The sequence below is a fragment of the Urocampus carinirostris genome, chromosome 13 (genome assembly GCF_059441175.1).
Source record: "Urocampus carinirostris isolate Australia breed hairy pipefish chromosome 13, RoL_Ucar_1.0, whole genome shotgun sequence".
Classification (NCBI taxonomy): Eukaryota; Metazoa; Chordata; class Actinopteri; order Syngnathiformes; family Syngnathidae; genus Urocampus; species Urocampus carinirostris.
This window is the reverse complement of record NC_142361.1, coordinates 12253039-12325127: the sequence shown is the minus strand read 5'-3', so window position 1 is coordinate 12325127 and position 72089 is coordinate 12253039.

Genomic DNA, 72089 nt, shown 5'->3' with positions numbered 1-72089 from the left:
TCTGCGTTGGAGCGCGCACTGGTGATTACACAAAAGCGGCTGATGGTTAATCATAATGGCTAAGGGCGAGCACTTTATTTGGGCTTGGCCCCCATTCTAGGCCGGCCTCAAATGGTCAGCCGGGTCGTCATGACATGCGTGATGGAAGGTGTAAAAAGGCGAGATGGAAAAAGGCTCATCCTGGCAAGCCGTTGTTTCTCGTATTATATCGGCAGAGTGATAATGCACACCCGGTTCTGCAGGGTACTTAACACACAAACATGATATTCGTGATCTGTGTCGAACTCACGCGTTACACAGGAACACGGTTCTGGAACGTAAATACTTTCCTCGGCAACTGTGTAACCCCTGTTAAAGGGTTAGAGATAAAGTTAGAAACAGAGTTAGAAATATATAATAAAATGATAATTTGACATCTAAGTAAAACATTAAGATATGATGAGAAAAAACTGTCGTAAATATTTGATCATAACTAAATTATCATATGGAATAAATGATTTACATCAGCGAACAATGATTTCTTATTCCCTGTTTCACCAAGGTTTTGTAAGAAAATACATGACAAACATTATAAACATAGTAACAAGAACTGATTGCATGTCTTTCGTCTTTACTCGCTGCAGGCAGACCATGCACCTCAGCAGAAGTGGGTGGACTAGCCAAAAATGTTGCTCAAGTAAAAGTACTTTTACTTCAGAATAATATTACTCAAGTAGAATACAGAAGTAGTCATCCAAATACTTACATGAGTAAAAGTAAAAGTCCCCCTATTGTATATACTTGCATCCAAGCCAAATTCACATTTCTGAAGTAAAATACTGAAATCATGGGGTCAACTTTTCTGCGCATATGTGTGTGTCACCAGTAGCAACTGGTAGGCAGCGTGTGAGGAGAGTGTATGGCTTGGACAAAAACAACAAACCAAGGGGAAAATAAATGGGGCAAATATACGCAGAATTTACAGTAAAATTGTGCAGAAATTCTACCCATTGATCCATCCATTATCCAAACCGCTTATCCTCAGTAGGGTCGCGGGGTGTCCTGAAACCACTTTTGCAATACACCATGCCTGGAGAAACAAAAAGAGAAAATCTTGGACAATACCTAGAAATGGAGAAGGAGATCCTCAAGTTGTTTGAAGCCCAGCGACAAAATTGTTATGGAGTGTCTCGGCGAAGTGTTCGTTTGCAAGTTATCAAGATTGCCCAAGCCAAGAAATGTCCAAGTTTCATTGCCTCCACAGCTTGGTGTACACATTTTCTTCCGTTCCTTTTATGATGTCGCTATTTTAAAGCAATTATGCGACTATATACAGTAATTTGAAAGTGGATAGTTACTTTCAAAGTAACACGCTACTTTTGGTTTCAAAATCACTTTTTAAAAAAAAGAACTAGTAAAAGTAAGTAATAACTTCATTTTCAGTAACATGCCCATTATGATTCGAGAATGCGATGTACAGCGTTTGCAGTACGTTGGTGTATTCTGTCAAAGTAAGTTTCTTCTGGCTAATTTGGTAGTATTTGCCTTGGAAAAATCCAGAATGTCAGTCTGTAGGTGGGATACTGCAACCAATTTGTGTTTTTGATTTATTTTTTAAAATTCTAGTAACATTTTGCATATTTTAAGTAACATTTTTCTCATTTCAGTATACTTTTATCTATGCTCGTAAAATTATTTGACAGTGTATTTTCAGTACTCAGGAAAAAAAACAAATCTGGTCAATTGAGTACAGTAATTCCTCGGTTATCGCGGTTAATGGGGACCAAAACCACCCGCGAAAAGTGAAAATCCGCGAAGTAAAAAGTTAAAAAAAAAAAAAAAAAAAAGTTGTTTTTTTAAAAAATTATCGTTATTATTATTATTATTTTTAATTTAATTTAATTTTATTATTATTATTTTTTAGATCCTCGAAGCTCTGAATCCGTGAACGTGGAACTGCGAAGTAGCGATGCCCCTTCAAAAATGCTTAAAAAAAAAAAAGTTTTTGTTTTTTTATTCATTATTATTAATATTATAATTGATTTTTTTAAATTGAATTTAATTTTATTATTATTATTTTTTTAGACCCACGAAGTTCTAAACTCGCGAACGTGGAACCGCGAAGTAGCGAGGTCCCACTGTATAATTTTTTTCTAATTTTATGATATTTTTAAATTGGTATTATAGCAATGTAAGAAAAAAAAATAAAGTAAAATCAACAATAATTATAAATAATTATAATATTTAAAAAAAACACTCAGAATCAGCTTTCATCAGACATATCAGTTAATTAACATTATACTAAAATAATATCTGACATTTCAGAAAATGTCTAAATAATATCTAACAAAAAGTAATCATATTTTTAGCATAAATTGGAAATATGAAAAATTAATATTCAAACATATGAGGACATTTTTATGCTATGAAAACAACAAATTGGCAGTGAATATTTTACTTATTCTTTTCGACAACATTGATGCATAAACGCGGATGTATATATTGTGTTCAAATACAAAGTACAGGAAAAGTCGTATGGTTCCAAATGCAAGTCCTGCATTTACGTGTTGAAATGAATCATCAATAAGAAAAAAAACCTTTCATAGTGTCTGCCAACCTCCTTTTTAAGGGGAGAGTCAAAGTGATAGCTGTGGTCTTTGCTAAAGATGATCATTTGCAGCCAAGGAACAAAGCCGGCAGCTATCCAGGGCGTTAATTAAATCTACAAGCCTTTTATTAATACATTTAAACACCCACTTTATGCGCCCCGCGTTTTAGCACATTTTTTCCCGCCATTCCCTTGTTGAGTCTCTGAAAGCAGAAAAAAACCTGGGCCAAATGAAAAGAATGCCAGTGTTGATTCTTAATGGGCAAAGCTTGCTAATGGACGCCGGTAATTAGCGGCAGGCTAACGAGGCCGCGTAAAAAGGAAGAGATCGATGTGTCACGCAGACCACGCCGGCTCAAAAGACGCCGGGCGGGCGCAGACATTTTCCCGGAACGCGCCGCCGTGACGGCAAAATCGCAAAAGTGGCAAGGTTGTCTGAACTGACACCTTTTGATGCTTTGGAGTTAAATATCTGAAACAGCCTTGGAGGTAGATTTTTTTTCAGAAACATATACTGTACTGTAATCTATGGACTTCAAAATGCAACTGCTTAAAATCTATATGCGCACATTTAGGACTTTGTTTTCGAACAAGCCACACTAGATTTTAACTCAAAGGCTTAAACAGCCCTAAAAATGAACTCAATCCTGTCCATTTCTTAAACGAAAAATTAATTCCATGGGGTAATGTCTAGTACAGAAAAGTAACACATTGTGCAATGATTAAAATACTCGCCAATCTAAATCAACTTGCGCAGCAGTCAACATTACTGTATTCTCCAGAATATAAAAACCCCATTTTGGCCAGAAACCTTAAAGTTCACCTTATAATACCGTGCATCTTTTATCCTTATCAAATTGTTGATGAATGGTTTATAAATTACGGAGTTTGATAAGTACTTCCTACTGTCATTGTCGCCGAACATCGTGTCACGATCGAAGCCAAAACGATCTTGAACCCGTGATTCTGATTTTTTAGACAATTCATCAAGTGTAAAATAGTTAGTGGTAAGACTTCCCTGCAGTATTTTTCAAATCCTGCTGGTTTTCTCCTTTGATATCAGCTTCACTCAGATCAAGGCTTTCGAGTTCTGGTAAATTAGCAAAGTTATCATTCCTCATATTTATTTTCTTCTTTTCTTAAGAAAACTATTTTTTATTACTCTGCCTCAAACATCGTGTTGTGGACCCCCTGGAAAGGCGTTTTTCACTCCATCGGGGGTCGATGGACACCACTTTGGGAACCACTGCTCAATCTAGTGGTAATGTGTCGGCCACTCACTGTCCCGAAGCACGTAGTTCTCCTACCTTATGCCCCCTCCTAGGGGTGAGGGTGAGTCAAGCCTTACTCAGCAGATGCTCGCTCTTAATATTTGAAATGTGAAAATTCAGTGATGTGTAAAAAGAAAATCTAAAAACTGTTAATTAATTGAGAAAAGCAAGAGTATGGAATAAATTTAACAATTTAGATTTTTGTTTAATATTTTACATTTCCATGATGAAATGTGAGGCACAGCCTTACCTTCTTGCACTGACTGCTTATCACTGCCCAAATCAGAACGTACATAAGTCTAAAAAAATCAAACTGGGCCTTTTTCTATCATGGGAGTTCTTGCTCATGTTCCCTCTGATAAAGTAGCCGATGTGTACCTCAATGCTGGAGCCCCCCAACTGGATGCACGCTCGACATTTGATGCCGTCAACCGACCTGATAAGGACACAGACACTTGTTGTACAAGTCTTTTTGATTGCAATCTGAGTGAGCCGCCACAAAGCAGGATCCTCGCTAGGTGTGGTAAGATAACTCCGACCCAAAGAGACAAGTGGAGATTGAAATGAAAACTTCAGACCAGGTAACCAGACCGGCCTTAAGTTTTTTCTTCTGTTAAGAGAGAGGGGGGGATTTTAAAACAGTGGGGGCACACTTTTTTCAGACCAATATCCTGCTCCTCCTCCCTTCCTTCCTCCTCCCCGAGGAGTGCCACTGATCTACCGTCTCCTCAACACCGTGTCTCCGGTGTCAGAATAATTCCTAGTGGGATTGGTTTTCACTCATTACCTGGTATTTGGGGGCTTGGTGTCTGCCCACTTGCCTAATTCTCCCCGCCCTGACTTCCTAGTGGTACCGGGCACTGGTCAGCGGACAACGGGTCCTTTGTTCACCTTGCCGGAGTCCGGAAGCATGAGCAAGGACGGTGTGTGGAGACGATGCTGAAAGTCACTCGTGCATCCCTCCATCAATGGTGTGCACCTGCAGACATGAACACAAAAGTAAAGCTGTAAAAAAGGGTCCGGCAGCGGAATGCACATGGAACAATGCCGGAGTGACTAATCAGGAAGAACGAGAGATTTCCCGAAAGGCCGGCCCATGTCAAAGTCGAATTTGGGCTGGCTGGATGAGAAAAATAATTTTAACATGTATCTGTCACTAGCGCTATCTAACATTAATCGTGCATTCATTCTCTAAGCCACATTCAGCGCAACCCCAACATTGTAGCATTCAGGTAAGGTGAGTTTTACCACCAGGGGGAATTCTCCCCTCGCATGTTTTGAGTTGGTTTGGCCCAACACCACTATTCTACACCACTCTTTTGGTAAAATGAACACAGAACAGCGCAAATTATATGAGACAGGTATGAAGAATGGCAGAAATGTGCTAGTTGGGGTTGAAATAGCCAGGAAAAGAAAAATAAGCGCATTAAAAAAGAACTGGTATTATTAATTTTCACTATTATTGCACAGTTTGCCTGTAATCTGTGTGTCCTAGCGTGTGTTGTTTTTGCAGAATTTAGCAGTTACCTGCATTTACGGGGTAGCTTCCTCACTCAAATAAGCCTGTAGTGATGGGAATTCCTTCTCTTTTTCGAGAAGCGGCTCTTTCGGCTCCCAGAAGCCTCTTCAGATTATTCTTGTTATTTTTATCAAGATATTAAAAAGTATTATGTAAAATTATGCACAAATTTACTTTTGGGTGTCATACAAAGATAAAAATAAATACAGACAACGATGAAAAATGAAACAAGAGAAGAAAAAAATCAAATAAAAGCAAAAAGAGAGAAAAAAGAAGAAACAATAATAGGAATAAAATATAAATAAAAGGCTTAAATAATCAACTGAATACAAGGAGTATGAGTGAGAGGAAGGATAAGCAGGAAAAACAGAAGAAAAAAGGAAAAGGGAAACATCAGAAGAAAAAAAAAGAAAAAAAAGAAAACAGAAATGAAAAATTAGAAAAAGCATGTCCTCTGACAATATAATCTCTTCATAGATATTTACCATGTCATAGGGCTGGCTTATAAATTCCTGTTGACCCTTTCCTGTACTCGGGTTGCAGGTGAATGGAGCTTCTCTGCTTTAAAATGTGTAGACCAAGAATCTCACTGTTTCAGGAACTCTAGGAGGCCTTCGTGCTGATGTACACTGAAAAAGAAATCCTGACGTCTACAGACAATTACATTGTCATCAACAAAGCTGCAGTGACCAGTGCTTTGCTTTGAAGGATTTTGATGTTTTAGGTCGCCTACTTTAAATGTGTGCAGTGAAGCTAATTAAAAATAACTATATAAGTCTGTTGCGAAGGCAAATGAGATCTTTATTTTAAATTACTGATACTTTACATAGGTAAACATGTTTTTTTTTTATCTATGTCAGAATCTGTTTATAATTTTCCTTTGAATTATCATGGTAAGATGTTTTCTGTTAACTTATCAACATATAGCAAAATTTCTTTCCAGTAAAAATTCATCATAAGAGCTCGCTGCTGTTCCATGAATGAAACCTCTTCCTCCATATAAAAGTGGGCTGGCTTTGGGTATAAAACTTCCGGGTTGAAAAAGTGGCCCACTCAGGTCCTGACAGTGAACCCAATGAAATTTAAATAATTTTATATTGGCCAGGACAGATTTATTTTTGCTTGAAAATCAGTCAGCAAGCACCGTTGGGCCCAAACTGTTTGTTGTACCGTTAAAAAATGCTTACTGTCATTCACCTAGTCCGCACTGCATAAGCTTTATGCATAAGTGTTTTTGCACAAGTATTGAAATCAATGGGAAATAAATCCCCTAAATTATTTTTTAGGGAACCAGAACAATTCCAGTGTAGTTATCTTCTTAAAATGTGACAAGTAACAAAACATTATGGCCGAAAAACATTTTCTTTACCCTGTAAAAGTTTAGAGGAATACAATTTAGATGACAAACTGAACATTCGTGAATAAAAATATTTCTTTTAAAACCATCCAAATGTACCCAATCTTTTCCTCTCAGGGCCATTTAGATCTTTGAATGCTGTATAGTGTCTTAGGAGCAAATATGATGTTTAATGTATTCTGCAAGCCACTGAAATTTGATCCCTGGGCCACAAATGGTGCCTGGACCATAGTTTGGACACCTCTGCATTGTAATATATATACAGTGCACACAAATTATTGGATAGCTAGTTTTGGTATCATAAGCTCGTAAATATGATTCATCGTTTCTCATTTGCTAGCGTTGTTCAAATTAGAATTAAAATTTACTTTATTATCATTGATAACAACATTGTGGACATTGTTTACGAGGTTTGACGGAACATTCCACATTAAACATTTAAGAACAACTTAAAAGAGAAAAACAAGATAAAAAACAATGTTAAAAAATATAGGCAAAGATCTTTACATGGTAGTGTTTGGAGGAACTGAAGACGGTGTTAAAGGAAGAGTGGTTATAAAAAATGTACTTTTATAGGCACTATATAGCCTAGATCTATCTATCATATCCCTCAAGAGGGGTGACCGACAGCAAGACAAACACATCCAATAACAAAGAAAATAAAAAAAGTGTAAAAAATACCAAAAAAATAAAATAAAACACACACAAACATTTTTGGACCATGGACAACCCAAATGCCCAAACACCCAAACAAGTTAGGCACCTCGGCACCCAAGTTGGTCATGCTTCCGTCCCTCCAGATGAAACGGGACACAAGAAAGCGGCCATGTCACTCGGGTCAGGGTGACACAACACACTCTTTTGTTCAACAGCAGGGCCCGACAGCTTTCACTGGTTTACCCCTGCTGCATCATACTGGCCATCCCTTAGAACACATCTAAACATTCCACTATCCTTTTACAACACCTCTCCACTCATTCCTATCACCAACAAGAGCTCTAGCTTCCACTAAATATCAAAAATAGCTTGAGTTGGCCCCCTAGCCTTGAGTTGGACCCCTGCAAAAAAGCCAGAATACTTTAATGAGAACAGAGGGGTACGGTAGGATTCCAACTCATAGCACTGCAAGGCGGGTGCCTATACTATACGTGGAGATTTCATTTAATATTATATGCCTGCTTTCGACAGAGCCGCCAAAACTAAATTCTGGCCTCTGATGCTTCCCTCTCAAGCTCTCTTTGGTTTTCCATAACGTCACAGGAGCTTCCACAAAATTCTTATTTTCCTTTCATTGTCCTTACCGGACCACGTAAACAAGCAAACAGAAGCGAAGAGTGCCTCGCTTCATTTCCATATAGATGAAAAGTGCGCCAGGAAATAAACAAGTGTCCATTTGTGCACACGGCACAATGCTTTTCATGCGGATGCTGGACTCAGTCCCGTGAATTACCTGGACAAAAAAAATACTTGTATAGGATGATTGTAAATCTCAAAGGCCACTAATAGATTTCGCCCAGTTCGCGGCACTTGAGACATAAAAGAGGTTAAAGCGGGACCCCTTGAAATGGAGGACCCTCCTTGGACTTCTTCAGTTGGACTACTTCCTGGGAAGGAAGCGGCTGGAGTGACACATCGTCAGGCTTTCCTAATGTAAACGATGCATCTCATTTCCTAATGTAAACGATGCTGGGTTCTAATGTACATATAACCTCTCAAGACCAGGGGCCTATTTCACTAAGAATGGTCTACAAGCGCTGAATCTAACCTGACTTCTGAGTTGCACCAGCCTGAGATAGAAAAGACTCAGTTTTCCGTTCCAGGAGCGCAGATTTGAGGCAGTCGAAAATAGTCATTTTTAAATTACCGGACCCACTTGCTCTCAACAAAAGGTGATTGGAGCCCAGAAAGAAAGAAAGAAAGAAAGAAAGAAAGAAAGAAAGAAAGAAAGAAAGAAAGAAAGAAAGAAAGAAAGAAAGAAAGAAAGAAAGAAAGAAAGAAAGAAAGAAAGAAAGAAAGAAAGAAAGAAAGAAAAAAGTAAGGAAGTAAAAGAGGAATGAAATGGAAGGGAACAACAAAAAAAGGCAGCCTCAAAACATGGAAACGAGAAGTCTCACCAGCTGACTAAATAAACAAGGGAATCAAACCTCTATGTGGCGGAAATAGGCAGGGAACAGAAAAAGCTTTAGGTTTATTAAGGGAAAAATTCCTGCCAAGCATGATAGTTTCGAAGACACTATTACAATGGTAACTGGTTGAGATCTCATGAGCTCTCCACTTGTGAAACCGTAAGAGTTATCCCACATTCTCTGGTTTGACTTACCCTACTAAGTAAAAACTCAGTGTTTCTCACATTTAGTGTTCAAACACTCTTACCATACCTACCTGTTGAAATGGTTTATGTTTTTGCCCACGCATAAACAAGAGTTGCCAGCTTCTATAATGCCAAGAGTGTGTGGTTTGTATACACACAGCACTACACAATATTTCATTCACTGGTTCCAGGTCCCATTTGAAGATATTGCATCCAGACATGAAAGCTACCTTTTTTTTTTCCTAGGTATCCGTCCTATTCGTATTCGCCTCAAGCATTGATCCTGTGATGGTGGTAATTGAGTTAGAGACAATCCAAGTCTCGGCCGAATGGAGTAGTGAGCTGTTAATGCTGCTCGAGTGCTTGTGACAAAACAGTGAAGAGGCATAAATGCTGAAATAAAAAAATAGCATGTCTTGGACTTTATGACGGATAAGCGCAAACAACACATTAGCAAGATGTTTCAGAGAAACGTCAGTGTCCATTACGGGCTAGAGTGCCATGTACTTGTTGTACTCAACTGCTGACACGACCTTGTTTAATTAACTCGTCATGTTATTGACAAATAACTTTCCTCCTCACCCACCGATGCTAGCTTCTGTTTTGTATTTCATTTGGGCTAATTAGCATTGCCGATACATAGCGCCACCCAAGCATACAATGCCAGAGAGCACTTTGTTTCATTTCCTTCCGTTCTAATTGGGAATTAACAAATGTTTTAGGCACCATTCCAAAATTAGAGGCAATTCCTCAGCAACGCTTCTGGCGGTGAGTGTTAGCATTGACATCACTAAAGACAAACAGAGGCGGCTAAACCTCTATCAAGAAAGTAGTTTGTTTATGTGACAATAAAACAGCATAAATCAATCAGTCAAAACACATGAGTATGAGGTCAACATCACACATAAGCGTTTGAATATAAGTGTGTCTTACACCTAGATTTAAGCATTCACACCGAAGTTTCAAAACAAAACTCAGAAGGTAGAGCATTCCACAGTCCTGGGGCCTGGAGGGAGAACACTGTACAACCTACGGATTGAACACACGGAAAAGACGGAAAAGAAAAATTAACTTTTTGGACATCGTCTTACCATTACTTATAAACAAAGTCACTCCTTTTCAAAGAAAGCCCTCCTTGTTTTTCTTTGTCCTTTGATAAACATCTCAAGCTTTGATTTAAATTCTGGTTTGAAAAACTCCTTAAAATTCAAGGTGTCATCTTCCATTTTTTCAGATAAAGGGTAAGCATCGTGAACAAAATTCCCTGATTGTTGCACTTGAATTGCTTTTAGCTTGCTAACACTACTTCTTGTATTAATTGGCCTCACATTTAAACTTCTAAACAATAGGTGGCGATTTTTGGTTTGAACAAATTTATTGACACTAAAAACAGAAAACAATCATGACAATCTCAACAGCAATTAAGCACATTCACAATATTATATTCCAATATTACGTTTTTAACAGCAAACACAAAGTGAGGTTTGAACAAACCTTCTCGAAAATCAAACATATTCACAATTTCATTATATAACATCTTTGTTAGTGTCAATAGATCCGTCCAGGCCAAAGTCGATTGTCCTCGGTCTGAACAAATCCACCGACACCAACAGCAGCAAAACACAGCCATCAAGCATATACACATTTTTTTTTATATTTGACAATATGACGTGACGATATGACGTTTTAACATTTTTTCCTGACATTTTCAACATCAATTAAACAATTTCAGAGTTATTTTCTTTTAACAGTAGTTAACCAGCGTGTAAAAGGCAATACTATTGTGCAAGGGCATAGCTCTGCCATCCCACCCTCCCAAGCAGCATTCTTCCAGTCCTCTGTGTGGGTCCTTTCCATTCTGCGTGGGTCCTCTCCCTTCTGGGTTCCACAACCCAGGCCGTTGCTGCCGGGACTCCCACAGTGTAGCTCCGGCTCCCCCCTCCGGGTGGGTACAGACGAGTCTTCTTTATGGCTGCGTCCTAGGCCCGCCGCTCGCAGATTGTATGGTATCTGCGGCCATTTGGAGCACAGCCACGGGGGGGATCTGCCTGCACCTCCATACCAGCAGGTTTCTGGAGGTCCAGATGGCGTCCTTGATGGCGGCGAGAGTGAGCCAGTCCCTGGCAAAGTCGTTCCGATGCCTCCTCGACCGACTCACCCCGTAAAGCACGTACTGTGCATCAGGGACCTCTCCTGCTGGCAAGTCCGGGAACTTTCCTAGTTGTTCGGCCATTGTCCACAAGACCTTGGCAGCGCTGCACTCACAAAAAAGGTGCCTCACCGACTCCTGGGCGCCACAGCCAGGTCGAGGGCACGTCGAAGTCACTGATATTCCTCGGTGGTGCATTACAGCTCTGACTGGGAGAACTTCATGAGCCACCATCCATGACAAGTCTCGTAGTCTGTTTGGGAGGGCAGGATGATTGACGTTGCTCCAAACCGTTGTGGATTCGCCAAACGCAAGCCCCCGCACAGGGCTTACTGTAGCTCGCTCTTGCACAATAGCAATAAGGGCCCTGTGGTTTTGTAAAGTGTGACATTCTTGTGTTTCCAAATCAAACTTCTTCAAAAAATCCCGGATAAAGAGATGTGTTGGTGGCAAGTTAAACGAAACTGGAATCAAACGATTGTCTGGTACAAGCTTTAGCTTCCGCAAATATGAGCCCATCCAAAAACGGGTCATTGCTTGACTTTTCGGGTTGTTGGGTGGGCCCACAGCGTTTTGGAAGTGGAGACAGACATATTTGCTTCCCAGGAAAAGCTGGAGGTCAGGCACTCCTTTCCCCCTTTTTCCTTTTTCTTTTTCATTGTATCTCTTTTTATCCTTTCCCACTTTGAGCCCCAGACAAAGCGAAAGATGGCTCGGTCCATTTGTAACAGCACGTTTCTTTTAGGCATAAAAATTAAACTGATTGACAAAAGCATTGGGAGGATGATCGCTTTGATGATTAGGACCTTCCCCTCTATTGTCAGTTTTCTTAGTGACCAAAAAACAAGTTTTTGCTTAACTTTCCTTGTCACGTCATCCCAGTTGGTCTCGCCTCCTCCATCCGCATTGAATTTTATCCCTAGGATTTTCTGGTCTGTCTTTAACACCGTCAGCGGGAGTCCTGCCTTTTCTGTCTCTTTCCACATTCCATAAAACTTCACTTGTGATTTTTCTCTATTTAGCCTTGACCCAGACGCCCTCCCAAACAGGTCAGTCAAGTCAAGGGCTCTTTCAACAGATGCGCGGTCAGTACACAAAATATTAAAATCATCCATGTACAAAACACACTTGGTAATTTGTCCCCCACTTCCTGGGATATTGATGCCTTCGACAAATCTATCTTTTCTTAACATTTGTGCCAAAGGTTCAATGCAAAGAACATAGAGAAGGGGAGACATAGGGCAACCTTGACGTACACCGCAGTTGATCTCGATTGCTTCCGATAAATTCCCGTTAATCATGAATTTGCTGTAGATGTCTCGGTATAGCAGTCCTACCCAATTGATGTATTTTTGGGGAAAACCACATTTTTGCAATACCCTGAAGAGGTATTGGTGCGAGACTCGATCAAAGGCTTTTTCAAAGTCTAGGTTTAGGACCGCTAGTCGCATGTTTCTGTCTCTTGCATAACAAATGGTGTCACGGATCAGCATGAGACTGTCGCTGATCTTCCTTCCCACAATGGCACAGGTTTGGTCTGGATCAACCAAGTCTCCCAAGACAACAGACATTCGTGTTGCTAGAAGCTTGCTGAAAATTTTACAGTCCACATTTAAAAGCGTTATGGGTCGCCAGTTTTTTAAGTCAATTTTGTCTCCTTTTTTGTGCAATAGAGTAACTATCCCGATTCTGAAACTGTCTGGCATATGGTCTCGACTGGAAAATTCGTTAAAAACAGTTAACAGATCTGGTGCTAAAATATCCCAAAAAGTCCGGTAAAATTCGAGGTTGAGTCCGTCCTCCCCGGGTGATTTGCCTTTTTTCATAGTCTTTATGCAATCATTCAGTTGGTCTTGGGTAAAGTCCGATGTTAAAAAGGGGTCTTGACGCACTGATCTTGAAATATGATCTAATACATGCCCCATTTCATTCTCATATGTTTCTTTCTTTTCAAATAATTTTTTGTAGTAGTCTTCGACCAATCTGGTTATTTCACTACTTTCCTTTGTTATTTGCCCGTTTTCGTTTTGAAGTTTAAAAATCCCCTCATTTTTGCCCATAATTTTTTTTAAAAAGTAGCGTGTACATTTTTCCCCTTCTTCTATTTCTCTTTCTTTGCTTCTTATTATGATGCCTTTGCTCTTTATTTCCGCCAAAGCGTTTAGTCCTTGTTTGATCTCTTTGATTTCATCATTAAAGTCCATCCCCTTTTCTGTTAGGATGAAATAGCGCTGGAGTCTTCTTTGTAGTCCCGACATGCGTTTCATCTCTTTGAGTTTCTTGTTTTTCCCTGCATTTTTAAAAAAGGTCTGTGTTCGTTTCTTTGTCATTTCCCACCATTGTGCTCGTGAATCATACGAGTCTTGAAGGGTCTGCCAGTCTTTGTACAGCTCCCTGTATTGTGCGGCTAGAGCCTCATCCTCCAGCAGGGAGCAGTTTAACTTCCACAAACCCTTCCCAACAGTCATACCTGAAGGAAATGAGAAAGAGCAGGACAGTAGCAAGTGATCCGAAAAAAAAACTGGAATTAATCTTGCATCACTCTGTGCTAAACCCCTCGTAAATATGTAGTCTATTCGAGAGGCTCTGGCATTGTCACTACTGAACCAGGTGAAGCCTTCCTCTCCTGGATGTATGGATTTGAAACAGTCCACCAGTTTAAATGTCCGGCACATGTCTTGTAATAAAGTTGATGTTTTATCTACTTTAAACTCCTCATCATTCCTCTTTCTATCCTTCCTACTTAGGATGCAATTAAAATCTCCTCCCACGATTAGTGGTTGATGGCCTAGCATATGCGACTGGATGTCCTCTAAAAGTTCGTACCTGAGTTGTCTGTCGGCATGGCCGTATATGTTAATGAGGTTAAAATCATTCCCTATATAAGAAAGTCTTGCTAAGATTGCGCGTCCGTCTCTCATCACAGTACTCCCCTTTATGATGAGTTGAGGGTTGTTTATTAAAATGGCTACCCCATCGTTACGGTTTTCATTCGAGCCACTCCATAATGACGGATATGGCCAAATCTCTTCCCACTGTTTATAATTTTTTAGAAGGGGGATGCAGCATTCCTGTAGTAAAAACACATCCGTTCTGATAGTTTTTAAGAACGATAAAACACTGTGAGCCTTAACCTTTGATCTCACACTTCTCACATTGATAGTAGAGAATGTAATGTTCATAATTGTTGTTAAAGTATTTAAACTAGTTAGACAAAACCGGGGGATCTGAGTCCATTCTTTGGTGATCATCGAGATCATCGAGAGTGTCACCTGTGTCAGACACATCACTTAAGAGTAATACCTCATTTTGAGACTCACCGGGGAAAACTCTGGGACCCTCTGACTCTCTGTCTGTGGTTCCAGGTCTTCCCCTTTTTTCTGGGTTAGGGGGTGAGCCAGAGGACCTATCAAAGGGTCTCTTACTTCCTTGCCCACTAAGGGTCAGATTTTTTCCCTCCCCGACTTCCTCCGTCTCAACTTCATACAGTTCCCTTGTGGGCTTATTTACCGGCAATCGGCTTTCTTCTAAATCTCTTATCTTTGTTTCTGGTTTTTTCACCACTCCCAATTTTGTCTTACTTTTACTCCTCTTTCCAGTGCCCGTATGGGTTTTTGGAGAGTCATTCGCCTTTTCGATTTGTTTGACTTCTCCAAATCCCGGCAATGGCGTAGCAAACAAATTTGCTAATTTGAACTCTCTTCCAGGCCCTTCCTGATTAATATGTGTTTTCGGAGTGGCAGTTGCTTTTTCTATTCGTTTGTCATGTCCAAATTCAGGTATTTTATGAGAAATCGAATTAGAATTTCCAGGTTCTTCCTGTTTCAATTTTGATTCTCTGGTCTCTGCTCCAGGGGTTTTGGTAGGTACATCTGTTTTTTCAATTTGTTTGTCTTGTCCAATTTCTTTGTGCATTTCTTGATCAATTTCATTGGGTATTTCCATAACTTTATTCATTTCCTGTTCATCTTCATTGGGTATTTCTATAACTTCATTAATTTCTTGTTCATTTTCATTTTGTATTTTCATGACTTTATTAATTTCATTGTCTTTGTTATCTTTATTCACTTCATTGTCTTTGTGACATTTATTCATTTCATTATCTATGTTGTCTGACATCATTTCATTGTCTTTGTTGTCTTTGTTAACTGCCTTCCTAGCTTTCAATTTGTTAGCAAACGAATTCGGGCAGTTTCTAAAGAGGTGATTCGTTTCTCCACAGAGATTGCATTTTCTGCTATTGCTACATTCCTCAAAGGAATGTCCAATTGTTCTGCACTTTCCACAAAAAATTCGATCACATACCTCAGCCAGATGCCCATGCTCACCACATTTGCGACAGAGTTTCGGTTGCCCTTGATAGTGGATAAAGCCACGGTTTTCCCCCAGGAATATAGTCGACGGAATTTGTTTCAGTCCCTGAAAGCCCTGATCTTGCCGTAGTTGGACTGGTACCCTCCAGGCACCATTCCAATAGCCTTTCTCACACCTCACCTTCATAGCCTGGCCTTTTACTGAGCAGTATCTACTCAACCAATAACAGACGTCATCAGCACTGATCATTTCACTAAACATTCTAACAACGACAATCTTGTTAGTATTATCAGTCAGCTTCTCCACTGTAAATCCTGAAAACTGGGACCTCACTCCCTCAAAGCGATTCCAAAACTCTTGATAAAGAGCTGCCGTTTCAAAACTCACATCAAAGCCTTTGCCAAAAGTCATTTTTATGACAGCATGTACCTCCTCCTTTTTAAACTTCAGAATCTTTTCAACAAACTTGTTAATAAAATCCGTCCTTGACATTCCCTCCGAAATTGCCACAACATCTTTGAGCAAGAATCTCACGCAGTTACGTCTCCGCCCGCCGGTATAATGCCCGGCCATGGCAGGACTCGGCTGCTTTACTTCTAACTATGTTAAAATGGTTAGAATTGTAAAATTAATAATTAACAATACTCTTAAAACCGACGCCAATGACAGTATAAACGCATAGAACGAGCAGTGCTAACCTGATGCGTCCACCATCAGCTTGACCCGACTAGCTTGATAATTCCTTTCAGATGCAAGATGAAAAGCCGTTTCACAACATAGAAAAAGACAGATAAAAGTTTTACACATGAGCATCGCCAAACACAGTTACAGCGGAGTTCATATGAGATATGGAGTTTATTATCTTGAAGACAGCTTCTGAAGTGAAGTCATGTCAAGTCAATTTGTATAGCCATTAATCACAAAGGGCTTCACAGACCACAGACTATTGCAAACTACAGACTTACTATTATTATCCATCCCCTGATCTAAAACCTACATGAGGGCAAGGAAAAGCTCAAAAACCTCAACATGAGGAAAGTGAAAAAACTTTGAGAACCGCACATGAGGTAATCCACCTTCCAGGATGACAAAGCTGCAATGGATGTTGCATTAAAAACAATACAATTAAAAATAAAATACAAATAATTAAAGTATAATATTAAATAAAAATCTAATCAAATGGATGACCAGGTTGTAATGGCATTAACAGAAATACATTGATGTTGTCAACATAAAATATAGGTCGTTCATAAACTATAGAATATATGTGTGTGTTTTAAGCCCAGATTAAAACAGTTCCACTGATATTGCAGACCGAATCTCAGAGGGCAAAGCATTTTGAAGTCAAGCATTTTGGATTCATCAAAAATATTGCTAATTGAGCATTAAAAGGAATATTATTGCTTGAAGTCATTTTGGTTTGGCTGTCTGTTTTCTGTGAATATATTCTATATTCTGTGGTTTAAGATGCACAATCTTCTTTTTAATTTAATACATTTGAGAAGTAGACATTTTTTTCTTATTTTGGTCGCAGCTTGTAATTAGGGTGGGGTGGTGATTCCTGAAAACAGACCTGTTGATAACAGCTGCTCTAGAACACAAACAAATCTTTAATTGCGAAGGGTACAAGACACTCCCAGCACCACTTTCCAGGCCTACGCCATTTTTACACAGTCTGTATTTAATTATAGGGCAGAAAGTTTAATGTTGTCCTTAATTTTTACCTGCATTCTGATATATTTTGCTTATTTCAACACGTTATATTGGGTATTTTTGTAGTCTATATCTTTTATTTTATTATTTTATTTTTCAACACAAGTATACTGCTGGAAGTGTGAATTTCTCTACGGGGATGAATAAAGTATCTATCATCTATCTATCTATCTATCTATCTATCTATCTATCTATCTATCTATCTATCTATCTATCTATCTATCTATCTATCTATCTATCTATCTATCTATCCATCCATCCATCCATCCATCCATCCATCCATCCATCCATCCATCCATCCATCCATCCATCCATCCATCTATCTATCTATCTATCTATCTATCCATCTATCTATCTATCTATCTATCTATCTATCTATCTATCTATCTATCCATCCATCCATCCATCCATCCATCCATCCATCCATCCATCCATCCATCCATCCATCCATCCATCCATCCATCCATCTATCTATCTATCTATCTATCTATCTATCTATCTATCTATCTATCTATCTATCTATCTATCTATCTATCTATCTATCTATCTATCTATCTATCTATCTATCTATCTATCTATCTATCTATCTATCTATCTATCTATCTATCTATCTATCTATCTATCTATCTATCGATCGATCTATCTATCTATCTATCTATCTATCTATCTATCCATCTATCTATCTATCTATCTATCTATCTATCTATCTATCTATCTATCTATCTATCTATCTATCTATCTATCGAGCTCATACAAAATATAGCATTGTAATATATTGAGGTAGCAACCCTGAATGTTTCACCTCAAATCATCATAAAGCTGTTTTACTTAGATAGGAAATAGAAAAAGTTTGAAATCTTGCAAAATGCATCAGCATATCAACAAGCAGTATGTTAGTTGAGGCTTCCATCGTCACTTGTCATGTATAACATCTTGTGAGGCTTCTTGTGAAACATCGGGGAACTGGCAGCGCAGTTCCAGTCTTTTGGGTCAGCTGTGCTCCTGACCCTGACTGAGACCTTGTGACCTCTGCCCGGGCCTCCATGGACACTTGTGGCCTTAACCTTTAGCCCTGGGCAAGCTGTTGCATCCAAAACTGACTCCAAGGAAGGTCTGCTCGTTTCCTGGATGGATCGATACCTTTTGCGCAAAAACATCTGCAAACACAGGTACGACGTCATATTGGGTTTTGCCCTTGACACTGGCTTCCTAATTTTGAAGATTACAATAGTTTCAGGGCTTGAGTTTTTTCTCTCAGTTTTTGGACAAACTGCTTAGACAGTGGAGGACACCATGTTTGAACCCATCATCGTTAGTTTCTGGTGTTTCTATGGGTGAGAACAGTGCCTGAGCCTTATAGACAAAATATACATCCTGCTGGTGAAAGAAACAGTTCAGTTTTTTTTATATTACGAAAAGCATATGCGCTTTATAGGGTCTGAAAATAAAAGAAAAGCAACATTATTGGCCCATATCCACAATACCATATGCTAAAACAAATTAGCACAATGACAAATTAGGCTGAGAAAAAATAAATTATACGCACTGGAGTATGCGTCATTATTTACAACAGTTTCTTTATCGATCCGGTTAAATTATTGAAAATATGACTCAGCTAAGATTACTATAGAACAGTCGTGATCACTATAGTAAACTCACATATTGTTTTATTAATATCATATTATTTACCATTCTATTTATCTTATTACTGTAGTTTTATGCTAAATTACTATTTGAATTTATTTTTAGTGATCAGGAAGAGGTGTTTTATAGCCATTTAGGGTTAACTGGGATACTATTGGTAGGTCAAGAACGGACTAATTATTTTTCATTTAATGAACATTTGGATATTTGCTCGTTTTACTGGCAATTTGAGCTAAAAGCATGAACCTGGAAAGAAATAAGCCCGAATGAAGAGGTACCACTGTTTATTTATCGCATTGGATGAGTATGAAGTGTGAACATGTGACCCTGTTAAAAAAATGTTTAACGGGGTTGAGGAGATAGAAAAAAGTTTTTTCTTCCTCCAAAAGGGGGCGTGGCAGAAAATACCGTAAATTCTGGACTATAAGCCGGTACTTTTTTCCCAAATGTTCAGCCCTGCGGCTTATTCAGTGAAGCGGTGGAATAAGTGCGCCGAGGTACACTGCATCCTCATAGTTTACGTTCGAATTGTACGTATGACAAAGGCTCTTTCCTATAATGAGGAGGACGCCCTTGATGGCAACAGTTATAAGGAGAAAGATGAGGACGGTTTACCATGAATTTCACAATTGTAGTATGGCTTTTTTTAACAGCTACGCTTCACGCGTAACGAGCGTGTTAGGAGTAGCGTGTTAGGAGTAGCGTGGTGGTACCTTTCACAGGCACGGTTTGGGATGAAAGTTATGTTATTATTATTAAAACTTTGAAAACTCTCTCGGTGTACTGTCTTTCTTTGTAAACATGTGTAACCATGTATAATATGTATTTGCAACTGTATATTTTTGTAATGTACTTAGGCTCCCTGTTAGCCTAAGATGTGATTTTAAGGTTCTCCTATTACTATACAAAATCATACATGGACTTTCCCCCTCATATCTTTCAGATCTGATTTCCCTCTGTGTCCCGGCCCGAAGCCTTTGTTCCGAGAGCGCCGGTCTCCTGGTGATCCCAAGAGCCAAGAAGTGTTCCGCTGGTTCGAGAGCGTTCTCCATCCGGGCACCGGTGTTGTGGAATGCTCTTCCCCCTGAGATCCGATCTGCAACCTCAGTGGAAATGTTTAAATCTAAGCCTCAAACTTACTTCTACTCTATAGCATACGAATAACCTAAACTTCTTATATGTAATAACTTGTGAAGCCCTTTGAGACTATTTGTGATTAAGGGCTATACAAATAAAAATGACTTGACTGGACTTATTTTAGAGACTTATTGTCATATGTTTTCTACCGTCGAATCAAAAAGAAGGGGCGGAGCAAACGTGTGCTGACAGGAAGTGGGGTGAAGCTGAGTTAAATCTGTTTGTTGTTGCAGCGGACAATAGTGGATATTTATTTTTCCCACCCTTAACTTTGGAAATATACATTTTTTTCATTGGATTACTTTTAACGGGACCCGGGCTTTAAAGGTCTGCATTAAATTGTAATTACCGGTATAATTTTCCGTTTGTGTTGCAGACTGCAGTGATTGCATTGTGTACTATATCTGTAGTCACGATTGCGGCACCTGAAGTCAGATTCACGATAAACTTGCAACTGTGTTACATGTATCAATGTGGGCTCATGCTTGTGAGTGTGTTACATGTTTCAATGTGGGCTCATGCGGCTTATATGGAGGTGCGGATTGTGTAAGGACAAAACCAGTAGAGCTCGCTAATTGTGATGCGTGCGGCTTATGATAAGGTGCGCTCTATGATCCGGATTTTACGGTAATTGAGAAACACTGCCATAGAACAAGGAGACACCCATATTCTGCGCCAAAGGCCTTAGTTTTCGCTATAGAGGTCGATATTGTTTTTGTGTTAGAATAAACTTTTTTTCATCCTGCCATCCATTATCTGCATCGCTTTTCCTCAGTACAATCGCAGGGGTGCTAGAGCACATACCAGGTGTCCTCGGGCAGTGGGAAGGAGACACCCTGAACTGGTTGCCAGGCAGTCACAGGGAACACAAAGAAATACAACTCACTCACTCATTCACTCATTCGATCATTCACTCATTCAGTCATTCAGTCATTCAGTCATTCACTCACTCACTCATTTACTTATTTACACCTAGCAACAATTTCAACCAGCCAGTTAACTGAACATGCATGTTTTTGGAATGTGGGAGAAAACTGGAGTGCCCTAAGGAAACCCACACAGAAACAGAGCGAACATGCAAACTCTGCACAGTAAGGCTGGTAGCTGGATTTGAACCCATAAGCTCAGAACTGTGCCGCAGACGTTCTAATCACTCAGCTACCGTGCCACCTACGAGTGCTTTAAAATAAAATAACCAGATTTAAGAAAGTTTGTCCATAAAACAATAAAAGGTTTCACGCCAGATTTGCTCATTTTTTAGGCTTATCTTGAAGTGGCTAAATATTTGAAAAACACAACCGAGCAAGGGCATAGGTTTGGTCTTGGAACTGGTGGGGAGCAAATCACAACATGATGTAATCCTTTCCAATGATGTATTATTATTTTTTGTCTGTCATTGTTTTAGCTACACCAAACCAGCTTGCTTGTTTCTTCAGCAGCCTTTATCACAGTATCAGACATTTTCTCTTTTCTCAAGACATGGTGTAGCGCAAAAATAATTTTACAATCACATTGAAATTATCAAATATTAGCACACATTTAACGTAGATTCTGTGGCTGCCTGCTCACTTTGCCCCATTGGTTCCCTGTGTTTTTGTTATTTGTCTATAAGCCACGCCCCTCTTCGCACAAGCAATTTACGTGTTAGTACTGGTGGTAACACACAACTAAGCCTACCGAGCGACCAGACATTAGTCTTGCGTTAAGTATAGGAAAGGCACCTTCAGGTTGTTCATGTGTCCGCCCTTCAGCAGAGAAGCCGTTTCTTCCCTGTCAGGTGAATGAGACGTTTATAATTCAACGTTTTTCTTTCAGGGTTGATCACATAATATTTTTGGGGACTAAAACAATGATTGCTCTATATTCGTCTCCTGCCCATGCCAAAGCTCTGCCCTTGATCATTTTTTGATCGAAAAAGAGGAAGCTCGTCAAGTTCTAATTGGAAAACATGAATTTTCTTTCAGTTGTTGTTGATGTAAACGTCCATGAAAAACAAGCGCTTAAACAGAAGCCAGAGGATTCATTTGGAACAGCAAGCACATCAGGTCACTGCGCAGGGTCAGAAGCACTCACTATAGTGGAGAGGCATGGAAGAGCTGGAATTTGAGCTGCTAGCCTCTGAACTGCTAATTAAAATGCACAACTGCCACAAAACTGCTTTTCTAAAAAACAACTCCCCTGAAGCCATTTAGCACGACTTGTTCTCCAAACACCTCGAGGCTAATGTAACCAAGTGGCCTCCGTGTTAATGATCGCTGCTAATGTTCTCGCCTGTTTTGCTTTTAATTGTCCGGGTGATTTTTCCCTCAGCTACATATCTTTGCCGAAACTTCCATGAAAAGCTTTTTTTTTTTCGGGTGACTTCACCTGCCTTCCTCCCAGCACCATGTTTGTCTGCATTGACAAAAGCTTCATTAGAGCGGCCTCCCATTACTGTAATTGGGCCCCATTTATTTCAAAGCTACATTTAATGGTCATTTCTTTGTCAGCAGCGTGTGGCAGACTGAAGTAGATCACAATGCATCTTTTCTTCACAACTCTATTTTCCTCATTTCCCCCCTGAGCCCCCAGGCGCTCAATTATTAAATTATATTTCTTTCATCCACCGTGTTTAATAAATTGCACTGGGCTCTTTAGTTAATGGCGGTGGTGGGTGTCCTCGCAGTACGTGTGTTCCTGTGTTGTGTGTTGTTTGCCATTGAATTTGTGAACTGTGCGGCAGCACTGTGCCAAAGTTTGCACTTTTGTTGCTGTGATTACCTTTCTTTACAGCAGATTTTGAGATGGTAGGAACCTGATCTTGACAGCTTATCCCCATTCATTGGCACAGCAAGAGACTCAAGGCCGCAAAAATTACATTTTTTTTATAAAGGAAACTAACTAATCACTTGTTGAAATTATAACGTTAAGGAATCAACTGAGTTGAGTTGACAGTTTTACCAGAAAGAGGGCTTATATTCGCTGTATTTAGAAGACAAGCCCCCAGTGCCTAAAAATGAGATTTGATCAGATTGTATTTATTTCCCCGCATTAGTAAAATTTGGGAAATAAAACCCAAACAATAGAAAAGGAATTTTGATTATTCACTTGATTATACTATTGAACATCTTTATGGAAGAAAACTTGAAGATCTACGATGTGCAAATAAGATCATTTGAACTGCTAAACTGTGTCCAGCCTTTAAGGCTGAAGATGTACAAATAAAGCCAATTGAAAAAAGAAGGACCACATGTTATAAACCAAACTTGAACTTAAAGGGGAAAAACTCAGTGAATTTCTTGTCTATAGCCTTATACTATATAAATATACTCACTCAGATTCAGATTCAGATTCAGATTCAGATCTACTTTATTGTCATTCTAGTACACGTGTATACAGAACGAAATGTCGATGCATCTGACCCCCACAGTTTCCTTATATGTACAGATATAAATAATGTTGTATTGTATTTTGGCTACGTATAGTATTTTACCATAGTGCCGATAGTGCAAGAAGAGTTAATAACAGATTTACTACATAGTAAAAGTAACTAGTTAACAGGGAAAGTAACTATTTCCCAAACGGCTCTTCAAGTTGTTTTTGTTGCTTTAAAATGGCCGCTAACCTCCTCGTTGTCATCTCTGAACTCTGAACTTTGACGGGGATACGAAGAGAATGCTGGAAGCACGCATGGGCAGATCTTTGCCCGTTTGGCTACGTTCGGGAAACTCTGGGAGCGGCGAATAGCAGCGCATACTGTACCGTATTTTTGACTTTGTATCCTAAAACACTTTTGCAAATAGAGGCAATATTTTCGCGTTCAGGAAAATTGTAACCTGAAACTTTTGTATGTATAGAAATTTGTTAGTATAGAAACCACGGCAGTTATATAGCAATTACAAAAACAATATTTACTAACGCGCCGAAAAAATTACTGGGGCGGCAACCGACTTCGGTCGTTCACGAACAAAACGTCTCTATGAGGTGGCTCTTGGAAGTGGATGCCGGGAGCCGGCTGCTCAATAATCTAGAGACGCTAGTTTTCTCTTGTGATTGGTCGAAATGAACATTTTCAGGGAATTTGTGTTGTTGACTCTAAATTTGTTGTGTATAAAAAAAAGTTGGAATTGTTTTGTATTTAATCTTTTTCTTTTTAGATTTATAGATATTTTGATTTGTGTTTTTCGGTGTTAACGTTTAACTGTTAATTTTGCTCTATTTGCCCCTTTTTAGGTAATTGAAAACAAAACATTATAAATAGTAATAGACAAACAACCCGAAGAGCCCTTTGGGAGACGAAGAAACCTACGCTTTTTAATAAGCCTGGCTAAAAATGCCGGTTCTCGAAAAACAGTCGGAAATCTCTTTAACAGATCATTTGCTTCTTCGAGGATGAAAATAATCTCCGGTTGAATACGTCACTGCAGTGTTTCGTGTTTAAAGCGGTTTCCCCTCATATGTTTGAATCCTACTGAAAACTTGAAGTCCTTCACCTGTTCACTTACCTTTGTTTGTAGACCATTAGCCTTAAAGCCTACGAGACCCAATGGGGCAGTTGTTTTTACGAAACATAAATAAGTGTCCTCCTGACGGATAAACCCGATTTAAATATTAACAGAAGCGCATTTGTGTTTACTTATAGTATGTTACAGTCGGGATGGCTGAGCGGTCTTAGGCGCCAGATTCAAGAAGAATGTATTTCCTTGTATGTTGGGGATTTTGGATACTTTACTTTTGGTAGAGCTTGTTTTCCTATTACAGCGATGTTATATTAATTACTGTTGTAACCTTCAAAAGTTAGCAATGTAAAGTTGTTTTGGCAAACTGGTTAAGGTGACGGACTAAAAATTCATTGGGTTTTCTCCTCATTCGTTTGAATCCTGCCAACAACGCGTTGTCATTCACTTGTTCAGTTACCTTCGTTTGTACACCATCAGCCTTAAAGCCTATTAGACACAATAGAGCTTTTCTTTTTACGAAACATCTATAAGTGTCTTCCTAACGGATACACTTGATTTGAATACGAACAGCAGTTAATTTGTGTTATATATTATTTCACGGTCAGGATGGCCAAGTGGTCTAAGGCACCAATGTCAAGAAGAACATATCTTCCTTGTAAAATGGGGTTTCTGGTATAAATGGGGGCGTTGTTGGTGGTTTTATTTAGTTTTATATCTATGTTGTGAAAATTATGTGATTTTAAAAAAGAACATCCAAAAATTGTCAAGTTTAATGAGCTAGGTTTTGAAGACTAAGTAATTATAACCATTTCATATACTTGTAATTTTACATTTCTGTGGCAAAATGTGAGGCAGAGCCTCACTTGCACATCACTGACTACTTCATGTGATAACCATGGGAAAATATGTTTTTTTTGCAGACAACAGATTTGTGCGTGTTTTCTACAGTCTAATTTCAAAGGGTTTGTAATTTTAGTGTGATAGTGTTTTGGTTTTGAGAGGTGGACTAAGTCAGCTATACCAAAGCTCCGGCATAATCTAACTCGGAGCGTTTAGCTTGATGTACTGTAGGCTTTCATGTTGAGTGTGAGTGTCTGCTTTGGGGGCAGGTGTGACGGGGGTCAGGCCGCCCAGCCCTCCATCCTTTTATTTCACACCCTGAAACATCAGAAGCCAACAAGGTGGAGAGAAAAATGACTTTGTGCACGATTTCTCTGCTTCAGACGACGCCGGCTCTCCTCTCTTTTATGTGAGTAATTGGGGGTGATTATTTCAACTGGGAAAAGGGGGGAGCGGGTAATAGAGGCTGATTAAATCCCACGGACAGCCGGCCCCGGACGGACCCTCAAGACACAGCACTGTAATAACAACCCTCATCACACTCCCCCGGAAAAACGCAAAAACAAGCTTCAACTACAGCCTCCCGTCTGCTTGCCTTATTTTGTCCTGACACGAGGCCAGTTGCAATTTCGTGCATTTCGGTCCTTTTATTGACAGCCGCAAACAGTTGTGATTAAATTGCTTCGCCAAAAAACGCACAATGTGGGGAGACGCTATTCCTTTATTTGACAACCACAACAGGGATTAGTGTCAAACCTGAGACATTTCTTTCAATACAAGAAAAGACACAAAAATGGCTGACAAGTTGCAGCAATTTCTCATTTTTCAAAACTTATTTGAGAGCGTGCATTTCAACGCTTGCTAGCGGTTCGAGAAAAGGCTTAAAGGAGTGAAGGACGTGCTAATTTGTTAAGCTTATTCTGTAAAAACTATTCGGTCACAGATCTCACCGAATGTACGACGTGTTCCCCAGCAGGTTTTTTGCATGGAACACGCCGTTGCAACATTGTCTGCTTCAACGAAAAGGAAATCTGATTTAGATATTTACTTTTGATGTACAAGGGCAAGCAAAATGATAACACGACAAGAAAAAAAAAAAGCTAAGGTTTCATCAATCTCAATTTTACAACTGATGAAACATTTAGGCACGACATATATGAGTGAAAAAACGTCTGCTTTTATCACTGGTGTGCACTTTATGTTAGGGCTGGACATATTGATCCAAATATTGATATTATCAATACTATGCAAGCACTTGGATCGGATCGCACTTATTCCCCTGGGATCGATACTTTGCCACTTCTCTATTTAGAAAGCACAGCTCTTCTGTAGCTCAGCCAATGTTCCCGGCCACTCCCCAAGTTTTATGTCTGAGTCGTGACTGACATGAATGAATGAATGAAGACTTTATTTCGAACATTAAAATAAAAACATAACAAAAACAATAACTCAACAAATTAATGTTACACAATATGTTTGAAAAAAGGTAGTAGGAAGCAGATGCTTATATTCCCTACCCCTTCATTTTACCTATTAAATACACAAATATAATAACAACAATAGTAATAATATTAATAATATTAATAATAACAGTTTTGATATAACAATAGCAACAATAACAACAAAGTTAACCATAATTCTAGACGCACTATTACCAATCTCTCGTATCACTCACACCTCATTTTCTTCATCTCTGTATTCCGCCAGTAATGTTTTTTTGTACAGTATTTAAATTTGAACAAGTTTGGGATGTTTGGACGCGTTCCAAGGGATGGGCAGGGCACCTGTATGGTGCGGCAGGGGTAAACAAGTGAAAGCTGTCGGGCCCTGTTGTTGAACAAAAGAGTGTGTTGTGTCACCCTGACCCGAGTGACATGGCCGCTTCCTTGTGTCCCGTTTTCATCTGGCGGGACGAAAGCATGACCACCTTGAGGTGCCCAACTTGTTTTGGTGTTTGGACATTTGGGTTGGCCATGTTTCAAAAATGTTTTAGTGTGTTTTTGCGTTTTTTTTTTTCCCCCTTTTTTATTTTCTTTGTTGTTGTGTGTGTTTGTTTTGCTGTCGGTCTCCCCTCCTGAGGGATATGACCAAGGTAGATAAATGAAATGAAATGAAATGATCTGCATTTATATAGCAATTTTCAAGTCAATGACTTCCCAAAGCGCTTTACAATGTGCACCACATTTCCCAACAGCGGCCTTGCAGCCATGTAAGGCGCTAACCTGCTTATTGGGGGTGTTAGGGGTTCAGTGTCTTACCCAAGGACACTTCGACATGTAACACGAACTGGGATCCCTTGATCCCAAGACGAGCGCTCTACCTCCTGAGGTACTGCTACTGATAGTTTGAACAAGTGAATAGTTGGACATTGTTTGATCTCGTCTTGTAAACTGTTCCAAAGTTTGACTCCACACACAGACACACACATACTTTTCCTGGTTGTTCTCACCTTTGGGATTTTGAATTTACTACAGCCCCTTAAGTTATAATTTCCCTCTTTCCGAATGAATAATTTATGGATGTTTTCTCGCACTATGTTTTTGTTAACCTTAAATAGCAGTTGTGCCGTGAAAGATTTTACTAAATCATCCAATTTTAATAATTTGGACTGCAGGAATAAAATATATCCTACCCAGTGCATGGTTCTAATTGCACATTTTTGGAGGTTAACAATTGGCTGTATTCATCTTTTGTAATTATTGCCCCAGTTCTGCCATACATAACATATTGTGCAGAAGGCACAATATGTTATGTATGGCAGAACTATAGAACAATATAATAAATAATGCACACTATTAGCACCTTTCCCTACCTGGCCTGCAGTAAAGTCCTGCTTGCCAGATGTAAATGAGGGCCAAATATATGCGCTCACCCACACCAGAAGCTAAAAATGAGGGAGGCAAGCAGGAGGCGCTGCACCGTGTGGACAATGTCAAGTGTAATTTGTCTGCTAAAGTCGTCTGTGACTGTGGCAACACCAAAAATTTACACAAACACGTGGAAAAAAAAGCTTTCCCCGCATTTAGCAACAAATTGCAACCAAAACATAAACTTGTTACTTTTACTGAACAAAAACATGTAAATGTTACAGTTACCCCAATGAGAGATAATTGACACTATTTTGCATTACTGACTTTATTTTCATAATATCATGCAAAGCAAAATATTTCAGAAATCTGGTTACCATTGTTATACCGTACTTGTATTTTCCTTTCATTGCTGCTTATTTGGTTTGGCTTTTGTTCTGACATAGTTGTTTTACCAATATTTGCATTTTCTTTTATCCTTTTTAAGTTTAAATGTAGATATTTGATAAAAAAAAATGAAATAACTTTTAGAGCCTAAACCTTTTGTGCCATGTTATTGTCATTATAAACTAACACAAATTGGGAAGGATGCAATCATTCAATGATCATGAAATTTTCAAGCAAACCGAATTGGTATTGGATAAGTATTGATCAATGCTACCTTGTATTTACTTGGATCGGATCAGCACCAAAACTCCCAGTATCACCCACCCCTATTTGAAGGAACGAAGGATTTTCTAATTTGTTAAGCGTATCCTGCAGAAACTATTCAGTCACGGATCACGCAGGATGTACGACATGTTCCCTGACAGGTTTCTTGCAGCATTTCCTGCTTCAAAGAAGAGGAGATCCCATTTAGTGTTTTATTTCGGATATACTGGGACATGCAAAGTGTAGGTATAATGAGATGAAAAAGAAAACGCTAGGAACGTTTCAACAACCTCAATTTTACAACTAATAACACATTTAAGCAAGACACATTTGAATGAGAAAACGTTTACATTCATCACTGGTGTGCAGAAAACAATTTTAGTCTTGTTGTTTCCATACCTTATTGTTTTAGTCTTATATTTATAATTTACTCCATACACAATAGCCTTTGTGACATTTTTGCAACCACTGTTATACAAGATAATTTTTTTAGGCTGGTGACCAAAGCACTACTTTGTTAGAACTTTGACCCATTTATCCTGACATTCTTGTTCTTTTCTAAGCCTCGACTGCGTGTTTATCCTGGAGTTCCATTTCTAATTGACTGTAAATTTTGTAAACAATGCTTGATTGATTAATCTAAATGATATTTTTTTTCACTGTGCTTATCCTCATACAATGATTATTGATTGATCATGTCTCTTGATCGATCAAACATTGCACATTGCTCAAATACGGTAGTATACCGCAAAACCTCGTGGAATAATGCACACCTATAAATACTTTACATTTACACTGTATTTTGAAATATATAAAAGTGCAGCGGTTTATAAGGCGCAACCACAAATTTTTAACTGCAAATTTGGTTCATGTTGCTTCAAAAAAACAAACCACCTGCATCTCCACTTCCCAAAAAACAATCCACCATGTCCCTTGGAAAAGGCTTAAAATGATATAGCGAATGTGGGTGGTAAATAAATCATTTTAACAAACAGTTGAATTAAAGAGCCAAGTTTATTCTTTTCAAAGTCTCATCTCGTCTTTTTGGAGTACCACATAGGTTTTTAGATCATTATGTCAGGAAAATGGATGAAAAACCGTGTTTAGTTAGTCTGAACAGTGGCTACACACACTTTAGGTGAATTCTTTGTACTGTTTTGATAGTTCAATAAACTTTAATCAAGACACGGCCACTTCTATATTTATGGACCTATCTTTTACTAATCATCTACTAAAGAAGCTTGAATAGAATATAAAACAATAATAAAAAATAAAACAAAACTAAGAGTTGAGAACTTAAACTGGCACCATTTGGATAGACAACCACATTGGCTTGATTATTACGTCATTGTATTTTGATAGAGTTTTGCCGTTGTTTGGAGTAGTTACAGCAACCTTTGATGCGCAAATGCAGCCATAGCCCCCCGTCCCAACTTCACTTTCCAGCAGTATCAGTCGGATAACATATCTACGTGATTGACTTAAAACACAGTACAGGTATTTACTTTCCATGTTTTAACATATTTTGATCATTCTCTGACATTGCAAAACGGGATTCTGACCAAAAGTTGAATACTCAATTAATTGCAATTTTTTTCGAGAAAGTCCAATAATTTTTATTGCATAAAATCTGATTTATTTTTTACCTAATATTGCACTTTCTTTATTGCTGAACTTTTCCATTTAATGCCATGAAAACTGTCCCAAAGTTCTACTGAGAAATGTATTTAAGAGGTCCAATGAGCATCTAGCGACTTTAGAGTGAATTTTAAATGTGACCTGTATTGATGAGCTCCCCGGCTCCAACAGGCCGCTGGCGCCAATCGTCGGAGCCGTCAGCGTTCTGGCATGGGCGGACATCCATCACGCTATTAATGCACTGCTCCTTTATGGAAGGAGGCTGCAACATGAACATCCCCTGCAGAGATGCAGTGGAGCTGAATGGGAAGTAAACAAGTCGCGCTCCACAACACCACCTCACTGCCCAGAGGGCAGCGCCAACAATAGCCCATCCATTACAAAGAAAAGAGGGTGGGAAACGAGGAGGGAAAAAAGAAACAACAAACATTTATTTACTGCCACTGTTGTCACTTTTTTTCCACAGCCATTTTTTTCATGATTTACAGTTAGCTTGGAGAAGCTTGAGCTGAATTGATTGGCTTCTTGGTGGAATTTAAGAGGGCACCATCAGTCCTCAAACAAACCTGGATTATTTTCCGAGGCAACTGGAGAATATGATGAAGGGAAACTTGGACTTGAGCTCGTTTAACGTTTCTATTTTAATGCTTACTTCTTTTAACATTCCAGTGTGGGTCCTCGGTTAAACAAATTCTGATCCTATGCGGTTCCTAACATCTTTACAGTTAAAAGAGTAAAGTATGTTCAATCATGTACTGCATATAAAATACAATTTACCGTATTTTCTGGACTACAATGTGCAACCAAAGAGCCAAATCGAAGGTGCACCTTGTAGACTGAAAATACAATCAGGTAAAATTACAAACAAAATATTGCAATGAAATGCTTCTGCCCATGGTGACCATTAATAAATGAATCAATTCACTTTAGTTGAGTACCAGATATTATTTGAGGTTTTTTTTTCAATTATTTTTTCTTTTTTATGAAACCCTTACTCTTATTGTTGGTGATAGGAATGAGTGAAGAGGTGTTGTAAAAGGATAGTGGCATGTTTAGGCGTGTTCTAAGGGATGGGCAGGGCACTTGTATGATGCGGCAGGGGTAAACCAGTAAGAGCTGCTGGGCCCTGCTGTTGAACAGAAGAGTGTGTTGTGTCACCCTGACCCGGGTAAAATGGCCGCTTTCTTGTGTCCCGTTTCATCTAGAGGGACGAAAGAGTGATCAACTTGGGTGCCGAGGTGCTTAACTTGTTTGGGTGTTTGGGCATTTAGGTTGGCCATGGTCTAATTTTTTGTATCTTTTGCTACTTTTTCCTTTTTTTCTTTTCTTTGTTTTTGTGTATGTGTTTGTTTTGCTGTCGGTCACCCCTCTCGAGCGATAGGACCAGGGTAAATAGATAGAATTACTATTATTGCAGTTTTAATTTCATGATCCTTATAGTCAAGTTCCCTTTATATATGAAAAAAAACATTCCTTTGGGATTGTTTTTCAAGGTATTCCTCAAAATCAGGTCTGCCTTGTATCCCAGAAAAATCGGTTCACAAAATAAGCTAGTTTATCAAGAAATATCCAGCGTATAAGATACTGGTGCACGCAATGCAAAACGTCACTTGGCATATAAAAGTTTCTGGATGTGCTCATCATCCTAAAAACACAAAGAAACAAGTGTAGTCCGGTTAGGGGAGGCAAGTAAGCCTGTGCCTCACCGGTCCTTATGGAAATACAACAGCAAAAATGTATTATATGGTCATATTTATTCAGTGTAAAGTTATGTCTTATTTACCTAATTTCTGAATTTTCACCCTGACATTTGAGTATACATTGAGACAGGTACGGGCAGTCAGGGAAGGCAGAGGAGGCTCTTTGGACCGGGCCAGACTTCTGACATTGTTTCATACAATTACTGAACCTGTGGAATACCATAAATATCCCATACTGAGTATACTTTTTTTGTTTTTATCTGCCTCCTCCAATTGGGTAAGGAAAATTGTTTTAACCATCCAGAATATAATTATATCAGAATGCTGAAAGTAAAAAAAAGTGGCGTGGCTGCTGGCGGTGGGCAAGCGAGGAATGAGAAGAAGAGGTACGCTTAGTGATTATTGAGAAGACAAAGGGCCCGCTGTCCAGGTGCTGACAGCAGCCCCTACATCAGGTGGCCCCCGTCCTTGCCTCCATCCATCCCCGTGGTCGCCATCCAATTCCACCCAGACGAGGGAATTTTCTCCCGGCCGCCACTCACCCATCATCCAGTTATCTCGCTATTTATCCCACTCAACAAATAGGAATCATAGCAGGAGAGCTGACGATGGCTCCTTCCACCATATTTGGTTCTCAAAATCTTACCAGTTAACTGTCTAATTCTGGTGAACTGTGGATTCTTTGCACAACTTGCCAAGACTCCTGCGTAGATCCAAGTATTTTCTGGAAAAGAGTTATAAGTTAGAGGGTATTCAGCCATTTCGAGATAACCAGATGACTCACAAAAAAGTTCTTGATAAAGTGTTTGCCTGGGTAGTGGTTACAGACTTGACGTGTATCGCCAACACTGCTTGCTTATTTACAACCTTAGCTAAATTTCTGCTTGGAATGTTATGCAAGACATTTTTGAACTGTCCGAGTTAGAAACAAATAGCTATAGCCAGTCCAAGCATACTATTATATTATTTAGCCATAGTATTTGTGGGGGGTAGAAGTCTTACTTTCTGTATGTAGCAGGAATCGGGTACCTATATACCTACACCTATGGCCATATACGGCTCGTTTCATGAGTACATATGGCTCATGGTTGGAATGGTAATTGTGCCACTACTTGTTTTAATGTTTTCTTGAGAATTGATGAGAGCACCCACAACGCCAATGCAATGACTTTGGTGTTAAGGGTCCAGTCTGGTATATCTTGGACCCATTTTTACTGTCACGAAACGGGCCGGGGAGCAGGAAGTCGGAACTCATTTGCGTAGACGATCTGTCACTTTAATTGAGAAAGTAAAGTTGTCCAACACACAAATGGACCAAAAACCAAACAAAGCAGGTTCAAAGGCAGGCACAATTACAATCTAGGCATTACTCAGATCAAACAGGCATTAACAGGCTTTCAACAAGGTTAAGCAATGATCTGGCAGTGGGCAGTTCCAAAAGGCACGCTTAAGTACTCCAAGAGCAATCAGTCCAATGCATCTCAGCCGGTGTCAAGGGGCGGGGCCAGCTGGGCACCATGACAACCGTGCAGGACATGACATTTACCAGCCTTTGCACTCGGGATGTCACATCAACAGACCCTATTTTGGCTGTTGATCACTTAATAATCATTTATAAGGAAGCTCATTAAACAATTCTTGTTTATTGTTGAGACACTTTATGATGAAAAGCCACAGAATTTACTTTAACCCAAAACAAACTTTTAACCCAGAAGCTCTAGCAAAGCACACAGAGCAGTTTGATTGGTTGAGCAATAGGAATGGGCGGAGCTATACACAGGTCTATACAGACGCACTCCTCCTCCAGCGCCGCCTGCATTGAAGTTAAATACATTGATATCCTCGACAGTATTTTGTGATATTTTTACAAAATAACTTTGCTCGTAACTTTTTTTGAAACCATTATTTTGGACAAAAACGACAACAAAATGAGCCTCAACACGTTTAAGTAACTGAAGGAGACAAATTTAAAGTGTTTTTTTTGGTTGATATCGGACACAGGCTCTGGCATTATAATTATTTCATAGTTTTTATAAAACTATCAAACATCACACAGTGACATAAAATGTGCTGAAAAATTAGCTTTAGTCTGATGAGCGGGTCTCTCGGTTTTGTTGAATTTGGACTTAAAATATATGGTGTGGCTCTGTCTCTAAAAAAAATCTAAATATTTTTGCTTTTATGGCTCTTTGGGCCGAAAAGGTTCCGGACCCCTGTACTATAAGGTAGCAGTGGCCACTCTTTCTTATTGTAGAAATAGCCCACCAGAAAGTTCTTCCCAGAGGCAGGTTATAGAAATGTAAACAAGGTACAGACATTCTCAGTCTAAATATCCCAGCACCATAACTAAATAGAATACTCATTTACATACTCACATACAAGACGGATTTAGAACTGTGAAATATGACGCTGGGGGTTGGCTTATATGGGCATAAAACAAATTAAATACGCGGAAGTGTAAGACAGACATAGACTCCCAGGACACCCAATGACCCGCGTGTTGACCGCTTCCTATCCCTGATCTCCTTTACATCCTGATTCTGTTTGAGAGGAACCGCATATAATTTTATTGTGATTTAGTATGTTTTTTTGGCCTTTTTCCCCCATTATAATATGTCCCAAGAAAGTTCATGATAAGCGGAAAGAAACGTGGACACAATAGTGACACTGATTTGGTCAAAGAATAAACAATTGTGAAATAGAAAACTGGTGTATGAGTGTCTGCAATCGAATCACTGCTTAAAGTTAAACTGAATAGTTAGAAATCTTTTTTAATTTTTATTGCAGATTCACCAATCTTTAGTATTTATACGTTTAAATAATTATAGTTGTTTAGGTACGCGTTTCATTCATATTTCTGCGAAAATCTTTTTGGAATATTGGCTGTTTTAAAGTTTTGGGGGCTGTCCTACAGGCTCTATGAGATGTAGGCTTGTGTGTAAGTATGAATGGTAGTTTGTAATTCCTTTATTACATTTAAGTGGGCACATACCCACTGATGCAGGCACAAAAGAATATTATTTGGTAGAGAAAGTGGAGCTTGTCAAAAACAACTTTGTCTGCTCGTTGAGAACTTTTTAAAGATGGCCAAAAACAGGTCTGTCACAAATGGAACACAATGAACAAATCCACCACAAGAGTAGGGAAGCGTCCTTGAGCAATAAATGTCAATTTTATTTTTGTATTCCATAGGTTTTTTGTTGTTGCACAGAAAAGTAAATATTTTTGTGCCGTGAGTTTGTCAATAATTTGGTGTTGGTTGAATTTGAAGAAGCTTAGTATAAAAAGTTGTGATTTAATGTCACTGTAATCTATTGGTATAAGACCGTTTTTAAAAATTCATTATTTCGTCATAATAATAAGAAATAATTGGTAATATCAATTAATGCAGACGGAAACAAGTCTTAAAAGACTTTGGGAGCCTTTTAAGTGAGCCAATAGAAGGTTCTCCAAAAAGCTGTAAATACCCTTTACTCCACAAGGTAGCTTAGTCCTGTGATACTCCCATGTTGCTGCAGTGTTCTTTCCATTTAACAAACACTGTTAAAAAAAAAAGTTAAGGTACGATATTAAAACCTTGACACCGCTCTCTGTATACCATATATCTTTGTAAATATCTCACACAACTTGCGGGTCTATTGTCCGGTGCAGCATAGGTACAAAATGTACAAAAAGCCTCTAAGGTCAGCTTTCTACTATCACAGCGTTATCTTAATGTTTAAATACTTCAGTAATCGAAAGCGTTTGGAATTTTTATAAAGCTATCGATACATTTCCCTGATTGGAGATGAAGGCCCCGGGGCTCAGACAGTGAACAAAAGAGTTTGAGCTTACACTTGTGACCCAGCGAGCTATTCGCCCTTGAGCGGGCCAACACAAAGGGAGCAGCCTAGGTGACTGTGCATGCTAGGCCGCTGCTTTTTCAACACTTGTTGTCTCTGTTTCTGCCGCTCTTTCCCTGCGCTGTGACATCAACCTTTGGCCCTGCAACAACCAAGGAGCGGTTTCAGTTTACGCAGTGACTCAAAAGGATTTGAAAAAACACTTTCGTAATCGCTGTGTTTCTACAAATAAAGACGTTGCTATAAATGAGGACACTTTTTTATTTTAGGGGATTTTCCGATGGGCGGTGTCACTTCACAACTCAATGAGGTCCGCAACAGCACTCCGATCCCAGGAGGACATTTGGCAACAAGAGGCCGTCCACACCTGAAACCTTCGGTTGAGGACAAAAACACACATGCCGATGATTGGACTGGGTTGCATTTTTTTTTTTTATCAAAGTGGTCACTGATTTTCTACTGGTCAGAAAATTATGCTACACATTGAATGAGGAAAGTAACATCTGCACGGTATTTATTTTGCTAAATAAGCAGCAGCCTGGTGTCTGATTTTTTTTAAAGTATTGATTCATGCAAAAATTCAGTTAAAAAATATTTTACATCAGTTTGAACAATCATTTTAAAAGTAATATGTTGATCTGCTGTTGAAATGGCACATTATGTTGCTATTTTAGGTATTCTTCTTTTTTAATAAAACAATTAAAAAAAATATATATATATAGATAAAAAAGAGGAAACATATTTGCCATTGGGCAGCACGGAGGAGCAGTGGTTAGCACGTGTGCGATACAGTCCTGAGGTCATGAGCTCGAACCTCCTGTATGGAGTTTGCATGTTCTCCCCGTGCTTGCGTGGGTTTCTTCCAGGCACTCCGGTAACCTCCCATATTCCAAAAACATGCATGGCAGGTTAATTGGCCAGTCCAAACTTTCCCTAGTTGTTAATGAGCGAGTTAGTGAGTTGTCTGTCCCTGTGTGCCATGCGACTGGCTGGCAACCAGTTCAGGGTGTCCCCTGCCCAATGCCCAAAGATAGCTGGGATGGGCTCCAGCACCCCCATGACCCTACTGAGGATAAGCGGGCAGATAATGGATGGATGGATGGATATTTGCCATTCGCCATGTCAGATAACTCAATTTAAAGTATTAGTTATTAGTTATAGTTAAAAATAGCGTGAGCAAAATTTAACTAACTGCCATAAAAAAATGAAATAAAAATATACCCCTTTTTTTTCTTATTTAGGTCATTATTATTATGATACTAACATGAATTTCAAATCAATCATCATGGAAAAAAAACAATTGCTGGTTATTGAGTATAGTATGACTCTTATTTTTCTAGAAACATAAATTCATTTTCATTCATTCATTCCCACAGGTTATCCTCACAAGGGTTGCAGGCATGAATTCATTTGACATTAAAATAACATGGTGGCATGGTGGGTGACTGGTTTGAACATCTGCCTCACACTTTAGAGGTCCTGGGTTCAACTCCATGTACCAGTCTTCCTGTATGGAGATTGCAGGGTTTCCCCATGTGTGAGTGGGTTTTTTCCTGGCACACCAATTTCAGTGGCTAGAAAAAGAAAGAATAATTGATTACGAGTATTTCGATATGAAAAAAACAGAATCATTTAAGACCAAGAAGCAGTAATTTGAGCACAATTATCTGCTATTAGAGCAGATTTTTCATGTTTTTCTGCCATGTGGTGTATTTTATTGAGTAAAAAGGAGTCACTATTTATTAACTGTAACTATGCTCATTAGCTTCATGTGTCGAATTCTCCTCTTGGTTTATTTTCTGATGAGGTTTCTAAGCATTAATTCGCCATACTGTTCTCTACAGTTTTTGCCCTGGCTTTGTAACTTTGCAGTTTTGTACTATAACTTCTTTTCACATCTAAACTGATAAGTACATAATTAATGTGTTATTTAGCCCCTTTACAATCCAGTAAAATTCGCCGAATTGAATACAAATCTTGAACCATTTAGAGAAATAGGATGGTGTTGGTATCTTTTGAGAGGTAGCACTCTGAAGTCTTATCCGAAACTGAAATAACCATTGCAAGTGATTCTCGCATTGAGTATTCTGAGTTGAAACACACAGACATAGAAGGTTTTTACTCTCACCTGATTTTTCCTTTTTTTTTTTTTTTGTAATCAGATGCCTGCAAAAAAGTGTAGCATGAGCATCTGAGCTGGAAAACAGCTGGAAGAATAGCATGAAGCATTACCTGATCTCAGGTCAAATTTGATGGAAATCTGAAAAAATAAACATTGTATTTTAAACATTTTTCTAATATCAAGTTGAGGCTTTTCCAAAAGTGGCCATTGAGGGAACCAGTTTCCACCTCTAAAACCTCTGAAACCTTGTATATTATTTTAGCAAGTTTTTAGACATTGTGAAAGAATTGTAAAAAAAAGAAAAGAAAAAAAAAGCCGGCAGTAGCTCAGGAGGTAGAGCGCTCGTCTTGGGATCAAGGGATCCCAGTTCGAATCCCGGGTTGTCTGTGTTACATGTCGAAGTGTCCTTGGGTAAGACACTGAACCCCTAATACCCCCAATAAGCAGGTTAGCGTCTTACATGCCTGCAATACAAGGCCGCTATTGGGAAATGTGAAGCACACTGTAAAGCGCTTTGGGAAGTCATTGACTTGAAAAGCGCTATATAAATACAGATCATTTCATTTCATTGTAAATGTTTGACTTCTCTTTCCAGAAGTCAATCACTGATTGTACACACTTAACGGATCCCCAGTTCCATTACACTTATCATGAGCATTTGTTTTGGAGTAAATATTTTACACTGTTGAATTCAATGGACTTTCCTGAATGTAACAAGACATGTATGCAGAGAATCGTTTCATCAGCTCACTATTAAAGCACATTATATGTGAGCTTTATAGTTTTTGGGTACCTTGTTTCAGACTGATTGTGATGTTTCTGTAATGTGTACATTTTGAAATGGTCATCATATCTTGAATGCCAAGAATTTAAGCTTTCAAATGATATGCATTACATAGTTCAGTGACTTGTAACATCATGAATGCAAATATTTGTTTTCTACCATTCTTAATTTTAAGTCAAGGGTTTAATACAAGACTACTGCAAAGGACTTTACTGAGGATGCCATGGTTGTTTGTTCATTTGACTATTATTGAGCAGGGTTGTGTTTTTTTTTTTTTTACCTCACTGTTGTTTGTTGTTTTGACTGTTTTTTCTCACTGTTTTGATCACTATGCGATTTTTATATTATTATCACAATTGGTCAGTCATCCATTATCTTCACCGCTTATCCTCAGTAGGGTCGCAGGTGTGCTGGAGCCCATCCCAGCTGTCTTTGGGCAGTGGGCAGGGGACACCCTGAACTGGTTGCCAGCCAGTCGCAGGGCACACAAGGACAGACAACTTACTAGCTCGCTAATTCACACCTAGGGACAATTAGCACCGGCCAATTAGCCTGACATGCATGTTTTTGGAATGTCGGAGGAAACCGGAGAACATGCAAATTCCACACAGTAAGGTTCGATCTCATGACCTCGGAACTGAGCAGCAGACGTGCTAACCACTCAGCTGACGTGCTGCCCTTGGTCAATTATGTTGCTGTTTTCTGATTCCCACACCCTTTCAGGATGATCTGGTTTTTGTAACCTAAGTGATTTAACACTGTAAGACCCAGCTTAGCAGTCAAGTCAAGTCAAGTCAAGTCATTTTTATTTGTATAGCCCTAAATCACGAAGAGTCTCAAAGGGCTTCACAGATCACCACACTATATTACACAGACTATTTTTCAGCCGACGAGAAGAGTAGGTTATTCATATGCTATGGAGTAGAAGTGAGTTTTAAGTTTAGATTTAAACATTTCCACTGAGGTTGCAGATCGGATCTCAGGGGGAAGAGCATTCCACAGCACCGGTGCCCGGATGGAGAATGCTCTCGAACCAGCAGAACACTTCTTTGCTCTTGGGATCACCAGAAGACCGGCACTCTCAGATCGTAGGCTTCGGACCGGGACGTAGGGGCAAATCAGATCTGAAAGATAAGAGGGAGCAAGTCCTTGAAATCAACTAGCCGCAAGCATGCATCCATGCGCCGCCATGTTGTGTTAAAATTGTGTTTGTATTTTTTTCCAAATAGTGGTAAAAATGTTTATTGTTAGGGACGTTTTCACATTAACACGGTCAATTGGTGCTATCGTTCAGATTCACAATTATTCTGGGAGAGAAATGTATAAAGATATCACGCCCAAAAGTGCATTTCTTTCACAATTTGCAAAATTGAGCAACAAGACGTTACCTAAGACTGGATTTATCATGTATAAGTAAGTATAGTAACGCTGTCATAAAACTTTACAAAAAAAACATTTTTTGCAAACATTTCATCTTCATCTCCAAAGGCCTTCTACATCACCATCTATTTTCACAGCATTTGTAAAGTTCAGACCGCAGAGGTCTTCACCAACTTTTAAGTAGCTCCGCCTTCGCTCCGACTTGGCTAACCGGACCCATTAAAACAGCAACAATTATCATTACTGCCGTCCATTCATGCGGCTTCTCCACCTCCATTACCTATTTTATTTTAATCTGATTAAGTGCATTTTTTAGGCAAGGTTAACATATGAATCCAGGCAGGCTCACCCCTCCACCCCTCCTCAAGGTTGTTGTCTTTTTTCTAGCCTAGTCGAGAGCGCAATTTACAGCTGATTTAATTTAGTCTTTGCAAACATTCCTAATGACATTAAGTCCAGTACATATACTGACCGCCTCTCCCTCTTATTCCATTAGCTTCTAAATCAGGTTTAAAGAGCCTACTGATGCTGGATGCTATTATGGGTGATTATCAAAACAACAGACAATGGGGCAAAGTGTTTACTAACTGGTTTAGCTGTAATTTCGTGTAACCAGGACAGATGGGAACCGCACCAATTACAAATCAATCTTTTCAATGATGAAGGACCTCACAGAGGGCATCGGTCACGTCTATGTTTGGTCGCAGGAAGCAACGCGGCTCATTATTGGCTATTTTTAAACACTGATGCACAATAGCAGATCACGTCTAGATTTTATGAAGATGGGAAATCTTGAAGTTACCTTCTTCCTGTCTATCAATAATAATGCAGTATTTGAGAAATGATAGGAGATAATTCAGAAAAGTTCACTAAAGTTTGAAATGTTTTCCTGCCTTAGTATCATTTTGTGTAGATTGCATTTAGGGCAACGGCACTGATTATTTCTAAATTATTTTAATCTGATGATTAGTTTGTCAATTAATTGAGGAATTGTAGTGAATACAAATTGTTTCCTTTAGATTTGAAACAGAGCATTACTTTACATAAATATTGTATATAAACTGCTAAAATGTTCATTTTTATTTTTTTAAGATCAAGCAAATCACTGGCATTTGGTTTCAATTGTCAAAATAATGATTTTAAAGGAGATCTCCAAAGAGGTCTCTAATTCAGAAATTATTAAAAAACATTGTCATAAGTAGACCATCATTGTGTTTATTTTTGTTGAAATGTTAAGTTGCCCATGTTGTAACATTGAAGTCATTTTCCGAATCTCTAACATTAACAAAATGGTTGATAATGAAATATGAACCTAGATAATCTTTTTTTCTATCATTAAGAACAGTACAAATTGCTGTAAAGTTCCTGTTTACGGCTAAAATTCCGAGTATTGGATGAAACTGTAATCTAAAAGGTACAGAATATGAATGTAACATGCAGTCAGGGGAGACTATGCCTCACCTGCTCAGGGACATATAAAAGTAAAAAAGCCAAAATGCTAACAGGAAGCTAGCCTGACAAAACCAGCAATGACACATGCAGAAAGAGTGGTATGCAATTGTTGTTCACTACAATTGTCTGTTTTGGAGTAGCCTCTCATGATATGTTAATGGGATACAGCATTTTTAAAGTGTTGTGTTCCTTCAATGACTCAGAGAACAATTTTCTTGTGTTTTCCAGCACCAGAAATATTTTGCAACATATTTGCATAATTTTGACAAGTGTGTGCCTAATTAAAGGAAAAGCAGTTTGGGAATACGTTTTACCCCTTAATCTTCCGCCAGCCAGACTTTGGTAAACAAAGTTGGTTCTTTAAGATGTCACTAGTCTCTGAATTTTGTCATGCCACATATCATTTGAAAGCTTAAACACTTGGGATTTAAAGTATGATATCAATTCCAAAATTTGCTCAACACAGAAGAATCACCATCAATCTGATACAAGATACCCAAAAACTATAGCGCCGTTATTACTCACCTATAACGTCTCCTGGGAGTCAGCTCATGATTAGACTCCCCGCAAATATGGTGTGGTTAAATTCACGAATGTCCAGTGAATCTACTTGTGTAAAATATTTACTCCAAAACACTCATAGAATCCCTTTAAAAATAACGGACTGCCGGTGTATCCATTGGCATGTGACGTTTTGATTGACATCCTTTTTGGTCAACTGCAAGGTTTCTTTCACGGTTCTAAGCCTTTGACAACGTTTGGATCAAAAATAATGTCATGACAAATTGAGCTTCAAAAATCTTTAGCCAATAGTAACCTATTCAAATGTGGATTTACACATTGTTAAGCCAATAAATTCCAAATGTAAATATGTGCACATTTACGGTGTGTATTAAAATCAGGCGGCGCAGTGGTTAGCGCATGTGCGGCACAGTTCAAGTCATGGGAACCTCCTGCGTGGGTTGAAATCCAGCTCCAGACTTCCTGTGCGGAGTTTGTATGTTCTCCCCGTGCTTGCGTGGGTTTCCTCCGGGTACTCCGGTTTCCTCCCACATTCCAAAAACATGCATTTCAGGTGAATTGGCCGGTCCAAATTGTCCCTAGGTGTGAATGAGCGAGTGAGTTGTCCGTCCCCGTGTGCTCTGCGATTGGCTGGCAACCAGTTCAGGGTGTCCCCTGCCCACTGCCCGTTGATTGCTGGGATGGGTTCCAGCACCCCCGCGACCCTACTGAGGATAAGCAGTGCAGCTAATGAGATGAGATGAGATTAAAATCGGGACCAAAGGTAAATGTTCGAAAAGCCAATAGTGATTCATTTTCACGCACCATTGATGAGCACAATCATGGATTTACACATAGAAAGAGAAGAGAACATTTAAAAACAATGCCTGAAAAATGGCAAAAATAAGATACACGAATATACGTTTTAAAGGCTGTGAACTGGTCGTCTCCGAACGGCAACTTTTCTAAATGCCTCATCTTACTATTAGAAACATTTGTAAAATATAATGTTTCATTTTTCAGATTGTGATCAAATTTGACAAGGTACTGGGTAGGGCTTCACGTTATTGTCTCACCTGTTTTCCAGTTAGGAAGCCCATGCTACTCTCTTTTGCGGGCATTTGATAGCAAAAAAAATATCAGGTGAGAATGAAAACATTTTATTTCTGTGTGTGCCAACACAGATTACTCAATGTTAGTAGCACTTGCAGTGATTATTTCAGTTTGAGCTAAAACCTCAGAGTGTTAACTTTCAAAAGAGACCAAAGCTGTCCATATTCTTCAAACGATTTAAGAACAGCTTTCAATATATTTTCAGTCCGTGTTGGATCGGGATTTTAGGCGAATTTTACAGAAACGGTAAGGGGTTAAGACAAATCATGGTATCCGGTATAGGGGAGTCATATTTTGCCCAAACATTTTTTCACAACATTCCAAGATGTTCATGTAAAACCCACAGCCACAATAAAGATTACTGTCATACAAGTGGCTGTGGAGAAAGCTAACAGATCCTGCTTCATTAGCGATATGGCAACGAGTTCTGGAGAGCTCTCATGTCCGCGGAGTCGGCGAATGACAAGAACTAATGATGGTCGTCCGTCTGCATGCATGCTTACAGCTGTCTCCCGTCCTCTTCCAGGTAATGATTGTGTTATCAACCCTCAACCTCTTTTTCAAAGTGTTATTAACTGCGCCGGGAGAGGCTGTCTCCGCTCACCTGTCACTGATGCGGCGATGGGAAGGGTTTTGACCCGGCAGGCTATCAGTCATTGTCAAAGGCAAAGCAATGTAAAAATGAAGTAGATTAGCACCATCCTGCAGGCGGACAAAAGACTCATGAATCCTCGTTATTTAACACTGAATCTGGAGGGGACAAGTCTTTACGACAATTAGAATTATTCAACACGTGCCCCTTTTCGACCAAATACAGTGAGACCTTGACTGACCATGTTAATTCGTGTCAAGTATATGATTCCAGACTATAGATTTTCTGAGACACAAAAAAATCCTTTTGTTGTCATTATTTTTATGAGTTGAATTGAACTACATGTATATAAGGGAAAAACAATGAAAATACAGCATTTTCTGGACTATAAGGTGCACCTGATTATAAGGCGCACCTTTAAAAATAGTATTTTCTGAAATATGTCTATGTATATGTATTGTCACGACCAGAACAGAAGGAGGACCCAGATGCGTAACGTTACTCACAAGTTTATTGAAATAAAGAGGAAAGTCAGCTCCAGCAATCCAGTGCTCGCTGGAAGTCGCTCACGGCATTGGAGCGTGTTCCGAATGCGGAAGTGGATTTTCCGAAACGGGAGATCATAGCGTAGTTAGACAGAAAAACAGGTCATTAACCGGGACGGAAGATCAGAATGTGGTCGGTGTCAAAAAACGGTTCGTTAGCCGGGACGGGAGTCAGAGTCATAAATGCTTGCCTTGGGAAAACAGAGGTTTTCTGAGGTTCGCTGACAGTCTGACAAAGGGCGAGTGAGAGCACTGAGCTTAAATAGAAGGGGGAACAAATCAGGTAACGAGCACCAGCTGGTGCCAAACGAGCAGGCACAGGTGAGTGTAATGAGTAACCATGACATGTATATTATATTATGTATATTAGGGCACATAAAAACTACTTTTACGGCTAAGGTTACATAAAAACCATCAGAAAATATTGGAAACTTATTTTATATTGGATCCCTGCAAAGGGTATTGCATAGAATGCCAGTTTTTTTTTCATTATAACCATTATTCCTCACAGTTGTTTCTTATTTTGACTATTATGAACTGTTTACTTCAATATCACTATCGGCCAATCATGTAATTGTTCTTTGTTTAGCTTACACTTAAGCGTTGATACGCCGTTTTAGCCTAAGACATTTAAAAAAAAAAAGAGAAAGGACTCAAGGGATGCCTTTTAGAATAGATTTGGAATTTGGCATTGTGAGGGCTTTTTTACAGTCATTTCCTGTTCTCCTTGCAAGTTCAAAATACAAATTATTTCTTATCTCCTTATTTTAAGTGTTTAACAATCTATGAACTTATCAGTAGCATTTCATTGTAAATTTCCCATTTTATTGACTATATTTACTGGGCTCACGGGATTATAAGGAGCAATTGCGAATGTCTGGCAAATGTTTGGGTTTTATATGCGCCTTATAGTCGTTAGATGTCGTTCTCTGTTCCTGCTGTTTTATGAACAAAATATATACTTAATTTTACAACCTATGTTGCACTTTTAGAGTTCCAAGAAGTAGATTTGCTTACTTATATGCCAAAAACTATCATCGTGTCATCATGTTTCCAAGCCGGAAATTAATTTTTCCAATTTTTACGCTTAGAACTAGTGTTGCCCTCTTGCGCGCTTTTTTTATATGACCTACATAAAATGTGATATATGTCTAAGGATCATTTTTGAATCAATAACAACAGTACAACATGATGAAAATCTCTTGTTGAATGGTGTAATTCTGAATATTGGTGAAACTGTTATCTAAAAATAATAGAATATGGAAGTGACGAGCAGTCAGGTATGGCGGATGAGGTTGAGCTTCACATGTCATCATAAAATTATAAAAATCAAAAATATATCAAATGGTTTTACTTATTCAGTCTTAAAGTTCCTTTTTATTTAATCTCACCATTTTTGAATTTTTTGTTTTAAAATCACTGAGATTCCACATTATGTTATGAATCCTATTAATACATTTAGTATGTAATATCTTACTGTGCTGACTGCTGATAGCCTGCAGATGCAGAGTGAGGCACACAATTCTCTTGCCTCAAGGCAGAGGGCGATAGTGAGACCAAAGATTTTGATTTGGCGCACAACTCAGGCCCAGAATTAGTAAAAGTATTAGCACATTAACAGTAAGTCAAGCCATCCAGTAATTATTTTCTCATTCCATGGACTTTTTTTTCCTAATGGAGGATTACCTATTTATTGCTGCTTGTATCCAAAAGGAGCAGCATTATTAACTTTTCTTGTTTTTCTATGCGGCAGTTCAGATATTGCTGTCTTGCTCTGCCAATCAAAAAATGAACAAGATGTAAGGAGGTTAATGTATTTGTAAATCTGACTGTGCCTCACCAAACACAAACATCACCGCATGATACTGTTATGTATAGATTTTTGTCAGCCTAGATTTGCATTTCGGCTTAGTGCAATATTCAATCTTTCTCAGGGCTTCTATTTTTAGACGCCCTGAAAAAGATTCAGAAAATGTATTGAGACTTTAGGGATTTTGTTAAGTTTGTAGTGATTTTACTTTTTTTTCCCCCCACCAAATTATTTCAACGTATAGCTTGCTGCTGTGTAAAGCATAGCAGATAAGCACTTATGGATGTTGTTTCACTTTCCATTTGCTTTTCTATTATGACAATATGATAATATGAATGTATCGAAAACGTTTTGGGAACAGCATGTTACCAAAGCTCTTACAAGGGCTGTGATAAATTTCCATAGTGCTGAAATTATCAGAATAACAGCATTTATTACTGAGATTAAACATGTCCTATGAGAGACAGATCTTGTTTTAAAGTCAATCAGCTGTGCACGGACTTGCAAAAACGAATCACTGCATGTGGGGGTTAAAAAAAGGTGAGATGAACTGCGGCAGGTTGGACAGCATGACCCCCAGGCCTCTTCCCCGTTCGCTGATAGATATGCTAATAGCTTCCTTTTCACTCGACTTCACTCCCTTTATTTCCTCCAATTAAAGCAAACGCCAGTGAAACTGTAATTAAGCGGCGTCCAGGCAAAAGACTGCCTGCTGCTTTTAATGAAGCCCCATCGATTCTCCCTTTATTTGCGATCGCTCTCCCTCGAACATCCACAGGCCTAAAATGAAAGCCAGTTGAAATGGAATTGCAAGATCCTGTCCAGGTTGTTCATCGTAATGGACTCTTTCATTAAAAAGAGATTGTTTTTCTCTTTTGCTTTAAGCACATTATTAAAGTAGTGTTTTTTGTGTGCTTCTATTTATCTTTCACATACGGCTTCATGGAGCACCTGGTGCATGGCCAAAAGAGTAACTGCCCGCAAAAGGCTTAATAGTAGCTGTGCAAGTTTCCAAACAAAAGCAAAAGAACACTCGGGCCTTTTTGTGGGACAGGGATGTCCTCGCCCGATCAATAAGCTGCAATTAAATAAATGCTCAAAGCAATTAGCCAAATTGAACTGCCGCCAAAGGCTAAATTGGCCTGATAGGGAAGTTCAATGCGAGCACAATTAAAGATAAAAGGTTCGCTCAGGCAGAAGGCCGCAGTCAAACAGTCTCTATTGTAGCTGGGTGTCATCTGGAAACACCAAATGATCCTTAACGTATGCTCACTATTTGCAACAGTAAATGTTTTTTGAAAGTCATTAAACCAAATGAAATAATTTAAAATTATACTGTATGTAACAACGCGGATTTCTGGTAAACATGTCCACCTTACAGATCAAAGGCTTAATTCCAGCTACCGGCCTCCTTGGCTGGAGTTTGCATGTTCTCTCTGTGCATGAGTTGGCTGGTCCAAATGGTCCCTTGGTATGAATGAGTGTTGGTTGGTGGTCTGTCTCGATGTGCCCGGTGATTTGCTCTCCACGGTGTCCCTTCTCCACTGCCTAAAGACAGCTGGGATGAGCTTCTCCACCTCTGTGACCTTAGTGAGGACCAGCGGCAGCCAAATGAATGAATGGATGGCTAACATAATTATTGATCACCTCATGTGGTCTTCAGAAGCAGCACTCATAATGAAACATTAAAAGAAAATTTTGCCAATCATAATATGTACGAAGAGTGGGATAACGCTTTACAGCGAATAACAACGGCAACCAGATGACGAAGATGCTGCATTTGAGTCCAATCAGGATGCTTCCCCTGCTACCATTATCCTTAGAATTCAGTACCAGCAAACCCCAACCTGAAAAACCTGGAGAGGTATGGCTGCACACATCACAGGAAGTGGTTCTCCCTCAGCCGTGGTGGTTAAGTGATCCATAAACTGTGAATAAACAATCATTAAAAGGAGAACAGTGTTGTGCAAAATTAGATAATTCGCTCATCCTCAGCGTTTTGTAAAAAATTACATTTACAAAAGAATGAGAAAGAACTACAGAAAGCAATATTATACTGCTAATTGTTCAAAGGACATTGTGTGTTATTTAGCGGTTCCTAATAGTAAAAAATACTTTATTACTTAAGAAAGACTACATTTTTTACAATTCATGAACTATCGTTCAAAATAACATTTTTTTGATATTTGTAAATTGAGAAATTTGTATCTATTTTACATAAGATGAGGGATCTAGCATTATTATCTGCCATCTATCCCCAAAAACCAAAATCCTTAAAAAAGGCTGGGCAAAAAAACGTTTAGTTTGTATTTTTCCTTGTGCTTTGTAGCACTCGGTTTCAGTGGCACTAGACAATTAAGCGACATCCATTGGTCAAATATTCCATAGCGTCCCTTTGAGGACAACAATTTAATGAATTTATGTTGCTTTCTGTGTTTCATAAAAATGCTGCTGTTAGATTGAAAATAAGGTCGTCTAATAAGTAAAATAATTATCTGAGTAAAAATCATTGTTCTATGATGTTACAGATTCGCACATTTTTATTATTATACTTCATATTTCACCTAATATCTTCTGTAATATAATGAACTGTTTAATCAAATAGCTTTAAACCCTTGAAGTATTATTTTCACAAAATAATGAATTGCATTACTAATATCCATCCGTTATCTGGACCGCTTATCCTCAGTAGGGCCGGGGGTGCTGGAGCCCTGAACTGGTTTCCAGCCAGTCGCAGGGCACCATTACTAATATATATATATATATATATATATATATATATATATATATATATATATATATATATATATGTATATATATATATATATATATATATATATATATATATATATATATATATATATATCTCCTCTCATCTCATCAGCTGCACCGCTTATCCTCAGTAGGGTCGCGGGGGCGCTGGAGCCCATCCCAGCAATCAACGGGCAGTGAGCAGGGGACACCCTGAACTGGTTGCCAGCCAATCGCAGGGCACACAGGAATAGACAACTCACTCACTCAGTCACACGTAGGGACAATTTTGGACCAATCCTATATATATATATATATATATATATATATATATATATATATATATATATATATACATTTTGTTATGTTACAGCCTCGTTCCAAATTGTATTAATTTAATTTCTTATCTCAAAATTCTAAGCAAAATACTCCATTATGACAATGTGAAAACATTGTTTTTTTTACTTTTTTAAAATTTATTAAAGATATAAAACTAAGAAATCACGTTTACATAAGTATTCACAGCCTTTGCTTAATACTTTGTTGATCCAACTTTGGCAGCAAATACAGCTTCAGGTCTTTTTGAATATGATCCCACAAGTTTAGCACACCTATCTTTAGGCAGTTTTTCCCATTCTTCTTTGCAATAAGTCTCAAGCTCAATCAGGTTGGATGGGAGACGTTTGTGCACAGCCATTTTCAGATCTCCCCAGAGATGTTCGATCGGATTCAAGTCTGGACTCTGGCTGGGCCACTCCAGGACATTCACTGAGTGGTTCTGAAGCCAATCTTTTGAGATCTTGGCTGTGTGCTTTGGGTCGTTGTCCTCCTGAAAAATGAACCTTCGCCTCAGCCTGAGGTCAAGAGCGCTCTGGAGCAGGTTTTCATCCAGGATATCTCTATATATTGCTGCATTCATTTTTCCTTCTATCCTGACTAGTCTGCCAGTTTCTGCTGCCCAAAAACATCCCCACAGCCTGATGCTGCCACCACCATGCTTCACTGTAGGGATGGTATTGGCCTTGTGATGAGCAGTGCCTGGTTTCCTCCAAACATGGCGCCTGGCATTCACACCAAAGAGTTCAATCTTTGTCTCATCAGACCAGAGAATTTTGTTTCTCATGGTCTGAGAGTCATTCAGGTGCTTTTTGGCAAATTCCAGACGGGCTTCCATGTTCCTTTTACTAAGGAGTGGCTTTCGTCTGGCCACTCTACCATACAGGCCTGATTGGTGGATTGCTGCAGAGATGGTTGTCCTTCTGGAAGGCTCTCCTCTCTCCACAGAGGAACGCTGGAGGTCTGACAGAGTGACCATCAGGTTCTTGGTTACCTCCCTGACTAAGGCCCTTCTTCCCCGATCACTCAGTTTAGAAGGCTGGCCAGCTCTAGGAAGAGTCCTGGTGGTTCCAAATGTCTTCCATTTACGAACAATGCAGGCCACTGTGCTCATTGGGACCTTCAAAGCAGCAGAATTTTTTCTGTATCCTTCCCCAGATTTGTGCCTCAAGACAATCCTGTCTCGCAGGTCTACAGACAGTTCTTTTGACTTCATGCTTGGTGTTTGTGCTCTGACATGCACACTCAACTGTGGGACCTTATATAGACAGGTGTGAGCCTTTCCAAATCATGTCCAATCAACTGAATTTACTGCAGGTGGACTCCAATTAAGCTGTAGAAAGATCTCAAGGATGATCAATGGAAAAAAGATGCACCTGAGCTCAATTTTGAGCTTCATGGCAAAGGCTGTGAATACTTATGTAAATGTGATTTCTTAGTTTTCTATTTTTAATCAATTCAAAAAAAGTAAAAAAAAAAAAACTTTTTCACATTGTCATAATGGAGTATTTTGTGTAGAATTTTGAGAGAGATTAAATTAATACAATTTGGAATGAGGCTGTAACATAACAAAATGTGGAAAAAGTGAAGCGCTGTGAATACTTTCCGGATGCACTGTATATATATATATATATATATATATGTATATATATATATATATATATATATATATATATATATATATATTTTCTCCCCGTGCTTGCGTGGGTTTCCTCCGGGCACTCCGGTTTCCTCCCACATTCCAAAGACATGCATTTCAGGTAAATTGGCCGGTCCAAATTGTCCCTAGGTGTGACTGAGCGAGTGAGTTGTCTGTCCCCGTGTGCCCTGCGATTGGCTGGCAACCAGTTCAGGGTGTCCCCTGCCCACTGCCCGGAGATGGCTGGGATGGGCTCCAGCCCCCCCGCGACCCTAATAAGGATAAGCAGCTGTACAGCTGATGAGATGAGATGAGATGATATATATATATATATATATATATATATATATATATATATATATATATATATATATATATATATATATATATATATCTCATCTCATCTCATTAGCCGTACCGCTTATCCTCATTAGGGTCGCGGGGGGGCTGGAGCCCATCCCAGCCATCTTCGGGCAGTGGGCAGGGGACACCCTGAACTGGTTGCCAGCCAATCGCAGGGCACACGGGGACAGACAACTCATTCGCTCATTCACACACATATATATATATATATATATATATATATATATATATATATATATATATATATATATATATATATATATATATATATATATATATATATATATATATATATATATATATATATATATATATATATATATATTTATATATGTGTTTAGCTGAGGAAGTAAAGTTGATAGTCTGTATTTTATTCGGCAGCTTTGCTGGATTTTCAAAACTTGAACATAGTTTATAGAGGTATGAGAGGGCTGGATAAAAATGAAAATTTTACTTTGGTCCTGAATTGGACCCTTCGAGGCAGAAATTTGGATTTTCTTTGGCAATACACCAGTCAAGCATCTGCTTCCAAAATTAAAATTAAGCAGTGACAGACATGATTTTTACCTGACTCATGCAAATAATCAATCACATTTTGGTGAGATTCCTGAAAAATGTACATAAACCCACAAAGATGTTCCGCTAGTATAATCCACTTGCAATTAGGCCAAGTGTGGGCATTGATCTAGCTATTATGGAGTGGAACAATATTCTTTTTAGCTGATGCCTGGGTGTAGGGCCTCTTTACCTGGGTCCATAATTGACGGTACATTAGTAAAAGCCACTGGATGCATACATGGAGCACAAACCTTTAGAAACATATATAAATACATCTTCCTTAACAAGATTTGATAATGTGTTATTGAAAAACACAATCCAGTCGGGGGTCTTTTTTGTGGGCCTCCTTTCAGTTTATCTTCATAATGAATCTTCTGATAAAAAAACTGCTTTTGAATTTGCAGAAACCCATCTACGTTAATCTATATGAGAAGTGGTCAAGTTACTCTGAAGAGGAGCGAAGTAGCCACGATTTAGCGATGCAATTAAGATCCATTAGCCTTGGCTTTAATTAGAAGGCTGCAGCGTTGATATTTCAAGTGTCCGGTTTGTGCCGGTGTCGTGTTTCGGGGTAGGCAATCTCGTCTCCTTCATGGAGGACGAGTCCGTCTGCTGAATAAAGAAGGGAGGTCCGTTTTCCCGCCAATGCTCAAAATCAACAGCGTTGGTATAATGACTATACCGCTTTTTCTTCTACAGTTTAGTCGATAAAGTGGCCAAATTATGGGAGGAGAGCGGGGGTTGAAGCCCGGCATTCTAATTGATCTGCTTGAGGTGCCACCTTTAATTGTTCGCTAACAGATAGACATGACATCTTAGCTGCTCCGCTCCATCCCTCGGCCGCATTAGCTGACCGCACTGCTTCATTTACGCATGCTGGAGGCAGACAGTCTGGAAGGGGGAGAGCCGCAACACCATTGCCGATTCTCTGTCAATCCAGCCCTCCCTCCCTCAAATCCCCTTACTGAATTATCAGCGATGCTTCACACTTGAAAGGTCATGTGTCTCTGGAGATGTCCAGAGTTTTACTAGTGTCTCTTTTATTTGTTTTTGTTTTTTTTAATATTTGTTTTTAGTACACAAGAGCACAAGTCATAGTATTACCGTAAATTCCGGACTATAAGCCGCTACTTTTTTCCCAAACTTTCAACCCTGCGGCTTATTCAGTGATGCGGCCAATTTATGCGGCGCTCGAGTACAAAAGTAAGATTTAGACTGCAACTTCTTAGCTTGTGCACAAATTAGATAAGCGTAGACATATGTTCATCATGCGAATTGCAAAAAGAAAGGCACATGACGCAACTTTCAAGCTAAACGCAATCGAGCAGTCCGATATAGAAGGAAACAGAGCTACCGCACGTAAACTTTACTTTGTGAGCGTGATGCTAGCGTGTTTATGAATAAGGGAGCGTGGGACGACGACTATATGACAAAGTCCCTTTGCCATACTGAAAGAAGACAACTTTGATGATGTCAGTTATAAGGAGGAAGATGCGGACGGCTTACCGGGGTTTTGGGGTTTTTAAGGGTTATTGATCTATCTTCGTTATTCATTATCCACTATCCGTTATCGGTCAGTTCATAATACGCTACAAAGCCTAGGAGCCGGGACACTTACTCTCAGCCAAAAGGCCAAGCTAAGGTCCTAGCCCTAAAGCCTTGCTGCGATCATTGCGAATGCACCGTTCCCGGAGGTACTGCAATACCGGGGCGATGTACCGTGCTTACAACAAGTACGGTATGATTTTTTAACAGAGCTGTTTACTGTGTTGCGAGCGTGTTTCTAGTAGCGTTTTGCTACCCTTCACAGGCACGGTTTGGGATGAAAGTTATAATATTATTATTAAAGCTTTGAAAACTCTCTCGGTGTACCGTCTTTCTTTGTAAATATGTGTAACCATGTATAATATGTATTTGCAACTGTATATTTTTGTAATGTTGTAAGGGGCGGGGCAAACGCGGGCTGTGGACTGTGGACTGTGTCGGATATGGGTTAATTTTGTGTTTATGTTGCATTTTTTTCAATGTGGTCGCATGCGGCTAATATACAGGTGCGGCTTGTGCATGTACAGAATCAGTTTTCCTCCCGAAATGTGGTGGGTGCGGCTTATAATTAGGTGCGCTCTATAGTCCGGAATTTACGGTAGTCAGTTTAAGCCATGGGTCACAAAACTTTTTCAAGGTGAGAGCTCCTTTTTGTTACTGTTTGGCACAAAGGGCTACCATTTGGATATGCATTTCTAAAATGGCAACTTATTATGTTATTTCTATGTGGTGTTAAGTCAAGTCAAGTCAAGTCAAATTTATTTATATAGCCCTTAATCACAAAAATGTCTCAAAGGACTGCACAGGATTACAGTTACAAAATTACACAATTTACCTGATCTTAAACCAGCATGCGGGCAAGGAAAAACTCAAAAACCTCAGTGTGAGGAGAAAAGAGAAACCTTGAGAAAGGACCTCACATGTGGTAATACCCCTTCCAGGATTGACCAGGGTGAATTACAATTAGCATTACTGTACACATAATAGTAAACATTAGGTAAGATGTTGAAAATGTCCGGAAAGTGCATGACATCAACGACGCCCCCAGCCTGCAAACCAGTCCAGAAAGTCTATGACGGCCATGACGCTGCCTCCCGTCTCTGCCAGCTGGTAAATGCAGGGGTTGACATGCTGCAGGTCAGACGCCGGGCCGCTGACCCATCCCAAATCATCCTTCTCCTTCGTATCAGCCAGGCAGGCGTCGGAAAAAGACAGGACAAAACAGAATATGAGGTGGGCATCAATCATATGCTTTGGAATAGAAGTGTGTCTTAAGCCTCGATTTAAAAACTTCCGTTGAGGTTGCAGATCTTATCTCCAGAGGCAGGGCGTTCCATAACACCGGGGCCCGGATGGAGAACGCTCTCGAGCCCGCAGACTTCTTGGCCCTCGGAGTCACAAGTAGACCGGCATTTTCCGAGCGCAGACTCCGTGCAGGAACATAGGGGGAAATCAAATCGGAGAGATAAGAGGGTGCAAGCCCATGCAAACATTTATATGTTAATAAGAGAACTTTAAAGTCACATCTTAAGTGGACTGGGAGCCAGTGCAAGTTGGCCAATACAGGAGTAATATGCTCAAACTTTTTGGTCCTAGTCAAAAGTCTAGCTGCCGCATTCTGAACCAGCTGCAAACTTTTAATGCTAGACATCGGGAGACCAGAAAGCAATACATTACAGTAATCAAGCCGAGAAGTAATAAACGCATGAATTAAAATCTCTGCATCTGATTGGGACAGCATCGAACGAATCTTCGCAATATTACGGAGGTGGTAGAAAGCTATTCTAGTAATATTTTTCACGTGTAACTGAAACGACAGATTAGGATCAAATATAACACCTAGATTTTTGACCGAGTCACTATGGGTGATATTACATTTGTCTAGGTTCAGGGTAGTGTTTTTTCTAGGTTAGCGTAAAAAAAATTTTGACATCCATCTTTGAATCTCAGTAAGGCAAGCCTCCAGATTTCTAAAACTTAAATGCCCATTTTTTTCCAGTGGCACATACAGTTGAGTGTCATCTGCATAGCAATGGAAACTAATATTATACTTGCGGATAATGTCACCAAGCGGGATCATATAAATACTAAAAAGAAGGGGGCCAAGTACAGAGCCTTGAGGAACACCACAAAGGACATTAGATTGTTTAGAGGTCAGATTGCCATAGTTAACACATTGCATCCTGTCTGACAGGTAGGACCTAAACCACGAGAGTACAGTTCCTGAGATACCAATGCGTTCTAGACGAACCAATAATATGTTGTGGTCGACCGTATCAAAAGCAGCGCTAAGATCCAGCAGCAGTAACATTGATGAGGCACCAGAATCTATTGTTAAAAGGAGATCATTGGTTACTCTAGCAAGGGCTGTCTCAGTAGAATGATTTGCCCTAAATGCTGACTGGACAGTTTCAAAAAGGTTATTTTTCTGACATGAAGTCATTTAGCTGCTGTGCAACGACCTTTTCAAGTACTTTCGCAAAAAATGGCAGATTTGACACTGGCCTATAATTACCTAGGCTTTCTGGGTCAAGGTTAGGTCGCTTAAGCGTGGGTTTAATGACGGCAGACTTGAAGGCTACAGGAACAATACCCGAGGATAGCGATATATTAATAATATTTAAAACTGATGGTCCTAAGATCCCAAACAGATCCTTCACCAGTGAAGCTGGAAACGGATCAAGCAGGCACGTAGTTTGTTTGGCCCTACTGACCATCTGTGTTGGATTATCAAGGGACAAATCATTGAAACTGGTGAATGTTTCTGAACAACCGCCAACACAGTCCATACCTAACACCTCCACATCTTTGATATGGGAGGAGGAAACAGAGCGTTCTTTTAAAATTTCATTCCTGATTAGTTGAATCTTTTTATTAAAAAATTCCATAATGTCATTAGCAGAATAAGTGCAACCATTTGGGTTAAGTTGTTGTCTGGTAAGTTTCGCCACTGTGTCAAACTAAAATTTTGGATTATTCTTATGTTCAACAATAATCTTAGAGAAATACGAAGCTTTAGCTGAGGCAAGAGCTACTTTATATTTCAGCAAACTGTCACACCAGGCCAGTCGAAAAACCTCCAGCTTAGTAGTGCGCCATTTTCGTTCAATTTTTCTGCAACTTTGTTTGAGTAACCTAGTTTCTTCAGTAAACCAAGGTGTATTCTTCTTGGGTCGGAATTCATACTTTAGGGGCGCCACAGAATCAAGAACATTAACCAAAGCAGTATTGAAGTTGTTTGTAAGTGAGTCAACAGACCCAGTGTACGAAGGGAAGGCTGCAGTTACCGTAGGTAATAATTCTTTTAAGGCTAACACCGTTTTAGGGCGGATATTTGAGTATGGTCCAGGTGGGCGATACACAACAACTAAATAAATTGGTGTTGACATTAAGGACCTCATAAAAAGTGCTTCAAACGTTTTAAAACTAGTAGGGGTATTAGAAGTAAATTTCAACCAATCTTCCGATATAAGAGCAACACCTCCACCTTTTTTGCATGGTCGTGCCAAGTGCGAACTCACAAAGTTAGGGGGAAAAGCCTCATTTAACACTACAAACTCATTTGGTTTTAACCAGGTCTCACAAAGGCCAATAAGGTTAAGATTGTGTTCATTAATAAGGTCATTGACAAGTAAAGCTTTGGAGGCTAGTGATCTAATATTAAAAAGGCCAAGCTTCAGCACTGTGGACTGAGCTGAAACCTTTCGCGAGTTTTGAACCTTAATGGCAAACTTAGTGTTAACCACTACAGGATTAGACTGCCGGTCCCCAGTATCAGTTCTTGTGCCTTGCATGACGGCAGATGCGGCCCGAATTCCATACCACAAGAATCGTGTTGACAGGTGGAGTAGCAGGATGACTATTGGTAGAAAATAATGTTATTTCTTCTCCCTCCTCGCCTAACAAGGGAGAAACAGAGGTAAGAAGCACAGAAGAAGATGCTATAGAAGAGTATAAATCAGGGTGTATGGTGCAGTCAGTAGAACGCTCTAAACTACAAAAACTATGTGAATTGCATGAATCTAGCATAGCGCTAGCTAGCTCTAGCGTTACAGACTCCACACCCATGGTTACAGGTTCACTAATCACTTGTGACCTGGCCTGCACTAGTGTACCCTGTCATGGAAGGCTTAAACAGTAATCTATATTTTTAGAAAGAGTGAGAGCACCTTCCCAGTTAGGGTGAAGGCCGTCTCTCCTCAGCAGGTCAGGTCGGCCCCAGAAAGCAGGCCAGTTATCCACAACAGGCCAGTTATCCACAAATGTTATTATCATGTTTTAATTATTAGAAATTGAGTTAAAAAAAACGGGCTCAGTTAACCACTAAAATATCATGCCAGTTAGAAATCTAATTTCCTGGAAAATCAAAAAGACCCATAATTGGTGAGCTAGTTCCAGTACCTGTCCGTGTGCTACTCAGGTGTTAATTGAGGGCTACCTGGTACCTGCAGGCACCACTTTGGAGACCCTTAGGAGAGAAAAAGGTGAAATTTGCATTGTTTGCAACTATATTATTGAAAAAGACGTTACCTTTCAGCAAAGAAGCCAGCAACAAGAATTTCAGCATAGATAAAATGTACGCTAGCTTTCTCAGGAGAAGATGAGGCCAGTTTTTGTAATGGAAAAATGGGAGGCATTATCCTTCCAAATAAGAAGAAAAGGAAGCTAGTCTTAGCTGTTAAAGAAGACCACAACATGAATTCTTAGCTTAGAAGATGACACAGAATTTTTGCCGAAAGAGGATAATGTGAGAAAAAATAGCTACTTTCCTGCTTAGAAGAGGAACCTAGCTTTATGAGCAGAATACAACTTTAAATTTACGCACCCAAGAAGACAACATTAACTTCCATCAGACAACAAAAAGCTATTTTTTGGTGAAGAAGAGAACACTGATTTCTGGTGTGAAGAAAAAGTATTTGTTTGCATGACAAGGTTTAGCTGAATGAAAATAAGCTACTTTCAGCATAGAGGCAAAGGACACTGACATTCTGAGCAATAGAAGACAGTCCAATTAAGGCTCAAACATCTTTGGTGGCATTTGCCCACTTTTTGGTCCTTGATAGCTGTCGGCGACGGCGAGAGCAAAGCTCCTTCATGTCGCTGTCTGTTTACAGGGCAAGCAAATCAAAGATGCATCTCATTTCAGAGGCTGTCAAAGTGCGCCTGGGGATGGATTGGGTGTCTCTGATACACCCAATCCTCCCAGAGCAGCTTCTACGTAAAATCCATGTATGTTCCTGAGCAACACTGCAAAAATGTCTCAAAGCAGCTGTCGGGCTATTGGTCCGTGTTCTCTGGCATCCATCTAGTTATGTATTTTACAAAATATGCCTTAATCAGGTAGCGTTCACCCAGAGATCGTTTTTGATCTGAAGAGATGTCTGTCTTTACCAGCGTTGACATCTTAAACTTCCCCCTGTAAAAAATAAGGCATATCAGTGTATCATATGGGGCTCTATTAATGTATGTCTTGTGTCTATGTGGAAGGGGCAGGTGGAAGAAATCAATGTTGTTTTTTTTCCTCGTAATATTTTGTTTCTTGTGGTGTATTTGTTTCCTGAGCGGTCAGGAATAAAGCCCGATTTATCTAAACATCAATTTATTATCTGAAAGTGCTAGGAAAGGTAAAAGGGCATTTTTTTACTGGAAATTTCACAGCCCCACATCCGCTGCGGCATTGCACCAATTAGCTATTAGCAAGTGAACACTGCATTTTAATTCTAACGAAGGAGGAAGAAAAAATGTCTTAAAAATAAACACACTCACACACCTATATATATATATATATATATATATATATATATATATATATATATATATATATATATATATATATATATATATATACATATATATATATATATATATATATATATATATATATATATATATATATATATAGAGAGAGAGAGAGAGAGAGAGAGAGAGAGAGAGAGAGAGAGAGAGAGAGAGAGAGAGAGAGAGAGAGAGATACATATATATATAGGGCAGCACGGCGGCGCAGTGGTTAGCGCGTGTGCGGCACAGTTCTAAGGTCTTGGGAACCTCCTGTGTGGGTTAAAATTCAGCTACCGGACTTACTGTGCGGAGTTTTTATGTTCTCCCCGTGCTTGTGTGGGTTTCCTCCGGGCACTCCGGTTTCCTCCCACATTCCAAAGACATTCATTTCAGGTGGATTGGCTGGTCCAAAATGTCCCTTGGTGTGAATGAGCGAGCGAGTGTGCCCTGCGATTGGCTGGCAACCAGTTGAGCGTGTCCCCTGCCCACTGCCCGATGATTGCTGGGATGGGCTCCAGCATCCTTGCGACCCTACTGAGGATAAGCGGTGCAGCTAATGAGATGAGATGAGATGATATATAAATATATATATATATATATATATATATATATATATATATATATATATATATATATATATATATATATATATATATATATATATATATATATATATATATATCCTCTTTTTTTTAAATGCAGTTTAATAAATAAAATTAACATAAAAATTCGAATCGGTCTTCAATTGCAAAACGTATTCATACGAACGTCTTTTCAACTTAAACTAGTATTTCAGTCTACTGCATCTTTATTTTGAAGCAGAACAAGGTATTTTTCATAAATACACCTCTCCAACAACCGCATTAGATTTCCGTTTTGTCAAAGCTTTTCTTATTCCGATTTTAAACAAGCATATGTGGTTGTTTTTTTTTTTATATTCTGGAGGCAGCTAGTGTTTTGTGTGTAAAATAGAGTGGGGGATAAAATATTCTGCTTTTTAATGTCAAAAGGTTGGCACCTATGCTGCACTGAGTAAAATTCAGAAGCCCTCACAATCACTGTACACATGCTGTGAGTCATACAACAGATCTTAAGCTCTCCCACCCCTTGCGCACATAACAAAGTGATAGAGAGAAAAACAGAATTTTTTTTTCCTATCTGGCCGAAAACTGTGACATCATATTAGGCTGTTAATTGTCCAATAACTGATTATTGTGTACCCCATTTAGTTAGTTACTACTGTCATCGTGTATAATTACTTCATTTTATTTTAATCTCGGGGAGTTCTATTGTTTTTATTTTGAGACCCCAATTCAAAATTTATGAGCTGCCTGGACGATGGCCGCCATACGTCTGCTGATATTTAACCCCTTTGGCCTTCCCCATCGGATGGATATCAGTATCGGCCGAACACCGGGCAGCATGTCGCTGCTCTTCAACGGACAGCCCATTGGCTTCCATTTACAAATATTTTTTTGTAAATACAATATCATGTTCTTAACACAGCTGCTCCCTTGGGCTGCCCAAAGAGCCCGGCGAGAGAACGTTGCATGTCATTCAGGTATCGAACTGCAGGCATCTGGACGCTCGATGTGCATTGTAACGGGTGGGGTTTTAATGGGAGGGGGCTCACCCTCCTGAGGGGATCCTACCTTCTGCTGCTCTTACAAAATAAAGACACCCGTGAAGTCATATAGTAGTGTTCCTCCATCACATAGCGGTCTCGCGCACTCTCCTTCCCCCCTCTCCTCCTCCCGTCCTCCTGATTAGCTCATAATGGACGACTGATGTCTCTGAGACCCCTGGGACCTCCCTGGGGAGCCCTCCAACTCTGACCCCTATGCACCCTGCCCTGCACCTCGCTAAAAACATACTAAATAATCTTTCATTTGACAGCAGCCTGAATGAAGTTGAGCTCAGTTTGGATCATGTGGACAACAAACATTGATAAATGGGATCATTGCCCTGCTTGATTTTTTTTTCTTTATGCATTGACAGCAGTAGTTATGGGTAGGGGGTGTCGTTTGAGGTGTCCTTAAGAAGTTGAAAGTAGGATTTTTTCTCTTTTGAGTATGTGTTAAAGATGCCGATCTGAGATCAAAAAGCCTCTATAGCTTTTTTTTTTGTCACCGCGGTTATCAGCTTGTTTCGTACTTTCATCGAAGGTGTTCTGCCCAGACACTTTAGGCTGGAGAAAAGGGGCAGGGGCACAGTTGGAGATTGCCTTTAGGCTACTCACAGCATTGTTTTTGTTAGTATAGCATGAAAATGGTAAAAGTCAGAAAAGGGCCAGAATCAATTAGAGTCCACATGTTAACCCAAACCCCCAAAAAGATGAAAAAGGAAGAGTATTCAATCGCGTCTGAGAAATGCACCTTCCTGCACATGCACAAAGGAGACTGCCATGATGACTTAAGCCATAGTAACACATCGGCAAGCAGAAAATGTCCAAATTTTGGACAGCAAATTTAACTTACATTTTCGCTGTCTCTGAATAAGAGATGTACAAAATAATCAATTTATCGACAACCAATTAAATCGTAATTTTATAATCCCTTACTTTTAATGACACATTTTGCATAAGAAATCTTCTAAATCATCAGAATTTCACCTATACTGAAAATGTCTACATTCTTTATTAATACTTAATAGAAATCCAATTTAACATCATGTTGATGTCTCAAACTTAAGTCATACATAAGTAATATATTTTACCACAGTGTTTATTGTCTTTCTCATACTGTAATCATTGCTAATTTGTCAGACTTATTTTCTTTGTTTCTTTTAATCGTTAATAGGGAGAGTGCACATGTGGGAGTTGTTTTCTTTTACTACTGAGCGCTTGGGAGTCCTCTGTAAAATTACTGTTTTGGTGGTAGATAGTTATGGCCTGAAGATTTCCTTTATTTTGGAAAGCAACAGTGCAAGTGTTCAAGGGGGGCAGGTGAGGCTGTGCTTTACCTGTCATCATTGTTTTAGTCATTAAGCGGTGAAGTTATTTTTTTTTTTATTTTACTTCACAGTTTTTGGATTTCCTTTATTCAATAAAACACAGACTTTTCACATTATGAATATTATTAATATAATTAAGGAAATGCTGAATCTTAGCAGATGCAGAGTAAGACATGCAACTCTCTTGCCTCATGGCAGAGGGCGACAGTGAGACCAAGGATGTAGGATTACCTATGTGTTGATGCTTTTATTCCAAAGGAGCAGCATATAGACTCCATTTACAAGTTAATGGATGACCGTTATAGTTTTTTTTTTCCCCCTATTGTAGTTCATGTATTTCTTCTTATTTATTTCTTAAGAATCAAATGATTAATAAGATGTAGGCTCATGGTAAATCTGACTGTGCTTTACCAGACAGGAACCTAACCTCAAGTCACTGAATAGAAAGATCAAGAATGTCTTCACAAATGACACAATATAGGCAAAACACTAACTAAACTCTTCCTCATTTAAATTTCCCACTATATTTGTTTGAATTTAGGTTCCATTTTAGGGAACAGGGCTTGTAATGAAAACAGTTTTAATACATGTGATTCATCAATTATTAGACGAGCTAATCAAAAGACTCATTTCATTTTACAATCATAATTACCTGCTCAACCAGTTAGAATAAAATTCTCTAATTACTTGACAATCACAAAGCCAAAATAAAAGTGCCCAATTAAAATCAGCGTATGGTTAAAACAAACATAACAAGGGATGCTAAACATGGGCCCATTACACCAGCGGAATGGCTGCTATTACGCAGTGACATTCACATGTAATTTCCTTCTTATATAGTTAAGTGCATTCAGTTCACAAGCGGCATCTTGCAAACGGCCCGCCATGCCAGTAAGAGAGCCCGGAAAAGCCGTGTGGAATGAGTAATTAGAGCCCGGCACGGTTGTTTTAATGGAAGCGACTCTAAAAGAAAGAAAAAGGGGGACATGGAGAGGGGGACACCACATCGAGAGGTGAAGAAGTAGGAATAAAATTAAAAAACAAGAATAATAAGAGGAATACAAAGTAGAGTTGTTTTTTTTATAGATTTAATGGGAGGAATGAAAGAAGTGAAGAAGGTAGTCCTTTTTCAGGTTCAGGATTAATGACTGCAAAATTTCCACACGAGCGAATTAGATCACTCGACTTGAAGAAACATTTTGGCAATTAAGTTGTAGCACGGTGTTCCGACCACTCGAGACTGAACAAACATCGTGAAGCTCAACAGGCCTCCGAAAATGAAATAAAATCACATGGAGGAGCTGTTAAATTATCCTTGTCCTCTTTGGGACTAAAATGGTGGAAGGAACTATTCTCAGAACAAGGATCACCTGGATATTTTTACAGTTCAATTTATACTGGGAGGTGTCCGTATCTCTGATGGTGCTGACAAATGAGGTTACAAATGGGAAGCGATGATGTTTTGTTTAAAGTAAAGTATATCAATGTGGGTAGCAGATTTATTTAGGTCCACAGTTTTACTTGGGCCCAGCTCAGTGACGTGTAGCCTGGGTAGACAGACCCCTTGCCTCATTGCAGAGGGTGTTACATTCAGACCAAGGATTCTGATTTGGCGCATACCTCAGCCCTAAACAATAGAATTAGTTATGGTGTTAGCTAGCTAATGGCAATGATGAATATGATTTTTGTTAATTTACTTCTAAATCTGACTGTGTCCCACCAGACACAAACCGCACCGCATGTCAATGGCCCTGTGAGAAAAAAATGAATGCTACTGGAAGTGCCTTGGCCACCATCTTACATTGGCATTCTTTTTCATCAATTGTAGGGATTAATTCTTGGGTTTGATCCATCCTGGCCATGACTTTTGGGTCTGACCCCTCTTCTGAAATGGCAGCTCCAGGATATCTTAATTTGGCGACAGGTTTAAGCTCTTGGTGGTTGATGCTGATGTTTGTGGCGATACCTTAAGGGTTGTTGCTCATTGCTTTTGTTTTTTGTCTGTGCAGATTACTTTCCCATGCTTGGTTGATGATTTGTCCGGGCAATTGACCTGATCTCCGAGTTCCTGTTCTTTGCCTGCCAGTCGGGTAATATCATCAGCAAGATGTAGGTTAGGGCCCGGTCACACAGCCTTTTGCATTTGTATCGAGGGTAAAATTTTGCGATTTTTTTTGCCCGTGGTTGCCCGCGGTAGAAAATGCGCAAAATTGGCCAACCCACTGTTCATCCGTGGTATGCCCGCAAAACAGACGCCGGCGACTGTTCCGCTTCCTCATCGCGTCAGTTCCACGTCATTTCCGCATGTGGACCACGGGTATAAAAGCTGCCGAGCCGGGCTGTAGAAATCATAACCGCTCAAGACACAGTCCCGTGAAGATCAAGATTTCAAGCTATGGCACCGAAGAAGAAGCCAATATGTTATTATTGTAATAGTTTTTCATTTTTTATTTTATTATCTTGTTATGAAATGAAAAGAAATGTCAAGAAATAAAAATGGATTAAGACGAGGTCACTACGGTGACGGGGATCCATGTTCACCACTTGACGTCTCGAGCACAACTGACGTGTGCTCGGCAAATCGCGCTGTATATACGCGGAGAAAGGCGTTTGACCGTCACACGCGTTACACACGCTAATTCACGTGATAACACCGCGATACAGGCGCAGAACAAACGTGCTATGACCGTGCTCCACCCGCGAGTACCCGCTAAACTTTCGCGTCCTACCCACGTGTAACCACGCCCTGGCCGCGGCCGTAGCACGCCGTTCCCCGTTTGTACCGCGTCATTACCTCATGTGTACCACGTGTGCCGCCCGCGGTTACCCGTGGTCTAAAGTTTTGAGCAGTGCAAAACCTTTTGTGAATTTCTTGCCGCGTGTAAAGCACGGCTGTGTCTCGTCTGTATCGCGATCTCAAAGCGTCCAACAGCGTCTGCTTCACGGGCAGAAATTTCTGGCCGTGATTTAGCCTCGATACGCCCGTGAAAGGCTGTGTGACCGGGCCCTTAGTGACATCGAGTCCCCTAATGCTGACTGTACTTTCATGTTGTTTTAGGGCTTTGGTCATGATCTCCTCCAGGATGATGTTGAATAAGGCTGGAGAAAGAACCCAGCCTTGTCACGCACAGACTGGGGTTCGAAACCACGCTCAAATTGTATCATTGATCAGTACCACATTGTTGGCATTTGAAATCTTCTCTTATTTTTTTCTTTAAAAGTGTGCAAAAACAAAAACGAAAATATAGTGAAAGAAGTTAGATACGCAGATTCCCCCCAGCCCTAAGAGTCGTTAAAAGAAAATGCCAGCATACTCTCAGCCGCTACAGGAGCTAGCAACTCCACGTTCCCGGCCTGTCAACTTTGCGAGTGTTAAATGACTGCAAAAGGTTGACATCAGTCACCGGAGAGCATTGATGACTGGCGCTGTGAAAAATGGGTTTTACATTCCATTAAGAAAACAAAAGAGTGCGTGCATGTTTTACTTATGTTACTGACACGGCTAACACTTTCCTTTGATTCAACGCGCCATGAGCTCATCCCGCCCGGGGCCACTAGGAGCCAACTTTGTCACACTCAACTTGCACTATCGCTTACCGAGCCGTCATAGAGACTAATGTGCGGGTTGCTTGAGTTGGATTGTATGCATTACTGCCACAGAGCAGGTCACGTTTGAGGATTATTTTTGCAACAATGAGCGTGTTGTCCAGCCCATCCCCCCTATCCGAGATTTTTTCTGTTTTTTTTGCCCGCAGAACACCATCACATGTCATATTAAGCCGCAAGTCTGTCAAGCTGTCACAACTGAACCACAATACCAAAAACCTAAAATCCACACGTCAAATTGTGTTATCGTTTGTTTAGTGTTAGAAGAAACCACGATGCAACTGTTCCCAAGAGGTATAGCACGTATCGCTATATCTTGTATTGTAATAGTAGCTGGGGGCTTTTATTTCCTCACAAACAGATGGATTTGATTATATCAGGAAGAAGGCCTAATGCAGTTTTGGAAAAACAGTAAAGTACTACACCCAAGTACCCTGACATTTGAGTATATTGGGAGACATGTACAGTGACATGCAGTCAGGGGAGGGTTTTGCCTCACTGGTCATCATGGCAATATAACATTAACGTACATTAAATGGTTATATCTATTCAATGTTAAGGTGATTTCTCTTTTAACTTCAAAATGTATGAATCGTTTTAAAAATTGCTGAATTTTTACATTATATTAATGTTACCATTACTAAAAATTAGTATGCAACTTCTTATTGTGCTGGGCTGATGCAGTGTGAGGCACACAATTTTCTTGCCTCAAGGCAGAGGACGATAGTCAGACCAAGGATTCTGATTGTTTGATATATATATATATACATAAATATATATATATGTATTTGATTTATACAAGGTAAATAAGTAGACGGCATATTTAATCGGTCAAGTTAGGCATAAAACTTTTCTGCCTGAAAGGTTTACCTCTTTTTTTTAAATGAATGAACAAATTAAAACATATGAAAAACCATACATGACAATATTTGTTCATAAAAAAAAGGCAAACACCCAAATCTCCTGCGGATACATTTATGAAGTGCTTAAAAGACCAAAACACAATTTTATTGATTTGCAATGAGTGTTTTTTTTTTTTTTCATTAATCAGTACATTAATCACAATTTTGCTCTGTCCTCCTGGCCAAATGATTCAAGCCCGAGAATTAACATGTTCCAAACTATCCAGCGACCTCATATTTTTAATCAGAAATGTTTTGAAATAAACTCATCATTAAGCACCCACCTGTCTAGCCACAGTCTCCAAAAATGTGGCTGAACCATCTTTGAAAAGTGCAGCACACTTTGATTTTGAGTGGTGCTGTTTTGGTTAGAAGCACGGTCCAAATTTCTTTAGTTCACTATAACTTTTGTGTGGATACTCAACAGTGCGTATAAACAAAGGTAATGCACAAAAGCATAATAAAGGAAGCATTTACTTGTCCGTAATTGGGGCTCGGTGTTTGCTCTTTGAAGAAATGCGGTAAAATCCAAAGTAAGTAACCAATATCAGGTCCCTTTTGTCCTGAGCGCTTTCTATAGAGTTCAATAAACACTTACCCCGACCAAGGCTCACGTAGGGACAATGGTTCCCTTAAGAACTTGACACCAACCCTTTAACAATACAAATTTTCGCTCACTGTCCTGACACCAATTTAAGCCATTTGCTTCTGCTCAATCGAAGGTAATGCTAAACTTCATATAGGTTAAGTTTAAAACAAAACATGAGCAACTGCCGTGCAAACATAGAGATTTAACAGAACAGTACAAAATGAAGTTGTTTTTGGAGGGCCTTTCACAAAGCACCGACCATTTGTCGTTTTCTGGCTGACTTGTGTGTTATTTGGAATCAGGAGCGGAATTTAGAGAAGGCAAACGGCCGTGCGGGCGCTTTTGGGATATGTCGGCCGTTGGTCTTGCGAGCACATTGCTTATTGATATTCTCTTGCACTGCATCTGGTAGGGGGAACCTGGAAAAGCCCTCAAGAGCCGCACTGAAACAAACATGTTTGCTTTGGCTTTGGCAGCAGGTAAGAGGGAGGGCCAGATTTTGACAACTTGGATGCAGTGCCATCTACTGGTCTTTCTATTCGCAAGCAAGACCGGTCACAAGGAATCCATGGATGACAGTATGACCATTTAGGGCGGGCGTCCACAAACTTTGTAACAGAAAAAGTGACAATTGCAAGAATGCCTGAATTTATTATATTTATTTTCCAGAAAGCCACAATCAAATGACTCTTCTGGATTCTTCACAGAACAAAAGTCAGAAAACAATATATAACACTATTATTGCAATAAATGATAACTAAACATATTGTGCACAGCCTTAACATGTCCAAGGTCAGCTTAGTTATCACACCACCAGTGGTGTAGATGACTTGAGAAAAGGCAGTCGATTTTATCTCATTATCACACTTTTAGTTACGGAACAAGATTGTTAATTTAGTTACATTATATTCTTCTATCTTAGGCATTTTAAGTCACAAATGTATTGTCATTATAACATGGTAAATAAACAATAAAATTCACATTGGTCTCTGCTACCGTGACTAAAGTAGAAATGCATAAAGCCACGGTGCTATTGCCTGTCTGTCTGGTCTGCCTGTCTGTCTGTCCCTTCGTCCTTTTGTTTGTCATATTGAAAAATATTGGTCATTAATAATAATAGTTTTCTTATTTGACTCTGGTTTTAATGTAATATATGTATGTATATAAATATATATATATATGTATATATATATATATATATATATATATATATATATATATATATATATATATATATATATATATATATATATATATATATATATATATATATATATGTGTATATATATATATATATATCTATATCTATATCTATATATATATATAAATATATATATATATATATATATATCTATATCTATATCTATATATATATATATATATATATATATATATATATATATATAAATGGATGAGTCACAACATTAGCTTTTTCTGCTGGGTCTGATCTCTTTGATCTCTTTGTAGTACTCTGGTAAAACTGACAACAAAGCATATCAAAGAGCTGTCTTTTCACTTTACAGAAAATACATTTTTGAATATCACAATACATTTATAAATCTTTGCATTTTAACAAGATACTTTTAACAAGAGATCGTATAGTGGATTTTTAACGTTTACAATGAATTCAACATGTTTTTCTTTACTCTGAATTTTAACCAACATCATCCTTTTTTAATGTATATGAAAAATAGGAATAAAAACAATAATGAGTATAAAAATGGGTACAATTTACCTGCAAATGGATGAGTCACAACATTAGCTTTTTCTGCTGGGTCTGATCTCTTTGATCTCCACAAAAGGAATTAATATTTAGTAAAACAGAAACAAAACGAAAATAAACCTAAACAGCTTGACAATATCAATCACATTACTATCCATATATATATATATATATATATATATATATATATATATATATATATATATATATATATATATATATATATATATATATATATATATATAAAATGTATGTGTGTGTGTATGTATTTATTTATTTATTTTTCTTTGTATGAAATTAGGATTTGGTGAATGCGCACTTGAAATTAGTAGGGTTTCGTTAACTTCAAGAAGGTTAAGAACCATATATTTAGTCCGATCAGGACCCGCTACTCTAAACACCTTCGCAGAAGAGTCATGGTTATGTGTATCCATTCAATGACATTCACAGGACATCCATAACCATCTGACAAGCCACCATCTAGGCCGAAGAGTTTCTTTGCGCTCAAAGACCTGCACTACATCATGGCGGCGCCCAATGAAATGGGACGTTAAGGCCGTCAAGTGACTTCATGCAGCAAGCCCCAGGGATAAATATAGATCATGTTTATCCTTAACAGATGATTCATTTGTGACATGGTAAAGAGATCTCTGCTGACTGTTTTGCGTCCAGATCATCATGGCGGTGGATGCTGAGCTGCAGGGGAGTTTTGGCAGGAAACAGTAGAGCCAGTGAAAAAAAAGGAATTAGTTACAGCTACTTCATTTAAAAAATAAATGATTACTGACACCCAAAGTAGCTACTGTATTTAGTTAAAAATTGGCGTGTATACTCACGTTGAATTCGACCTCCTAAAACTGCTTAAGAATAGCCACATAATAAAAGACATAGAACAAAACTTGTACAAAGCAGTAAACTTTTCATATTTCTCAGCATCTTGCAATATTGAGAACCTGCAAACTAACACAGCGAGACACTCCAAATCTATTTTGTATTCTGTCTTGAAACCATTTGAAGATTTTCTTCTCCATTTCTGGGCTATGTCCAAGACGTTTCCTTATTTTCTCCAACCAAAGTCTCATCTAATCTCATTAGCTGCACCGCTTATCCTCAGTAGGGTCGCGGGGGTGCTGGAGCCCATCCCAGCAATCATCGGGCAGTGGGCAGGGGACACCCTGAACTAATTGCCAGCCAATCCCAGGGCACACAGGGACAGACAACTCGCTCGCTCATTCACACCTAGGGGACAATTTGGACCGGCCAATCCAATCTTTGGAATGTGCAAGGAAACGGGAGTGCCCGGAGGAAACCCACGCAAGCACGGGGAGAACATACAAATTCCGCACAGGAAGTCCGGTAGCTGGATTTGAACCCACACAGGAGGTTAGAACTGTGCCGCACACGCGCTAACCACTGCGCCGCCGTGCTGCCTCTCTAACCAAAGTGTATTGCAATAATAATCTTACAAATAAAACGACCAAAATAAAGCACTCTTTTATTGTAAATTATTTGCCTCATTGATTTGATCATTCCTGTAAAAGCTACATTACCTCCCCACGCACTTTCTACTATTCGCTACTGATGACACCACCAAATATGCACATATGCCCTCTTCAGTGTTTTTCCTCACAGTTGTAAATATGGCTTGGATTTGAGTATTTACGGTAGAGAGAATATCAGAAGATGTGTAGGGAGAAATTACGGACCTCGTACTCAGTGCTTGAGACAGTGCCACTGTAACTGTAGTTGGTTATACTTTATATATACAGTATATATAAACCTTTTAAACTGTTGTGATCTATGTTGTGTTGCTGGCACATTTAAGGTTGTATGCTATTTCAAGAGTGAATAAGGAACCATTTAATAACAGAAAATATTGATATCCGCGATCTAAAGCACCATGCCGTAACGAGATTAGAGGTCGAGAATTTTATCGATACATGTTACCGTACTTGTTACCCAACTTTGTTCCAGGAAATTTTCTTTGTAAGCACAGCGTTCTGAAATGGTGTTTTTTTAACAGCCTTTGTGGTCATGGGGTTGAGCGCCCGCCTTGAGAGTGAGCGGTCGCTGGTTTGAGCCCCAAAACTCACAACACTGGTACCCATTGCCTGCCTGCTTGGCGGTCGGCATTCTAGGTTCGAATCTGGGAGCTTGGTCGTCTAATGACTAAAAATCGTAAAAGAAAATATATGTTGTTTTTCCTGCGAACAGTCTTACATGGCTGTTTAACGCTGCAAATTTGTGCCAAAATTGCACATTGATTAGCAATTAAACAAACGAGCTGTGCAGACGTGACTGTTCTTAAACAGAATAGGGACAAAAAACAAAGAGTGTAATGCAATCCATTTTGTCCATGACCCCCCTCTCGCCAGGCAAACCCTTGGGATGCAGCACTCCAAGGTCTTTTCATTTGAGCACATTGCATTATACCCCAGTATCTTTGCTCATTTTTCATCCGCGTTGCATTAAGTATTGATATTGATTTCTTGTAAATGGCGACGAAATAGATGGCTCGCACTTTTTTTTTGGTGTGTTATTGTACTCCGGCACTTGTAGGTAATTTATTATGTGGTAGAAGGTCCGGTGAGGGCTCAGAGCCCATGGAGGAACAACAACCACACATTATGCATCCTTGGATTGCATGTATCTATTAAACAGGAAACGTGTTTATGAAAAAGGTTGTTTACCAATTTCAATAGTTATTAAAATCCTCATTTGTGTAAAATGAGGCAAATATGCTTGGTAATCTTTTTTATGCCTACGAAAATAAATGTTAAGGGTGGCCGGGCTGATCAAAATATCAATATTATTGAGATTGAGATATGTACTGTCTTCCCATTTTAACTATAACTATAATAACGTTATTAGTGGGTCGTAAGATTACACATACGTTATAACTTTCAAATTAAATCCAATGAAACTGTTTGCATTGTATTAAAAATAGTGTATAAAATATATGGGCCGTTTATAATGCAATTATTAAATAACCCCCACTCCATCCCCCTCCACAGTAAGGTATTGGATCTGTATCGATCGATACTACCTTGTATCGATACTAAAATTGCCAGTATCGCCCAAACCCACTAAATACACAATTGAAGCTACAATTCATCTAGAACAGAAAAA